The sequence below is a fragment of the Nuphar pumila genome, chromosome 5 (assembly GCF_984573655.1).
Source record: "Nuphar pumila chromosome 5, dmNupPumi1.hap1.1, whole genome shotgun sequence".
Classification (NCBI taxonomy): Eukaryota; Viridiplantae; Streptophyta; class Magnoliopsida; order Nymphaeales; family Nymphaeaceae; genus Nuphar; species Nuphar pumila.
The window spans coordinates 17,821,144-17,893,232 of NC_143253.1; the positions used below are offsets into that span (position 1 = coordinate 17,821,144).

A 72,089-nucleotide genomic window follows, 5' to 3' on the forward strand; every position below is an offset into this window, starting at 1 on the left:
GTTAAATAGATTTAAGTTGTACTAACAGAAGTTTCACATATAATTTTTTGCAGATGTCAATTTTTGCGAATGCAGACTTTTGCAAATCATATTATTAAAAGATTCACTCCATACATTTGCGGACGTACGTCCTGACTATATGTGAGTTTTTAGTTAAAAGAGGTTTGCATGATGTCTGCACAAAAGTCAAAACTTATGCTAATGTATAGAGCAAACATGCCAAGCTTGAACTTTTAAATTCTAGAAGGTTTGCATTGGGCTTGCGAATCTCAAAAGATTTGTGCATTTTAACTGTGAATCTCCTGTGTTGAGATTCAAGTTAGCATGTTCAAAAATATTTTATGTGAATTTTATCGGGTCTGTGAAATGTTCATGTGAGTCTCCTTGTTATTGAGATGTTGCGACCTTCAGATGACATACATATATATCATGTAAATTTTAGCAGGTTCACTTATGAAAAGGTTAAAAATGTCTTAAAAAAGTTTAGAATAAAAAATTTGGACATGGAAATGATTTTGGTAAATTGTAAGGCGTTTTTGAATTCGTACCATTTTAAAGGATAGTACAATTATTATTATTATTATTATTATTATTATTATTATTATTATTATTATTATTATTATTATTATTATTATTATATTGAACTGAGCCTTTCCAATCCCTTTTTTGTACATCCATTTGCCAAGAATAGATACATAGTAACGGTGTAACTGGGTCAAGTATCCCAACCTGACCTACTTCCATCCCCCCACCCCTCCACACACACACAAAAGAAATTCAACTTCTATATCTAAAGTAGGGATGGAAGCAAGACGAGTTCTGACTTGGATCTGACTCCAACGCATATTATTTGATCAAGGTAGTATTATTAAAATTTGGGTCACATGCATACAAATATAGGAAGGTCTATTTGGATCTGGGTCAAAGATAGAAAAGTATATGGTTATGTATAAAACAAAATTAGGTTTAATATGACTTGTTTAGCTTTTCCATTTAAAATCATTAAATTTTACCCATTCTCATTAGATATTATATGATGGCATCAAATATCTTAACCAGATAAAAAACTTTAGTGCGTGATTGAGATGGATCCAGATCCTTAACCAAACTCACTCCCTAAAAGTCAGATTTGGTATTGAGTCAAGCCCGGACCAACCGGTATTTGACCTGTCATATTAAATTTTTTCGCATTTTTTTACTCCTTATGAATTATGGATCCATTTTGGTGTAATTAGCAAAAACACATGCTCTTTACTTTATGAAACCATCTTTAAAATGTTCTTAGGTTGCAAAGTAGGATATTCTAGCTTGTTAAGGGAAAATTATATGGAGGTCGGGTGAGATAACATGATGATTAGGTTGCACTATCATAATTAGGGCTGCTAAAGTATTCAAATAAGAGGAGCTTGAAGTGTTCAAGCTTTCTTATTATGAGCTAAGCTGAGTTCAAACTCGTAATGAGCTCGAGCTAGCTTGCTTACAAAAAATTTATAGAAAATGATTGTGTTGTACGGAAAAAATGACATGTTCCTCGAAAAACCCTACAATTTTTACCTTTTTGCTTGATGTCCAAAATTGCAAATGTCTAGTATTGAAATGACCATTTTAACTTCTGCATAAGTGAATTTCATCTAGATATGCAAATTTTATCTCAAATATGTGCACAAGTATTGCATTCAAGATCTATGACAGACTTTATCATTGATTTTGGCCATAAAAAATGAAGGATTTTGAAAAAAAAAACATATAAAAGAACAAAAAACTAGACAAAAATACATTTCTAAAAATGCTTGATTCACTAAAAAAAGATAAATCGGCGTTGAGTTATAACCCCAACTGTGTTCCTAAAATAGGAGATGAACAGGCACGGCTGCATCTATCTTGATTATTCTATATAATTTTTTGGCTACCTGCACCAGAAATCTATAAAAACAGTAAAGAAGACAGCGATACATTAGGGTGTTAGCTTTCCAACGCTACTAAAATCACCTTGATCTAATGAGTGGTTGGAGAGAAATATCCTCTGAAAGATACACTATTTGGTTATTCTAGTCTGCAGAGCATGTTTCTATTCTATTTTTGTATCTCAGAAAGGGGAACCCTAAAGAGGTTTTCGATTCTGACTCAAAACAAAAAAGTTATAGGCTTATATCTCAACTTTTCAACGACTATAAAAAGATATGTTTTTACCATCGGATCGAAGAGATGCAAATCTGATAACAGAGACTATTCTGTAGAAAATATGTAAATATGCAAACATGCAAATTTTTTTCTAAATATTTGAATTTCCTTTTAAATGTGATTTTTCGCTCAAATATGCAAATTTATTGATAAATATATAATCTTTCTCTCAAATATGCAAATTTTCTCATAAATATATAATTTTTTTCCTAAATATGTACTTTTTTTTAAATAAGTGAATTTCCTTCTAAATATATGCTCTAGTATTGCTTCTAAGATCTGTGACAGACTTTTCCACTGATTTTCGACCCCATAAATGAAGGATTCTAGAAAAAACACACAAAAGAACAAATAAACTAGATAAAAATGCATTTTTAAAGAAACATGATTCACTGAAAAATGATGAATAAGCACTGAGATACAACCTTGACAATGTTCCTAAAATAAGAAATAAATAGTCACAATTGTGCCTATCATGATTACTCTATGCTAAATCTGGAAAAATAATAAAAAGGATAGAAACGAATTAGGGCATTATACTTCAAATGCCACCAAGATCATCTTAATCGGATAAGTGATTCGGGAGAAATGTTCACTGGAAGATAGACTTTTTGGTTGTCTCAGTCTGCAGAGCATGTTTATGTTCTAATTTTGGAACTCAAAAATGGGAACCCTAGAGGGGGTTTTGGTTCTGACTCAAAATAAGAAAGTTATAGGTTTGTGTCTCATCTTTTCAATGATTATAAAAATATAGGTTTTTAACATCAAATTAGAGATATACAGATCTAAGAATGGAGACTGTTTTGCAGAAAATATGTGAATTTTCTCCTAAACATGTGAATTTCTTCTCATATATGTGATTTTTCTCCCAAATATGGAAACTTTTTCCTAAATATATATTTTTTTTCTCAACACATTTTCTCTTAAATATGTGATTTCCTCCCAAATATATGAATTTTCTACCAAATATGCAAATTTTTTGATAAATATGTGAATTTTTTCTTAAATATGTAAATTTATTCATAAATATGTGATTTTTCTCCCAAATATGCAAATTTTGTCATAAATATTTGATTTTTCTCCTAAATATTTTGCAGGGAAAGTGCATATTTAGTAAGAAATTTATATTTTTGGGAAGAAAATCACATATTTTTAAGCAAATTAACATATTTAGGAGGAAAATCATATATTTGAGAGGAAATTTACATATTTGCATATTTAGAAGGAAAATCACATATTTATGATGAAATCTTCATATTTGCAAGAAAAATCAAATATTTAGGAGAAAATTTTCATATTTTGAAGAAAAAAAATTTATGTGGGAGGAAATTCGCATGTTTAAGAGAAAATTTACATATTTAAGAGAAAATTCACATATTTAGGAGGAAATTTGCATATTTGTGAGAAAAATCACATATATTGACGAAAATTCACATGTTTAGGAAAAAATTCAGATATTTAGGAGAAAATTCGCATATTGTAAAATAGTCTTTGTTCTCAAATTTGTGTCTTTCTGATCTGACATCGAAAACCTGTGTTTTTATAGTCACTAAAAAGTTAAGATATAGACATGTAAGTTTCTTGTTTTATTTCAGAACCAAAAAACCCTCTAGGGTTCACATTTTTTAGTTCCAAAATTAGCACAAAGACATGCTCTATGGATTGAAATAATGAAACAGTCTATCTTTTAGAGTACATTTCTCTCCAACCGCTCATCAGATAAAGATGATATTAGTGGCATTGGAAAGCTAATGCCCCGATCGGTCTCTGTCTGTTTTATTGTTTTACTATATTTCAGCACAAGTAGCCAAAAATAGCATAAAATAATAAAGATAGTTGCATCCACGTCTATTCATCGCTTATTTTAGAAAAATTGTCAGGGTTGTATCTCAACGCTCGTTTATCATTTTTCAACGAATTAAGTGTCATTAGTAGTTTCTTTGTTCTTTTCAGCTTTTTTCCAAAATTCTTCATTTTCTGAGTCGAAAATTAATGGCAAACTTTATTACAGATTTTGGATGCAATACTTGGGTACGTTTAGATGGAAATTCATATATTTGGGAGAGAAAATGCATGTTTAAGAGAAAATTCACATATTTGAGAGGGAAATCATATATTTAGGAGGAAATTGATATATTTAGGAGAAAGTTTTCATATTTAGGAGGAAATTTTTATACTTAGGAGGAAAATTCTATATTCAGAAGGAAATTCACATATTCGCATATTTTATAAAAATAATCTTTGTTCTCATATTTGTATCTCTCTGATCCAATGTGGAAAATATGCATTTTTATAGTCGTTGGAAAGTTAAGATACAGGTCTGCAACTTGCATATTTTAAGCTAGAGTCGAAAACCCTTCTAGGGTTCCCGTTTATGAGTTCTAAAACTGGAACATAAACATGCTCTGCAAACTAGAATAATTGAACAGTCTATTTCTCAGATAACATTTCTCCCCAACCACCCATCAGATCAAGGTGATCTTAGTGGCATTGGAAAGCTAACGCCCTAATAGGTCTCTGTCTTTTTTATTATTTTTTGGATTTCTGGCACAGGTAGCCAAAAATAGCATAGAACAATAGGGGATAGGCACAGTCGTGCCTATTTATCTTCTATTTTAGGAACCCTTTTGGAAATGTATCTCAGCACCTGTTCATCATTTTTCAATAAATTAGGTGCCATTGAAAATGTATTTTTGTCTAGTTTCTTTTTTTTGTATTTTTTCAAAAAAAAACATTTTTTTATCGAAAATTGGTGGTAAAGTTTATCACAAATCTTGAATGCAATATTCGGGCACATATTTGGGAGAAAATTTGCATATTTGGACAAAATTCTCTCATGTGAAGTTTAAAATGGTCCTTTTAATGTTGGACATTTGCGGTTTTGGTCATCGAGCAAATTTTCAAAAATTATGAGGTTTTTCGAGAAATGGATCATTTTTGTCATACAATACGATCATTTTAATATATATATATATATATATATATATTCAAAGTTGAGAGTAATAGGATTACCAAAAAAACATTGTTTCTGCACTGGAAGCAATAATATTTTGTCCCTAAAACTATTTTCTGTAAACCGAAAATGCTTCAATCATAACTTTGATGCCATATTATATGATATAAAATACATCTAAAATATATTTGTCGGTACTAAATAATCTTATATAAGTTGTGTGAGCTGAGTCCAACATATATCGTTCATGTCTGGCTTGTCGAGCCTATTTTATGTGTTCGAACAATCGCTCATGAGCCATACATAAGATCAACCATGAGCAGCTCTGCTTGTTTCCCGGCCCCCATAACCAATGGGTCTCAATTTATAATCGCACAGGGTTTAGCCTCTTACTTTCCTATTAAAAAGAAAAAAAAATGAGGTAAAGTCTATAAGCCAAATTAGGCTTTTTTGTGTAAAACACAAACATAGCAAAGGCTTTACACGCACAACCATTTTTTGTGTTTAGTGTGGCCTCAAGTTTTTTGAAATTTCAAGTAAAAGATAAGGCTATGTCGGGAAATTAGCCTAGAGGTTATTTGTATTCTCTTAGGAGGCCATATTCTTCCTACACCATGAAGGCATCATTTGGGTCCAAATTACTTACAACCCAAAGGATCCAAATCTGTAGTGATTATTATAGGTCATGCATGCTTTACTCACATCTAATGACCAGGCCATTGGCCGTGGGTGGTCACGTTCAAAGTACCCAAGCACATAGACTTTCTAGATTTTTTATTACAAAAAATCTCATCAAGATAAGTAAATAATAGCAAAAAAAACAGAAGTAACACTATATATATAGTGTCCCAGACTGAGCCTTCAGAATGGGGCATGTGCATTATAGAACTCTACTGAGTGAAAAATGCATCGAGTGTAGGAACGTGTAGTATGTGTTGGCTTGATCGGTGACATGTGGTGGTAGCATGGCATGCGATAAGCAACGATATTGTCATTGGTGCGACAGTATGTGGTGGCACACAAACATAGAGTGTTGTTTGGTTAAGCAATGCCAGCGGATCAAAGGATGTTTCCTTTGATGATTTGGTTAAGGACCACTCGACTTGGATGAGTTTCTCACATGTAGCGTTTGGATACACAGGGGTGTGTGTGTGTTAGGGCTAATTTCTCAGGAATCACCTTAGGTGGTTTCAACCGAGTATTGTGACTCGGAGCTAAGCGAGTGAATGTCTAGGGCTGGCGAATGAGTCTGGGTGGTGCTCTTTGCTATGGCATGCAATTATCAATTGGTCTTCGAACTGAGGGTGGCAAGGCCTTGTCCCTTTAGTGGCATGGTTATGCTGGGGGCATGCCCATGGGGTCGCGATATGCTCCATGTCACGTGAAGCTAAGGTGTTTGTGCATTGTTTGGAGGTGCTAGTTGGTATTGGATAGCTATGCACATCAGTGACATGGATCAGATATAATACGCATTTGGAGATGTGCTTGATCAGCTTCTGCTAGGTAGTTGTACATGGGGCAGTGCGCAAGGCTAATGAAATGATTTGGTATATAAAAAAGTATTGGTGTGCGGCCTTTGGCTGTTAGGCTGGCCTGACTGGGCAATCTGGTGCATCGCGCATTTGCAAAAAAAAATATGCCCATGATAAGTTGACATTAGAGCAGAAAGATTCATGGAGACCTTGTTATTCGATGAGTGTGACACTGAAGAGAATAGTGATGGTTTGTCCTATTTGCGTAAATTTACGCAGTTGAAGTATGGTTGACCTAGTACAGAAGTAAGTTGTCAGCAGGATGGTATGGGTCATCTTGTTGATAGTAAGCAGAAGTGTACAATCGTTGTTCAGTTGGCTAAGAGAAAGTGGATAAGCCAAAGATTATTATCAGTTAGGCTTACAGGTGTAGCGTGGTGTTTGCCTTGTGCATGCAGATAATGCACATTGGATTTGGTTGGATGAAATTGCACTTTGAGTATGGAAGACTTAATTGAACTTCTATGTTCTCTCCCGAGATTGTGGGTTAGCGGAGTGTCCATCTTGAGCAGAATGCTCATTGTTTTGGTCCTTTGAGTTTGGCAGATCCTCTATGGTTTGTGTATGCAGAAAAAGTTATTGTTTATGGCTCATCGGTTTGGTTCCTTCAGGAACATGTTTGTTGGCTCCGGATGAGAGTTGCAGCATGGTAGCTCCATATATGAGTTATAGCGTTGGGCCGTGAGTTTCTGCTTGTGTAGATGAGTGCCTATGAAGACGCTTTGAATGACCACTTTGAGGTAATACGCAAGTTGGCATCCCTCACTTGAGGACTGGTTTGGACCATTGAAAAATCACAAGTTTTTGCTTTAAAAAAATTGATATCTCAACGGCAGACGTTGATGGTCGCTCTTCTCTGCGAGGACCATGAAGTGCTTGAAATTTCTCTTACTGAGGTCAGAAGGTGCCCCAACCATGAGCGTGAAGATGGCAAGTTTGTCATGCGGGTGAGGATGACCCACTTGTATATGGGACTACATTGGGGTCCCACGAGTGAAGAATACTCGATGTTGATGAAGCGAAAGATCATTGTCTAAGTGATTTGAGGCACGTTGAGGAATGAGACTTGGCATTCTAAAGGTTGCGGCGATGGCAGATGAAAATCAAAACAAGTTAAGTAGGGTGAAGAAAAGAGGACTAAAGATAAGTGCAAAGAAAAACTGAAATATTAGTAAAGGTTGTGTTTTTACATGCATCGACATTATCGAGGACGACAATGGTTTGAGTAAAGGAAAATGTCTCAGACCGAGCCTTCGAAATGGGACATGTGCAGTGTGAAGCTCTACTGAGTAAAAAATGCATTGAGTATAGGAACATGCGGTATGTGTTGGCTTGATCAATGACGTATGGTTGTAACATGACATGCGATAGGCAACGGTATCGTCGTTGGTGCGACAGTGTGTGGCAGCACAAACGTGAAGCGTTGTTTGGTTAAGCAGTGCCAGCGGATTAGAGGATGTTGTCTTTGGGGATTTCGTTAAGGACTTCTCGACTTGGATGAGTTTTTCACATGTAGCGTTTGGACACACAGGGGTGCACGTGGGTTAGGGCTAATTCTCACAGGGATCACCTTAGGTAGTTTCAACCGAGTATGGTGACTCGAGGTTAGGCGAGTGAATGACTAGGGGCCGGTGAATGAGTCTGAGTAGTGTTCTTTGCTATGACATGCAATCATCAACTGGTCTTTGGACTTGATGGTCGCAAGGTCTTATCCCTTCAGTGGTGAGGTTATGTTGGAGGCGTGTCCATAGGGTTGTGATACGCTCTATGGCACGCGAGGCTAAGGCTTTTGTGCATTGTTTTGAGGTGCTAGCCGGTATAGGACGACTATATACGTCAGTGGCATGGACGAGATAGAATACACATTTGGAGATGTGCTTGATCAGCTTTAGCTAGGCCGTTGTGCATAGGGTGGTGTGCAGGGCCAATGAAATGATTCAACACGTAAAAAATGTTTGTGTGCGGCCTTTGACCGTTAGGCTGGTCATACTGAGCAGTCTGACGCATCAAGGGTTTGCAAAAAAAATTATGCCCATGACATATAAAATGGTATTTTAAAATATTAGTCACTTTCTTTTTTATGCAAAAATTAATAATAATAATATAGTAATATATTCAATGTGCCATGATATATTAAACATTCAAAATGGCTGACAAACTATCTTTTGATTTTCGAAAATGATGCCATATTTCTCACTATTGTCCCAAATTACCTTCTTGCAAGTGTGAACAAGAAAACAGCCCAATATCCGATTAGGGTCGGAATAATTAAAGAAGAAGCCATTGATTGTGAATGATTCAAGCCAAGCAAGCAGTTGGAAACAACGGACGAGGAAGCTCGAGTTAGCCAATGAGCACCTAATCCAAGACTTGGCAAGTGAATTACCAGACAAAGACAGATTGTCTGTAGATGGATTGGATAAAAAAAAGATCCGATTTGGAACACCTCATATTCAAATACGGAACGAATCCAAATTCAAAATATACAAAATTTTGAAGTATTTAAAAGAATTGTTCAATCCATGATCTACCACGTGTAAAAGGCACAGAAAAGCCCCTTGCCAGCTACACACGTGGGCTGCGTGGAAATCTCACCGTCGATCAGGGAATGTACCACGTTTGGTTATTCCTTTAACGTAGTGATTCTGAATCTCACATAAATTGGAAAGTGACAAATGAGAATCAGTGGATCACAGATTACCTTTTCATGTTCACATGTGAGAGAATCATTTTTAAAGCAACCAAACGTGCCACACCTAACTCATCGTCTCTGAGCTGTGGGGCCCAGTAATAGGCGGTGTATGATGATAGGGTGCAGCCGCACGCCAAAGTTGTGCAGTCAAATTGCACCTCATCTGCCTTCGGCAATCGTATCGCTGGCAGGTGACGTAACTCGAACACGTGCTCATTTAGAATTTCTACCGCATTGTGTTTTTTTTTTTTTTTTTAAAGGTAATTTTCCGGGGGCAATAAAAACTAGTCTGCCTCAGAACGAGTGAGGGGGGGGGGGGCAAAGCGCCAAGGCTTAGATGGAAGAACCCGGCGACAGGATACCGAAAATTGGGGAGGCGGAGGGACGGAGAACGTGTGAAGGAGGTGGCGAACCGAAGAGGCACCCCGTGTATCGAGGGGTGAGGAGGAGGCGGTGGGGGAGGTGGGTGTCGGAGATAAGGGAGCCGCGGAAGAAGTCAAGGATATGGCTGGGGTCGTTCCCGACGCCCGAGATGGCGGCGCGTGCACACGACGTGGCGGCGCTTTGCCTCCGGGGGCGGAGGGCCTCACTCAACTTCCCCGAAGAGGCAGAGCTGCTCCCCCGCCCCGTCACCTCCTCCCCTAGGGACATCCAGGCCGCCGCTGCCGCGGCCGCCGCGGCCGTGGCTGTGGAGGGCCCCCGCGGCTGCAGTGGGAATGGTGGTGGTGGTTCGGTGGTGGAGGTCGCCGGAGAGTTGGATGGTGGCGGTAAGATGGACGACGACTTCTGGGGAGGGCTGCCGGAGTTGCTCGGAGGCAATGAGGAGTGGCGTTCTGTGTGGGGTTGTGGGGATGGCCTCGGTGAGACGACGGGCGACTTGCCGGAACGCGTGCCGGAGTGTTGGATGTGCAACTTCTCCTTCGTTATATAGCGGATAGTGAGAGAAAGAGCGTTCAGCTCTCTCTCTCTCTCTCTCTCTCTCTCTCTCGTCATCAATGTGAACAGTGGTCGTTTGTAGTTATGTTCTTCTTTTCTTCTTTCGATTTAGATTTTCAAATTTTCTTTTTCTCTTATTGTTGCTAAATGTACAATAATATGTTTTGGGAAATAAATTCAGACTCTCTCTCTCTCTCTCTAGACAGTATATATATAGGACACAGTTTACAGTACGGTACTCTCTAGGTAAAACTCATAGGTGCTAATTTTATTTCATCAATTTGCATAGTCTATTTACTAGAGAATTCAATTTTGATTAAGTAGCTTTGAAGTAAAAAGTATGGTTTTCTCAATTGTGAAACTTTTTGCACAATGCGGCGTGTTCAATTTTAGCATCTAAAAATCTATTTATATAATGTGATGACGATATAAAATGTTGTTTTTGACTAAATAAACAATATAGATCATATCCACACAAAAAAATCAAAAACTCTCTCTCAAATATATATATATATATATATATATATATATATATATATATATATAGATAGATAGATAGAGAGAGAGAACTGAACATATTAGGTCTTCTTTTCTCGTTCAAACCCATAGTTTAATTAAAGTGTTTTATGATAGATCTGAACCGTTAGATGTGTTTAGCATGACTATTTAGTGGGAATAGACTCTTGGATCATGTTTTTCGACCGAAAAATGTATTTTTATGAACAAAAAAAATTGATGCCTTCATAGTCATTGATTTTAGGTCACCGGAAAAACCTTTATACAAATCCGATCAGATTCTGGTGATCCAAAAGTCGGTTTCCCACTAAACAAAACCTATAGATCACATCTATGGTGTTAGATGTAAGAAAAAATGCCAAAAACAATGATTTTTTAGGGTTAGAACGCATTACTCATATATATATATATATATATGTGTGTGTGTGTGAAGAGAGAGAGTAATGAGTATGTGCTAAATGAAATATGCTAAATTGGTTTCTGCTCTTTTGGCATTTTTTTTGCAGTTCTGACCCTATAAATGTGTTGGGTATGGTTGACTTAGGAGGAATTCACACCTGGATCATGTATTTTTTATAAAAAAAATGATATGTAGAGCCTCAAAAATTTACAAAAGATTTTGGACTGTTAATTTTTTGAACTTTATAAAAACCCACCCATGTGATCGGACACTTCAAGAGCTTATCCCTATAAAATCAAGTACATAGATCACATCTTTACTGTCAAAATTTAAAAAAAAAACAAAAAAAAACTGAAAAACTCATTTATAGCACGTACCCATTAATATATATGAGTATATATGTGTGCGCGAGAACTTGAACATATTAGGCCATTTTCTCGTTCTGCCCTATTAGGCCCCATAGTTTGAAGTGTTTTATGATAGATTTGAACTGTTAGATGTGTTAAGCATGCTCAATTTAATAGGAATTGACTCTTGGATCATGGTTTTTCGATGAAAGATTATATTTTTATGAGCATTTTGGATCACTGAAACAATCTATATACAGGTCAGATTCCGATGATTCAAAAGCCTGCTCCCACTAAACAAAACCTATAGATCCCATCTATGATGTTAGATGTGAGAAAAAATACTGAAAACTATGATTTTTGAAAGGAGCTAACACGGGTAGAATGAGAAAACTGTGCAGAACTAGCGCAATAAATATATTTATATACTTTGATCCCTTGCTATAGTGAAGAGAGAGGTAAAATGGGACACAACCGTGTTGTTTAATGAATAGAATCTCGTTGTTGTTCATTTAGCAGAAGTCATGTCACATTTAGCCAAATCAATGGCTTTTTTTATTGTAAAATGATCCATCATTTTTTTTTAATAAAAATTGATATTCAAATTTATTGACTCAAAGTATGTTTGATGGTAAATAAACCATAATAATTCTATCACCGCCGGCAATTCTACTTAAGAAACAAATGAACAGTAAGATTTTACTAATTGAAAATAATTAACGCGGCGGTTGGCTGATCCATGGGTAGGGCTGGCAATGGATCGGAAAAAAATAGGGATTCGTCGGAACCGCCCTATTTGAATCGAGGATGAAGGACACAAAACAAGGAATAAACTGGGGATGAAGGTGAAAATTAAAACCCGTACTGGGATGAAGGTAAGGATGGACTTACTCTTGCTCCCAGCCCACCCTGTCCCCGTTCTTGTGCCCGATCCCCATTAATGAAATTAATAATATATCTTTATATATTATAAAATTTATGTATATATACATATATTCCTAATCTTAAACCCTTTCTTTTTAATTTTTTTGTTAATTCTCTTAAAATAAGAATAAAGTTATTTTGAGACAGGGACGAAGATGAAGATGAAATTAGCTATTTTGAGACGGGGTACGAAGAAAAAATATTTGAGATGAGGCAGGGTTGGAGACCTTGTCCCCCCGACCCGGCCCGGTCCACTGCCTCTTTGTTAAAGTTAAAATTGTGTGATCTACTCAGTAAGGGTTCGCTTCTTGTCCAACAAAAGAAAACACATAAACTAACCGCTTATGAAATTGACACTACAGAAGAAAATAAAAGAAAAGAATATCATTTAGTTTATTGGGGTGTTTGTAAGTTGGGTGGTATTGACTCATTGAAAACCACAGCATCAACTTGCGTTTTCATATATATACTACTCTTCTACTTTCCTATATATTGAGGTAGTCATCCATAATGCCAATAACCTTCATTAGACATCATTTGACAAGGCAAACCATTAATTTAAATAATAATTTTGGTGGCATTGACAATGCAAATTAATGAAAAACAAACAACTCTACAGTACTGTGATTAATGGCACCAACTAATCGTTTTTGGATTTTTTTTAGTTTTTTCTATTTTTTTATAACAAAAGAAACCACCCATATAGTACGGCTGACTGAAAGACTTGTGAGTAGAGATGGCCTTGTCCCCCACTTCCGCCCCGGTCGACTGCCATCCCTACTTGTGGCATTAACCATCCTTTCTTCATTCACCTTTCATGGGTGAAAAACTTATCAGTACCCCATCTTTTTCGTATGCATTGAACTCCTGACATCCTTCAATTGAATACATTAAGCCGCCCACCTAACAAGACATGTTATTATATGTTTTCATACATATAAGCTAGGTGTGCCCCATAATGTGGACCGTTCGATCTTTTGAACATGACAATTCTGTTTACATTTTATTTTCTTTATTACAAGGACTGTTGACATTTAAGATCTCACGTTTATGAATCTTTGTGGCATCTTTAAAGCTTTCTAAAGCACACATGGGCTGCTAAACTTATTGCAAGAACTGGAGACCTTGGCCCTAGATGAAAAAGATGGGTGAAAGCACAGCGGTTCATGACTTTTGCAAAATACAATTGGGATGAGATACTTACTATATATATATATATATATATATATGAAAACTGAACATATCATGCTTCATTTTCTCGTTTTGCTTCATGGTTTGAAGTGTTTTGTGATAGATTTGAACAGTTAGATGTGTTTATCATGCTAGAATTAGTGGGAATTGACTCTTTGATCATATTTTTTTTATGAAAACATGTATTTTTTTTAGCCATGAAAATTGATGCCTTTATAGTCATTGATACCAGGTTTTTTATAGTCTATTTGAATGAGGATGTTTGCATGTTATAGTGTCTGAACATTAAGACATGAGTAGTAATTTAATCTCTCAATTTGATGATGTTCACATATCTAAGTGTGTGAAAGTCAGGACATTCGTGCCATAACTTAATCTCTTAATTAAGTGTTAGTGTGAACATGAGGACATTTGTGCAATAACTTAACCACTCAATTCAATGATGTTTGCATATCTCAATGTGAGAATGTCAGGACATTTGCACATAAACTTAACCTCCAAATTCAGTGATATCTGCATTTTTCAATATGTGAACATCAAGACATTTGTGTAGTAACTTAACCTTATAATTTGAAGATGTTCACATACTCTGATATGTCAATATTAAGTCGTTTGCGTAGTAACTTAACTTCTTAATTCAATGATGTTCGCATACTCTAATATGTAAACATTAGGATATTCATACGGTAACTTAAACTTTCAATTCGGTGTTGTTGGAATATTAGAGTACGCAAACATCAGGATATTCGCACAATCTGATATATGTAAACATCTTTGAATTTAAAGGTTAAGTAACTGTGTAAATATCATGATGTTCGTGTACTTTGATATGCGAACATTTTTTAATTGGGAGGTTAAGTTACTATGTGAATGTCCTGACATTCACATATTAAGATATGCGATTATCACTAAATTTAGAGGTTAAATTATTTTGAAATATATGAATACTAATAAATTTGAAGGTTAAATTATTGCATAAATGTCTTAGCATTCACACGTTGAGATATGAAGACATCACTAAATTAAGAGGTTAAATTACATTGTGAATATCTTGTTGTCTACTCACTGAGATATGTGAACATCACTAAATTGAGAGGTTGAGTTACTGCGTGAATGTCATGATATTCGCACACTGAGATATGCGAACATCACTTAATTGAAAGATTAAGTTACTATGTGAATGTCTTAATGTTTATACACAGAGACATGTAAACATCACTTAATTGAAAAATTAAGTTACTTTGTTAATGTCTTAACGTTTATGCACTGAGATATGCGAACATCATTGAATTGAGAGGTTAAGTTATTACACGAATATTTTATATGCGAACATCACTGAATTGAAATATTAGGTTATTAAGTAAATATATATTACTATAAAATAAAAAAGTATTAGATACAAACTGAAAGTCATAGTTAAAAGTAATTATTAACTACGACTTAATAAAAAATTGCAGTTAAAAGTATTATTAACTATGGCTTCAGATGTAGTTAATACTCTAACCACATAAAAACAAAGGATTAATTACGGTCGTTGAAAGCCCTAGTCAATAATCCAATGACTAACTTTTAACTACGGCTTGAGAAGCCGTAGTTAATACTCCTTTTAACCCGCCCCACGAAATTTAATACTCCCTCCCTTTCTTCTCGCGACCTTTCTCCCTCCTTTTGTCTCTTTTACCATATTTTCCTTGGCGCAGAGTTTCAGCAAAGGGAGAAGCTCGAGGAGCTCTTCACCATCGCCACGCCGGACGCAGGTCACCATCGCCACGCAGGTCGCCGGACTTGGGACTTGGCACGCTGGAGGCTCTCTCTCTGGTTCAACGGTAGGTTTTCTGTTCTGTCTCCCTAGCTTTTCCCCCTTCTCGCTGCATATTCTTCTTCTTCTATTAATAGAATGGATTCCCTTTTCAGGCTTTTCGTTCCTTCCCTTTTCCTTTTTCCTTTTTGTTCCGTCCCTTTTCCTTTTTCCTTTTTCTATTCTCTTTTGATTTTTTCCCCCTCTTTTGGCATCGGATGGAGGGATTTCGTTGGGAGTTCGGGATTGGAGGGTCAGAGAGAGTGATTCCGGCCCTGGTTTTTCGGCCTCCGGCGATAGGCCAGCGGATTTCGGAGGTCGAAGTCGCTCTGGATCCCGCGGCGGAAGCAACGCTCGCGGATGGCATTGTTCCGATGTCTATTTTTGTGATTTTTCTACTGATTTCTGGTGTCGAAGAAACCGCTCCCGCGTTTTGATCTTTTTCTTGGCCTTTAATTAACTCTATTTCCCTTTGTCGAGGGAGGTTCTGGAGGAGTTCTTTTTTTCCGCTTTCACCTTGATTTTGTTGGGAGTCTAACAAGTTTTCCAGTGTGTAAGGTAACATACACAGAAGCTTAAATATTCATTTTTCTCATTTTTAACTAAAATAAAAATAAAGAACTGTTCAAAAAGTTTTCAGTTCATTAGTTCTTATGTATTGAAAGAATATATTATGTTCTTATATATTGAAAATCCCAGTGAAAATATAAAGCTATGTGTGACAGTTGAGGCCTCTGCTTGCTTGTGAGGGAAGATTCTTCTAAGGGATTGTATGGCATAAGGCAACCACATATGCTAAGCATTTTAAATTTTCCAAATACAAACTCTGATGACATTAAGATGCTTAGGATTATTAATTGGAGAATCCCGTGAAGCTGAAAAAAAAACAAAAGTTTCTCCTATGTCATTGGTCTCCTTTTCCTCCTTTGCAGTTTTTTCTCTAACTGATAAGCATTTCTTCTTCAAATAGCAAAGAATGTGTCCAGGTTTAATCAGGTCGGGAAGAAACTAATATATACTTGTGTTCCTATAGGTCCTGGGTTTGCTGATGCCAAAATCGCAGTTAATAAGTCGGGTTTGCTTCCTAAAGAGTTTACTCCTGTCATTGATGTAGTTGGGTTCCTATCTCCAGTACAGGTAAGATTTTGTTGCTTCTGTTTCAATTCTGATCTGACCATTTACTATGAACTTCTGCATGCATAACTTTGCAGCAGGTCTTTTACTATCTAACAGAATAAGTTAAATATAAATAACATTTATTTAATCTGATTAATGAAAACAAGGTGCAGATGGTAATGGAAATAAGAATTAGACAAACATAGGAAGTTGTTCCAGTGGAGAAATTAGGGTTTAAAGAGTGAATTTGTAGTAAAGTTTCTCAAGGAAATCTTTTATATGTTAGGTGATCTTACTTATGTATATCTTTTAGTGGCTGTGATGATGATCAGACCTCTACAGATACTTCAGTAATTTTCAAGCTACTCAATTTTCTCAAAATTCCTTCCTCATCTTTCATCTTGTTTTGTCTAGCCTATTTGCAAATGAAGTAATAATTTCAGCTTAATGATCTTTTATCTAATACTTTATGAAATCTAAATATTTAAGTAGATTAAACAAAAAATTTCATCTAAAGACCACCTAAATTTTACAGACCACATATTTTCACATCTCTCTCTATATATTTTTTTCCATTCTAAATTTCTTGATGTTGACATTCATTCAATAGAATGATTGGTTTTCTATTAGGACAATCCTTGTTGCTTTTCTACCAATCTCGCTCTCTTTTCATAAATTTTAGAATTTGTATTGTTTATGTTGCATGTTTTAGGGTATTGAGACATTTCAGACAGATTTGGAGACACTGCATCCTATTCTCTCATAAGGTCGTGTTTTCAAGTCCGAGCTGGAACTCAGTCTCATCAAATATGCAAATGATATAAGCTCTGCAGCTCATATTGAGGTGTTTGTGCTTTATCAGAATGGGCATATGAAAAAAAATGATTATGTTTTAAGCTCTGCAGCTCACATTGTGTGTGTGTGTGTGTGTTCATATGTCACATTGTGTTTGCTTTGCTATAAGCTCTGTAATTTAGAAACAATTGTAAGTTTTTCCTTGAATGGCCAAGTGGATTGACTTTAATTATGTGTTTGAACACATAAACTGATCAGGCTTCTAATTGTTTATATTATGCAATGACATTTTGAAATCATTGTCATTGTGATTTTGATGTCAAAGCTCAAGTACTAATTTCAGATCAGATGCAGCGTAATATGTGGAACCTGAACTATGTTGCAATAGTTTAGAGTTGCATTTAGGCTGGGGCCTCTATTTTAATTCCCACTGGGTATTATTCCTGTAATGAAATGGTGGCCTTCCACACAAGCACATGAATCCACCACAAGAATGTCTAAAAATACACTTCAAATAAAACCCATAAAAGGGTATAAAAGGAAAACACAACAATGAACTAAAAATATCTTTATTAATAACAAAAATGCTTAAGAAGCATTTGGTAACTTTACATAGAAGGGGTTCACCCCTATTTATACAAAGAAGAACAAGTGGAAAGAGTTGTTGGACTCTAGTCCAACGACTCTTATTATAGTTGTTGGACTAGAGTCCAACATCCATATCTCAGTCAAGTTCCAATTGGAACTTGACTGAAAAAGGGTATCTAGTTCCTATTGAACTAGATACAAAAATATAAAATAAAAGAAAAGGTAAAAATAAAAAAAATATTTAATAATAATATAATAATAATATTATTATATATATTTATATGTTACAATTTACATTTTAACACTCCCCCTCAAACTTATGGTACAATGAGCGAAAGTTTATCTAAGAGAAAGTGAAATATGGGAGCAGCGAGAGGCTTGGTAAAGAAATCTGCTAATTGGTATTCTGATGTAACATATGGCAGATCAATGGTTCTATGTAGATATTCCTCTCTGACGTAGTGACAGTTCATTTCAATATGTTTGGTGCATTCATGAAATGTTCAGTTGCTTGCAATATAGATCGCATTCTTGTTGTCACAGCACATACGCGAAGCTTGTGTTGTTTCAACTCCCATGTCGGCGAGCAGACGTCTGAGCCAAACTACTTTCATAGTCGTGGTTGTCATGATTGGTATTTAGCTTTTGTGGATGAGAGATGGACCTTCTGTTGTTTTTTGCATCTCCACGAAATTAATGATTCACCTAGAAAAAAATAAAAATGAGTAATTGAGTATCTGTTATTAGGATCACCTCTCCAATCAGCATCAGTATATGCAATTAGATCTAATGAGGAAGTAGAAGACAAGAAAAGTCATCGTGAAGGAGATAACTTAATATATCTAACAATACACAGAACGACTCCCATGTGGACTGTGGTAGGAGCATGTTGAAACTGACTGGTTGTGTGTACAGCGTGTGCTATGTTTGGTCTGTTAATGAAAAGATAGGAAAGTGCTCTTATAAGCTGTCTGTAAGGAGTAGGATCTTTGAAAGGTTCTCCATCATCAATTCTCATCTTAACATTGACAACTTCTGGAGTGTCCACTTTCTTATCATTTGTAATTTCAGACCTGGAAACAATATCAAAAGCAAACTTAGATTGAAACATTAAATACCCTTGAGGGGAATAAACAACTTCAATTCCTAAGAAATATCTTAATAAACCTAAATCAGTCATTTCAAAATGAATTTTAAGAAGTTTTTTTATGTTTTCAACTCCCTGTTTATCGCCTTCGGTGATGATCATGTCATCCACATAGAGAAGAAGTACTATAATCCCTGCATCAAAACTCTTAATAAACAAAGCAGTGTCAGTCAAAAAGGATTGAAAACCAATATTAAGCATAACCTGACTAAACATGTCATACCAAGCTTTTAGTGCTTGTTTAAGACCATAAAGAACATTTTTTAAACGAATAACTTAAACATTGGGAATACTAATACTAGGTGGAGCTTCCATGTACACTTCTTCAACTAATTTACCATTTAAAAATGCATTTTTGATGTCCATCTGAAATATGGGTCATTTCCTAATAGAAGTTAAGGCAATTAATGTTCTAACAATGGTCATACGAGCAACTGGGGCAAAGGTTTCTTCATAATCAATGTTGTATTCTTGGGCATAGTTTTTTGCCACTATTCAAACTTTATATCTTTCAAGAGGTCCATCACTCTTGGTTTTAACTTTGTAAATCCATCGACACCTTATAGGTTTCTTACCTAAAGGAAGATCTTGAATAATCCAAGTAGAATCATCTTCAAGTGCATCTAACTCAGTTCTCATGACTTCTATCCATTCTACATGATTTTTGGCTTGAGAGTACGATGATGGTTCCTCATATGAGTGTATTAATGCAATAACTGCCCTATAGGTGGGTGAGAAAGATTCGTATGACACAAATTTTTCAGGAGATCTCGAGACTCAGGACGACCTTCTGATCGGTACTTCAAAATATTTTTTGAGTGCACATGAAAGATTTGACTCACTTCGTCTTGAATATTGTAATCTAACATCCCTATGAATTTGTTCTTCGTTGTCATGATTGTGTTTAACATCAATAGTACTTTGATCATTGTCAAAGTCATATTCAAGATTAGGTTTTGATGTTAGATCTATCAGAAAGGAGTATTCAGTGACTTCCTTAGGTTTTTCAAAATCAAAGAAATTTTTTTTTCTAAAAAAAAGACATTTCTTGATACATATAATTTGTCATTTTGAAAGTCAAAACACCTATAGCTTTTTTTATTATCAGCATATCCTAAAAAGGTATAGGGAATCACACGAGGAGAGAGTTTATCATTTTTGTTTGTGAAAACAATGCACTTGCATCCAAATACTCTCAATCTAGAGTAGTCTGGGAAAATATTCACAAGTTTTTCAATAAGAGTTATATTTTTCAAAGAAGAAGATGGCATTCGATTAATTAGATAGGTAGCAGTTAGGGCAGCTTCTGCCCAAAAATCCTTTGGAACTTGATTTGTTATTAATAATGTCCTAGTTGTTTTCATAATGTGCTGATGTTTACATTCAGCTAGTTCATTTTGTTGTAGTGTATATGGACACGATCTTTGATGTGTAATGTCATTTAAATTGAGATAATCCTTGAATTCTTTGGACATAAATTTTTTCATTGAATCTGTGCGAAAAATGAAAATATTATTTTGAAACTTGTTTTTAACCATGTTATGAAATGTTTGAAAGTATGAAAAAACTTCAGATTTATGTTAAAGAAAATAAATCCAAGTATGTCTAGAAAAATTATTGACAAAGATTCTCCTTTTGAAACAATTGGTGCATGACCCAAACATCCGAATGTACAAGTTCAAGTGGTCTAGAAGAAATAAAGGTTCTATCATGAAATGGTAACTTTTTCATTTTGCCAAGAATACAATCTTTACAAGTGAAATTCTCAGAATTACAAAATTTTTCTAAACTTGAAAAATGTTGGATCTTGCCTATATGAGGATGACCAAGTCTTTTGTGCCACAAATTTGACTCTATTTTCTGAATATTACAACAAAAAGCATTCTTAGGCAATTCTAAAAAATTCATGTAATAGAGTCCTCCTTCTCTATGGCCTTCCCCAATCAGCTTGCCTGACTGTCAATCCTGTATCCAACAACCATGAGAAGAAAAAGAGACATTACATCTATAATCAGATATTTGAGAAATAGATAAAAGATTTAAATTTAGCTTAGGAATAAATTTGACTTCTTGAATAAAAAATTTCTTAGTTTTATGGACTCTTTCAAAATTTCATATTCCTTTTATTTCAAGAGAGGTTCTATCAGCTGTAAAAACTTTTGATGCACTTGGTTTGTTTTTAAAATATTCGGATAGACTACTGTCATTTAGGGTCATATGAAAAGAAGCACCATAGTCAAGAAGCCAAGGAAAGTTACCTGGATCGTAGAAGAATGAAATCGCTGCTCTAATTGAGGCTTCTGATGAGGAGGAAGCTCCTTTGATAAGAGGTTGGAGAATCTCCATTAATTGAGCCACAGAAACTGGTGCATCTTGATCTTTGAGTGGTTGGAGAATCTCCATGTTACTGTTGAGAGAGCATTGAGTTTTTCAGAGTGGTCAATTAAAGAAAAAAATAAAACAAATTAAAGAAAAACAAATATTTATTTTGTAGTGTTATCATGTTTGTGTCAAATTAGCTCTATAACAACCACTTCAATGATAACACTACAAACATAATAAATATTTTTTTTTCTTTAATTTTTTATTTTTTAAAAATACCATTAACTACGGCCATAGGCCATAGTTAATAATCATCAGTGACTAAGGGCATTAACTATGGCCCCTGGCCATACTTAATAGTGACTACGACCATATTCGCTACGGCTTGATCGTAAATAATGGTATTAGGCGTGGTACTATCCGCTACGGTCTATGGCTATAGTTAAAGAGTATTTACTATAGTTTTTCTAACATTAACTGTGGTCAGCGGCCGTAGTTAATAGTACAAAATTTTGTAGTATGTTTTGACGTTCATAGACAAACATATGTGAATATCATTGAATTGAAATGTTAAGTTACTGTGTGAATGTCTTGATGTTCTCACATTAAGGTATGCAAACATCACTGAATTAGGAGGCTAAGTTACTACATGAATATCTTGATGTTCGTATACTTTGATATGCAAATATCTTGCCAATACATTTCTTCATTAATAAGTATTTGTGCCAATACATTCATTCAAAGTTTCAAACATGGCTGATACATTCATTCATTCAAACTCTGTCAATATGTTCACTCATTCAAACACTATCAATACATTCATATATTTAAATACAATATAAAAAAACTTGTTATTTACATATAATCTCATGTTTTTTTTAAATGCACTAAAATCCTGATAATGTATTTACTCATTCAAACCCTGCCAATATATCCACTCATTAAAAAACCTTCGAATACATTCACTCAGTCAAATTCTTTCAATACATCTCATGTTTCTATCAAAATAGTTTAAAACATTATCAATATATTCATTTCTTCAAATTTTGTCAATACATCCATACTTTCAAAAACAATAAATAGTCATTCCTTCAAACCCTCCTCATAAATTTGTACAAAACATGTTAATATATTTATTCCTTCAAACATAGTATATATATATATATATATATATATATATATATATATATATATTCAGTCATACATTTAAATACAATATAAAAATCTTATTATCTATATAAAATCTTATGTTTCTATAAAAAATATATAATGAATTACAATATTATAAAAGGTATGTTATAAATAACTATTAATACATTCACAAATATCAATCATGGTATAAAAAATGTATTTTATTTACAAACCATTTCATGTTTATTTAAAACTTAAGGAACACATAGACGAAAAATCTAGGGGGTTGTGACTTTTGTGATTGTTGCATATCCTACACGTGTGTTCTAAGGTCATGAATCTCCTTATCCTTCACATAGAGTATCCAAATGATGGTTTCGTATAAGCAAAACTTGTAGATCACATCTATGGTGTTAAATGTAAGAAAAAAAACCCAAACAAGGGGGTTCTGCCTAATTTGCTAAGTCGTTTGCACATACAAATGATTGTAGCAAATCTTAATCCATATCTATATATATATATACTCTCAAAACATATGTTCTCCTGATTTCTTATTTTCTTTATTGATCAAACACTACATATATAATCTATATGCACTTCTTAGTAGAGAGCAGGTTTTAGATCATGTGATTGTAGCATATGTGTAGATTTTCTAAGATCATCAAACATCAATGACCTAAATAGATATTTTTACATCAAAAAAATATGATCCAAGATTTGCTTTTTTTTCCAAAACAAAATATGTTGTATATATGTAGAAGGTTTGATTGAGAAAATGCAGCCTATACCTGTGGTTTTTACTAAGTGGGTGTAAGCTCTCTCTCTCTCTCTCTCCTAAAAATCCTTGTCTCCTAAATCATCCTAAGCATCTTCAAAGGACAAAGTTTTGGGTGTTTTGCTGTGTATTTAGAGTTATACAAAATAAATGGCTCATATTCACGAAAACTTGGTAAGATAGCATGGCTTTTGGTGAATAGGCAATGATGAATGCATCCATAGGTTAGGATTAAGAAAAAGCACATGCAATAATTATGTTTTTTTCGAGAACAGTTTAAGACATAAACTCTTTAGGCTACTCTTGACTTATATATATATATATATATATATATATATATATATATATATATATATATATATATATATATATATATATATATATATTGATCGGCCAATTTCCATTTTACAAACTATCCATGCTATGTACAAATTGAGCACTTCCAAGTCTTTTCTCACAAATCCCATACTGGCATATGGATTTGGTGTGGTCCATATTTTTGTCGGGTCCAGACGTAATTGGTATGATTCAAAATATGGTTAACAAAACCTGATCTCATCTAATTCAACATAGTTGGACTGGAATTGAAATAGGAAACCTTTAGAAGTAGTTGGTTCTTCCTAACCTCCAACGTCCATATGGTTTTGGCAATGTTAATATGTTATTTTATATTTTTTATTTCTTTAATTTGGCTTTATAGATGTGCTATACATGGTTTGTTTAGTGGGAACTAATATTTGGATCCGATTATGATACATAAGTAGGCTTTTGAAGAGTGTTAAGAATCAACTGCCCACAATTTTTTTTATTTTCAAGACTGAAAAAGTCTTAACTTCTCATCAAAAGACATGATCCAAGGTCCAGTTCCTGGTAAATGGACCATGTTGAGTTTGATTTGCAAAACATGATTCAGAACATCGGAAATTAACTCTGTCCACACCATATGGATGTTAAGAGGAACCAATTACTTCATTTTAAATCACCATTACAATGGTTGGATTTACAATGCATTTGTATGTTTCACGTGGCCAGCGGGGTGATTGTGAGGGTGATGAGACGAAGGCACCAGATCAAACATCGCTGGTGCACAGCAGCACGTGTGTCCATAGCTTTCAGAGGTGGGCCACATAAGGCAGGGTGGCTGTGGAGCTCCACCCAGGGTTTTTCTTGCTTCGGTGAGGGATCCTCGGTTTTAATATATATATATATATATACACACAATGCATTTGTATGTTTCAAATGTTCACATTTTGACTTTAAAACCGTGTAAGGAGCTTACTAAATCTAACTGGAGGCGACAAGATCCTGGTCTGACCCAATCCAATTAGGCCCAGACAGGGACGACCACAATCCTACACCGACAAAAAATCCCAACCCGGCCTTTTTCTGAGATTGGGCTCAATCAAGTTCTTATCAATCTTGGGTTGGGTTTGTTCGGGTCGAGCCCTTCGAAAGCCATGCTCTTGGACGAGAAGAGTTGAACAGGATTGATGTGCTTTTCACTGGTCTGTAACATAGTTGCCAAGCAAAATGGATACGATAAGCGATGCGTGAAGCAGAAGCAAGTGTTAAAAAGTAGTGTGAAGCTAGAAGCAGGATTCACTTTGAAAGTGATTTTGGAAGCTTGTGAGAACCAAAAAAGGAAACATGAAAGAATCGATTGAAGATCTAGTGCACATCAATCCAACACGAGGCAGGAGGGTAATCCCCAGAGTCTTTAAAAAAAAAACACGAGGCAAGAGGCAGTTTGGTTAAGCTTTAGATTTAACTATGTCATTGGATCTGACATTATCCAATATCAGAATCAAATCTGACTCCAATTAGTTATCCCATGTCAGGTGGCAAACCACGATTGTGTACTCCCTAGCGAGCAAGAGAGACTTGAGATTTCCAATAAGATGATGGCAAACGACCATGCTTGGTAAACTACATTTACTTATTGAGTATATTACATGGTTTTAATTTTATTTTGTCAAGTGAAAAAACACGGCCATGAAGGAATTGTTCTTTCATATAATAACGCTGATACGTTTCTTAATGCTGACTTAAGTTAAAGTTAATGTGAAAATGGCTTGGAGTCAATTGTGTAATAAACATCTTATAGAATACACATACGTTTACACAAACCGAGCCCGAGCCAAACACTTATTAAAGCTCGGCTCATTTCACTATGCAACTCATATTGAGCTGCACACTTTTTTTTTATGATCAGATGAGCTCATTATTGTGGCTAACCAAGCCGAGTTCCGAACTGTTCGGTTCATTTATCAGTCATTGTTACGTAACCATCTGGCCTTACAAAATATGCACTCGCCCCAAAGGAATTCATGGGAGAGAATGAAACGCACACTTCAACTCCAATCATCCAAAAATATTTAAGAATCGCCTAACCCTGATTCTCCTAGTACAAAGTTTATTTTTCTTATAATCAAAACTTCCATTAGAAAGACATAAAAATGCTCAAAATTTATAAAGGACAGTTCCTTAAAAGATTTCCCATAACATTTCAATATGGATAAGTATCAGGCAATAAAATTATGATAAATGGATTGTCTGGGTAAGCAATCTACAAAAAAATCTCTCAACTGCTTCAAGTTTTTCTTTTTCTTTTTTCAGGACTTCAGCTGTGTTTTGAACTGCCAAGGAGATATACCATATAGGCAAGGAACAGTAATAAAGTCACCAACTGCTTGCTTCAGCTCATTACCTTGTGACTCTGTAAGCCTGCCAACAAGAAGATTTATGATGATGACAAGGACGAAGATGATGAAAGTTAAACAAGGCTTGTTGCTTCGAAGCAAAACAAGACCATTAACACTGAAAATGATAGTTTTAGGGTCGTTAATGGGTTGATTGCCAACAAGAAGATTTATGATGATGACAAGGACGAAGATGATGAAAGTTAAACAAGGCTTGTTGCTTCGAAGCAAAACAAGACCATTAACACTGAAAATGATAGTTTTAGGGTCGTTAATGGGTTGATCAAGGGACGCATCGGCTCAAATATGGAAACCCATTTTGGAGTTTGTAAAATGAATATGGATCTGTATATGACAAGGAGAATGTCTTCTGGTTTGATTAGTTGGGCGACCATAATCCCAACTGAATTATGCCAAGGACTCTGGTTCAAATGATCTGTATCTGACTACATGGAGTTTCAGATCCATACAAGATTAGGAAGAATTAATAAAGGAACAAAGTGCTCTAATTCAGAAGAAATGTTACCTTGACAGTCTTCAGTAGTTCTCTTGCTTCACTATTATTTTTGAAGTGGTCCCGTACAGGCTGCACATAAAATGTGAGATGAGATTAAGTCTTGGAATCATAGTAGTGGAAAACTTTTAAAAGCAGTAGACAAATGGCTCTTCATGAAAACGAATCACAGAGGAAAGGACAGAAGTGCGGGAAGCAGGTTGATGTCATAGGCCCCCCAACATAAAATTTGTTAGACTAGATTTGAAATTTTATATCTTCACATAAGTTGGTCAATTTTTTTGTTGCGTGGTCAAGATTGTAAAGACCATTTTAAGACCTACCAATTATTTGACAATGCGATATCCCTTCAAGTTCTAACTTCCCACATTACATGAATAGCGTGTGCTGAATAAGTTCATGAATAACTGGCAGAAGCAAGCGACAGGATAAGAAAATCATCTTGGAAGGGAAAGTGATTACCTGAAGTATTTTGTTCAATGCCTTTGAAAGAGCTGGCTTGACATCAGCAGGATGCAATTTCTCATTTTCATAATCAGCAATTAATTCTTCCATGCTGTTGAAGGTCCTGAACATAGATCAGATATTAGTGACAGTCTGCAGTATTTGGCAATTACAATGTTAATATATCAAATAATTCCTAAAAAACATTTTTTAAGTGTGAATGATTTCAAACAAACACAGTCTTGTTGCAGTACTCATAGATGATAAACGTGACCTATCATTTGCAAAACGTCTCAAATTTTAACAGAAAAAGTATACCAATGACACCAACAGAACGAAGAGCACAATCACGAAACTTAGTTCCAAATGAATTATAACTAAGGAATCAACGGAACTTACTTGTTCCCACCATTCTTTTCCTCCCGTTCTACTTCAAACTTCCCAAACCATGGGAAGATGATGTATTTGATGTAATCCAAGCATGGATTCCCTTCAACGATCTTAGGTGGGCAGTAAGCTTTCTTGATTTTCACATTAACTTCCGCCTAAAAGTGTCAATATCAAAAAATGAATCAGGTTCCTAGCAGAAAGGATCTATCTAGACTCAGGGAATGGCAAAGTCATCAACAACAGTTCCGATATATGACAAATCAGCAATAGCAGCAACAGCAATACAACAACCATAATCTGATCTGATTAAAATTTTCCAGGAGCAATGGAATGAATATTCTTGATAAGATAGGCTGTGACAAAAAATTCGGATTATCTGAATGGAAAAACGGACTTGACAGGGTGCATAAAGATTATGTGGAGCAAATTAGCATCAAATTCTTTTTCTGGTAAGACATGAATGGATTTGCAAAATAAAAACTGAAGCCTAACTCTGACATTGCATACCTCCTCATCCTCCATGAAGACGGAAGACGATGGATCACTTTTTGACATCTTCTCTTGCCCCTGCTGCAACCCGGGAAGCATGTCTGTGACACATTTGTACTTTAAGATTAAAAGAAAGAAAGAAAAATGTGCAATTATTGATGCATGTAAATGTGTAATGTGCACGCCACACACACACACACACACAGAGAGAGAGAGAGAGTGTGTACGATGAGACAAGATGATTGGTTTGTTCTTCCTCTTGATGTCATCACAGTACTCTCTTGCAAGCACATTAACTTTCCGCTGGTCCATACCTAGCTGACAGATATCAGCCTGAAGATAACATTTTAACTGTTAAACAAGTTCAAGCAGTGGAGGTAGAGGGAAAACTTCCATTATTGTTGTGGAAAATGAATAACTCATAAGGAATAACCTTCAAGAAAAAAATGTCGGCACATTGCATACATGGATAGAAGATTTGGGCTGCTGTTAACTCATCCTGCTCGCTGCGCCCCATGATCTGACAACATCTGCAAATCATAAAACCAACCTTAGCTCCTATGGCAGTTAGCACTAAATTACAGATTGCACTAGGCTGCATGTTTGTCACCTTATTATCCGTGCAAGATTGTTTCTCCGTGCAATATCCATAACAAGTGGCCAGTATTCATGTGCTCGGGTATTAATTTCTTCCGATGACCACAGAAACTCAACATGTTCAAGGTTCATCCCCACAGCTTTCCAAATCTCAATCAGGTAGCGACCAACCGTCTGAATTTTCTTCAAGTCACCTCCCATTTTATTGTTTAATTGGGCAAACCAATCTGCAATCCAGAACTTCATTGTGCACCCAGCAGCAGTAAGTTTGTTCACATTTATTGCCTTCATCACCCCCTACACACCAGGCAAGATTATCATCATTTTGAACGAAAACCCAAGACTTTCCATCATGAACAAGGTTCCATGTAAATGACAGTTAAATCATGCATTGAGATAGCATCTCCACAAATATAAATAAGAGTAAGAAAGATAACCAAAGGTACTACTATAAGCTTATTAGGGCAAAAGAATATGCAAAAAGAGATTAGGAAAATACTTCTTAATTCCAATAGCATTCAATATACTTGTGAAGTTAAAAAAAAGTCACAAATTATTATATTCCAATTTGAAAGTAACATTGCAAATACAAAAGTATGAGCCAACTATGAGTACATATAGTCAGACAGATCCAATGGGGAGGAAAGGGAACCTCACAACACCCCCCCCCCTCCCCCCTTCTCCCCTCTTTCAAGTTCAAGAAGTCTCAACACATAACATGAAATAGCCGTCCTTTTTCCTTCTCTGTAAGAGATTCTAGAAACTACATCACATAGGTACAAGTATTGGTATGGACTATGTAGGGTATGACACGGCGATTTCAGCGATTTCAAAAAGTGCAGGTACGGGGGTACGGTTATACATATACGATAACATTTTTAGTAAAAGAGAGGAGGTCATATTTTGAACAAAAGAGCGGAGCTAAATGAAATTTCTTAAAAGAAAATAGAAAAGGGGGTAGGGGGTGAAGATGTTTTTTCCTTTTAAAAAAAGGAAAGAACAGAGGTGGGAGCCCTACTCTCTCTCTCTCTCTCTCTCTCTCTCTCTCTCTCTCTCTCTCTCTCTCTCTCTCTCTCTCTCTCTCTCTCTCTCTCTCTCTCTCTCTCTCTCCTTGAAGGGGTTGGGGTCAGGTGGGGGAGTCCGGTCAGTCATGGGAGCAAAATGGTCCGACCCCATGACTAACTCTAGATTTTAAAAGAAGCAAAACAAAGGGTTTTGAGAACCAAGCCTAAGCCAGGTTGGACCCTACCCATGTCAACACAGGTAATGTTGGGTTCCAGACGTACCCATGTACATAGTTTATAAATTGTTGTTGTTAAACTTGTATTTTTTGAAATTTATCATCCAATAAAATAAGGAAAGACAAAAGCTATTATCATATAAAATTAAAATAATGATATTATAGAAAACTTGATATGTCCTAAAAATAAGGAGTTTATGAAGTAAAAATTGCAAGTGTTCAAATACAGGATTTTAGCCCTTATGGATAACTATAATTTTAAAATTTACTCTTCTAACCTATATTTCCTCCACAATCCAAAAAATGACTATCCTCCTTAATTTATACCTCTTATCTTATGAAGCAATGTCTCACTCTCTTATAACAATGAATGTGACAGGTAAAACCAGACCTGACCCAATAGCTGGGCCTAGAGGGTTTGATTATTGGGTGGATCTTGGTGTTAAGACACCAGATTAGTTCAACTTGAGATCTGGATAAGATCCAGTCCCTTCATGTGTAGAAATAAGGGTATTAGACGAGTTTGATTATACTGATTCAGACACTAGATCCAGACCTGAATCTATCGAAACAAAGGTTAGTCAAATTACAGTCCAGATGATTTGAAGTCGGATCCAGATCAAGACCCAACAGGGACATGACCAAAGTTTGGAAAAATTTATGAAAAATAATCATCTTATCTTCTAAATCTGGCAGTTAACAATATTGATGGTGCAATTCTAGAAATGGTCATATAACCATAACCAAGAAAGATCTTCAAGTATCCTAAAAAGAATATTTTAATTTAACATCTCAGAATTCAGATGGCAATATCAGAAATCTCTGAAAGTCCAAAAAGGCCTTCTAAACATGCTAAGAATGAATAGAAACATTTCCCGAGATCTTCAAGAAAAGCTAAAAATAAATGGAAATGCTCCCCTGAATAAGCCTTTCAAGAAGGTAATTTCACCAACCTCCCTGCACCAAAAAAAGCTGTGCCTAGTTTAGGAGAGCCTACAGCAAGTTAAAGGCATATCTTCACCCACTTTTCCTTTTAATATTTGTCCTTTCCCATGACATCTGTTGGAAATGATTATACAAATCAATCTTTTTTTTACAACTATGGTTCCTAATAGGTAAGAGCTCCAATCTACATGGTTTTTAACTCGGAATATTGGATGAAAGTGTATTTATTTCCTGATTAAGTCCAACCAGCAGCTACCAGCACCTCCCCTCCCCATCAGTGAATTCAACAACAGCAACAATCAGAACCATAAAGCTTGGAGTTGTTGAAGGTTATAACAGCATATACCTAATGTTATGACAAAATTATCCACAAATTTCTTGCCAAAACTGGGGCCATAATAAACAAACTACGAGCATGTCTTTTAGGACAGCCATCTCCACAAACTGGACAACAGTTGAGACTATATCAACTACAACGGAATGCCAACTGTTGCAAGTTGCAACTCAACAAATAAAACCAACTACTTGTGCAATTCAGTATGTGTTTAGGCATCAGCACACATTAAGCCATCCACTTTTTCCTAGATCAACATATATACAAAGACACAATCTTGAGTAAGCCATAGAAGATCACTTTGCTACTGAGTACACGAGCATGCAGGTTGCTAATAAGATACAAGCAATCCAAAGAGCCTCTACAAAGTGCCCCTTCGGAGCCTTCATTGCAAAGAAATTCAATCACATGCATAAGAAGGCACACCTCCTTTCTGCCACCAGCTATGTTGGGGTGCAGAGCCTTCATTGCAAAGAAATTCAATCACATGCATAAGAAGGCACACCTCCTCTCTGCCACCAGCTATGTTGGGGTGCAGCCACAAACCTTGTTCCTTGAAAACCACAACACCTGAGCATTCAGACAAGAGAATGCTAAGATGGCAGTTACATTATCAAACTTAATGTCTGTTGCATGTATCGGAGCGAGCAACAATTGAACCATCAATGGATGGAAATTTATCCATGGTTTTCATGGAAGAAAACCGTCTAAAACTATAAAGAACCATCCGCACAAATACTGGAACTAGAAACTTACACCACTAAGCAAATTTATGACGCACCCCACATATCAATCACAAAACAACAGAAAGATTCTAAAAGTTTCAAAATGTTTTCTACAATGAATGAACACATAAATGCCAACGCTTGATTTAGGTCACAAACTTGGGCAACCACTGCCGATCAGAACAAACCAAAAACACAATGACAATTTAGGAAAGCACATTACCCTTACCAATCCCACCCCCCACCTCTCGGTGAACAAAACCGTCAAGCACATGAACAAAAAGAAAATCCCGTACATGGATTATTTGCCATTTGTCTAGTTATCTAAATTACCATAGTTCTACAAATCAAGCGACTATCATCATCAATGCCTGACTTCCAAGGCAAAAAGAGGGGTTAAAGTTTACAACCATTCCTTGTTGTGGGTGTCTTGAATTCTGGATCTGCTCCGATCCATGACCTGATCCAAAAATATGTCGGTGACCTTACAATGGGGGCTTGTGATGGTTGCGTACGGATCGGCCCCACAGTATGGACCTGTCTAGTTTGTAATTTTCCTTTTGTACCAGCTAGGGTTTTACACACTTTGTCATATATATAGCCGCCTCTTTTTGAGAGTTGGGCATGAGAGTTTAAGGTGTATTGGGGATTAGGGGTTTAAGAACTTTGTATCTAGCTTCTGTATTTCCTCACATCTTGTTAGTGGATTTTGCTTCTCCTTTAGCCCGTGGACGTAGGCCTGAGTGTCAAACAACTTAAATCTTGTGTTTTTTCTTGTTCTTTTCTTCTCTTTATATTGTGGTTTGCTGCATTTCGATTATGGTTTGCATAGCATTCCCTATGAGAACATACTGAAAGAGAAAATGGCTATTCGGAAAGCCACATTACCACAACAACTCGGCCCTCCCACCTCTCCATGAATTCATCTACACACTCCCAAAAACATGACTACACGAACCAAAAACAGCCCGTTTTCGCCATTCTAGGGAACATCCATCATCATAATTCTATAAACCGAGATGAATTATCGCCATTATACAGAACACCCAATAATCAAAATCGCCGTAATTCTACAAATCAACAAGGATTCACACCATTTTCCGGAACACCAATTATCAAATCTTCATAATTACACAAACTGATCGATAGGAACGATGATAACACGGTTTGAACACGAAGAGAGCAAGATTCAGCGAAAACAAGAGGGGGGAAGACCCACCTGAGCGATATGCATCCTTCCGGAGGGCTCGAAGCCGTCGTAGCAGACGGGGTTCTTCTTCTTGGAGAGAAGGTTCCGCAACTCGTCCTCCTGGATGCACTCCTCCCCAACGCTCCTCACAAGCGCGAACTTTTCTTCGAGCGTCAACCTAAGCATCAACAACCAAAGAGAAGAGTAACAACCCTCAGTTTTACAGTTCCTTCCAGAGAGATAAGGATCCGGAAAAGAAGAAGAGGAAAGCATGGAACCAAAGCGTACTCGCGGGACGATTCCGGGACGCCATCGGCATTCTGAATCGAGAGGAATTCAATCTCCTTCGGCGATTCCGAGATCGAGGAGGATGCTTCCGACCCGCCCTCCATGAGAGAGAGAGAGGAGAGAGAGAGAGAGAGGGCTGATCTAGGGTTTATGTTCCCCCAATATAGGGCTGCGACCAGCTGTCGTCGGGTGTCAACGGGTCGGATCTGGTTCGGAACCAAGTAGGTCCGAACCCATATCTTTGAGTTTCGGGTACCGGGTCCGGACCCGGGTCTGATTGGGTCCATCATAAGGAAAACCATACCCGGATTCTATTAGGATATATGAACCAGACCTGGTCCATATCCTATATAAATAACATTTTTTTTTCTCTTTTAAGTTGAAAAAAAAAATCATGGATCTTGATTGTAACTCCGATAGGACCCAGGTCTGGTATGAAATTACCCAAACCATACCTGGCTCCATTTACTAATTGAACCCTTTGAGTCTGACCCTGATTCTAATCAAACCTTCTTATTTATCACTAAACTCTGGCTTTATAGGGTTTGGTAAGGGTCAGGTCCTGGTCAAACCCGACCCATTAGCACCCTGTCGACCATGAGACCTCTGCCAGAATTGGGTGGATGTAATTTCGGATCCGACTAAGAGGTGCTGGTATTGATCGAGACCTGTGTCTGATCGGATCTTTTATAAGAAAAACCATATTTGGATCCAACAATAGATACCTGACCCATACCCAAAAATTAATATTTTTATTATTTTATGTTAAACAATTGCAGCTCTTAATAAAAAAATCAGGTCGAACCTGAGTTTGATATGAGATTTCATAAATTATACCCGCTTAACTGGAAATCACGGGTTTGAATCGGATAGTTCATCGGGCCCCTCTCCTCTGTTACCAAACCCTAACCTGGCTGGATTTGGTACAGGTTCAGATCGGGTCATAACCGACTCGTTGACATGGTTCGGGTTTATGTTTTGAACCGAAACTGAATCCGATTTTGAGGTGTTCCAAATGCTTTGCTAATTTGAAGAAATCTTAGAGAGGGAATTATTGTCCTCACTATCCAGCTTCTCCTCCTATTTGATGCAGAAAATATCATTGGTGTCCATCGGATCCAACCAATGTTGTCAGGATCGAATCTAATCGGGGCGGATTCGAATTGAACCAGTCTTCCACCGGTTTTCTTAAGAACCAGATGAATCTGATTCTTTTTATTTCTTGGTTTTTATGATAATTATAACTTTTATTGGCTATTTGATTGTTTAGGCATTAAATACATATTTTAGAATTTAATTGAATACTATAAGTCACCATTTACTTTATTTTTTATATTTTCGTAAAAAATTATGTTTTTTTTTTTAAATTTCTTTAAAAATCAAGAAATTAAAAAGGACGATTCTGTTCTGAATCGCTTTGCAAAATGATTCGGCTGAGAAACAGATTCCATAACAATAACATCGGATCCAACCCATCTGCCAATTTCACACACACAATTCATACTGACTTGACAAAGATAGAGTTTGGAGTCTACTTTGGACCAACTAAAGCAATGGGTTGGATACACAAAATCTGTTGGGCGGATTTGGGTTGGATCTTTTTTTCTTATGACAAAGATCTCTGGCGGTGAGCAAGCAGCCACTCCTGAACGAGGTCCTACCGGAGAACGAGTTCGCTCGGTCGTTCGAGGATGCGGTGATGTTGAGCGTTGGCCGCTTCCTCCACGCCATCTCCTTCCTGTGGAAGCTGAAGCGCATTCTCACCCTTGGCTCTGAGCATCGCCTCCGCGAGTCGATCACACTCGAAGATAATCCGGTGACACAGGGCTGAGATCTCGGCCACCTCCTCCGGTGATCCTCCTAGAGTCAACCTCCTCTCGCTTCATCCCTAACGAGACGCTATCGACTCTAGGCAGGGAGATGGCATACACCCAGATGAAGTTCATCGTCGCCTTCGTTCTCTAGCGATACAAGAGAGGCGTTTTCCAAGGGAGGAGCGTCACCTAGAGACTCTTTTAGAAGAAAAGTTAGGTTCCCAGGTAGGAAACCCAACCTCTCATATTTAAAGAAGATGAGCCTTAGAATTTTCTTCATTCATGTTTTTAAGAGGAAGATCCCTACTCACATTTTTTTAGAGAAAGAAAAAGAGAGGCCAATGTTGGGAAAGAGAGAGATAGCAAGGGTGAAGGAGGATCAACCAGCCCATGTACAGGCCATCGTCGCTCAGGTAAGTTTTTTTATCAGCATTTTTTCTAGTGGTCCGTGGCAGATCACATTCATGTTTTGATTTGTTTGTGTGCATTGAGTCTTATGCAAGGTCTTTGCTTTGGCCATGCATAACAACCATATGTGTTGAAAAATAGATCTACAATCTCTTTTGCATTTCGAAGGTGAATCAGGGGCGATACATTACGATTTGAGCTTTGTTTTCGTGTGTGGTGTTTTAACCGAATAAAACTGCATTAAGGTACGAGGTTTTTATGTTTTTCAGAATGTATGGGGTTCAACACAGGTCGATCAAGCATTAAACTTTATTTTTATGAACTATGTGGAGAGGATCTAGGTTTATAAATTTTTAAAACCCAAAATCAACTTTCGAAATAAAAGATTTTGATTTTAGTAAAGAGCAAACTTGTTTTCTTTTGAAAAACGATTGACATTGGGTTTTATATTCATGTTACATGTTGGTTTTCTGTATGTACAACATGTTGAATATTAGTATGCATGATGAATCTGATGTGTTATTGATGGATTTAAATTTATTGGATGATTTTCTTGAAGTTCTTGATTGAAAGCATGTAGTTTCTTAGTTGATTCTTGATAAGTTATATTTTGTTCTATGTATTTTAATTCAACTGGTTAGAAATATAAATTTATTTCTTCCAAATCGTAGACCCATGAATCTTAAAAATTTATGGGGATGTTGTATACATATGGAAAGAGTTCAAGATCAAATCTCATACTGAGATGAGTTATGAATTAGGAGATATGCGCTCTGCAAGACATACCAAAAATTATGTTCTAAAAGTGAATCTACGGAGATAAAATATTTTATAAAAATCATATCTCACAGAATACTCAAGATCTGTTGCTGAGATTTTAAGGTGCGTTACTAGATATCGAATAACACAAGGTTAAAATCTTAGAGGGCAATTTTTCACTATTTCAAAATGAAAATTCACTAAATTCAATCCAGAATCTATAATTTTATGGAACATGTTCTATTAAAGAACAAAAAAATGTGTTTTAAGATTTTAGCTCTCTGCTGAAATCAAAATAAATTTTGGGTTTTTTTGGGCTTGAATCTGACATATCAAGTCACACACAGCAAAAATCTCAACATCTAACTCTTCATAGACAATTTATAGCTGATTTTTGTTTAAATTGATAGAATTGGACAAGTTTGTTCTGTGATAAAAAATCAGTTTGTGTTACAGAAATTTTATTTCTTGATCTGTAATGAGTTAAGGTTTAGGTTTTCGAGGGTATGAATTTAACATATATAAGTACCTCCAATTAAAATCTCAGAGCCTAAATTATTTTATATGATTTATCATAAATTTTCTAACATCATTTAAAATTTCGTATTATCAGTCTTGAGTTAGTGGATTGCTTTGTTGAATGCATTAGATGGTTCTAAAAGTGAACCAAATGACATACTAATGAACAATATGTGGGCCTATTGAGGTAGTGTGCTTGTGTGCTTATGTCATCTTTTATGAAAACCATTTGAATGTTAAGCTTTAAATTATGCCATAATGCATATGATGAATAATACATATTTGCACATGATGGGTATATTGTTGTGTCCATGCGAGATGATAGCTCAATCGAATGTTACATGAGATGATATCAATGTTTGGGTTGGATATAGAGCTCATGTGGAATGAGTGCATGCTATGGATGTTGTAGGTACAAAACTGTTATATATTAAAATTTAATATGTAAAAGATATCCAAACAATATGCTAATTTTTCTCTTTGGTTTCCTTCTAAGGAGGTGGTATCTTTGAATGACTGTCGTGGGGGACATGGTGCTATTGAACTCTGTGGTATGATTTTTTCAAGAGCATGATATTGGAGCTCGTGTCCTCCGCCATAGCAGTAGAGGACTTGTTCCATCATTGAGACCCGAGAATGGTGTGGTATTGAGATTTAGCTGTTAAGCCTTATTTGTATACCAAAAAAGTAGCCGCCTAAGGTGAAAAGATCTTGATGTCACCCTAAGAAACATGTGCATACCAAGTTAATAAAATATAATTATATATGTAAAAAATATACCTTAAAATTGCCTTGAACTTTGGTTTTTGCTTGTCAACAGTACTCATATAAAGGTTAGGAGAAAACTTAAATTAATTGCATGTAACATGTTCCTGCATTCAAAAGTGAGTGTAAAGGCCTACTTAATTTTACTATATTCATAAGTTAGAAAGTAAGAAATAATACTATGTTAGACCCAAGAAGAAAAATAGAAAGAGGGAGGAGAAGAGGGTGGCACCCTCTTCTTAAGAAAGTACGGGTGGCCCTTTCTTTCTTTCCTTCCTTTTCCTTTTGTTTAAAATGCCCCACCCAGTGGGCCCTCATGTGTTGACTTTCGTCGCTTGCTAATTGGGACATGTGTTCCTTTCCTTCTCACCATGGAGAGAATCCACCTTAGCAGTCACATCATCATTATGGGTCAGGCTTTGACTTGAGAGACCTCTTTGATTGGCCATTGGATCTTGGAGCACTGGATCTAGTACCTCTGAATTTTGGACCTTAACACGATAATAACCGTTAAAATAATATTTCTTTATCTTTTTTTACATTGAAAATTTGCATATCTTAGTTGGAACTCGGATCGGGCCCGGGTCTAGTATGAAATGTCACAAATCATACCCGGCTCCATATGTTAGTCGAACCCTTAGGGTCGGGCTCGGATCTGGTATGAAATTTCACAAATCATACCCAGCTCCGTATGTTAGTCGAACCCTTACAGTCTGACCCAGATTCTAATCGAACCTTCTTATTTATCACCAAACCCTGACCCATAGAATTTGGTATAGGTCGGATCCGGGTCAAACCAGACCCATCGACACCCATACATAAAGAAGCATGATACACAAACTTACACGTGAATAATGTTGACAATGCAAAAGGGTATTATCAACCAATTTCTTATCTGCTAATTTGGATTCACGCTTGGTTAGGTGACATCTAATTTGCAGAACCAATCTACCACTTAACTACAATCAACTCACATCTGATAAATGCCCATATCCCACTCGTTTCATCACCATAGGAGAAAAACAACTTGGTGCCACATTTAGTACCGAAAACACCAAGCAGAAGTAAAAGGAAAATTTGGGGATCAATGAGACCGTAAAAGCACAAATGCAAAATAGAAGTTCAAATAATACCCAAATTACTTTCATTTCCTGATATTATAGTTACTCATAAAAAAGTTCACTGAAGGGAATCCATCTTAATAAATGATATGGCAACTTCATTAACCTTTCCATGCGTTACATAATTACAAACAATAAGTACCAAACACTACTCATCGCCATTGGAGATTTCATGGGAACGCCCTAAGCAAAAGCTAGCACTATCATCAGACAAGACCACTATCAGGATTGGAACTGAACCTAAAAACTGAAGTACAAACTTAATGAAAATTTACACTGATAATGGATGAATCTGATGAACGAACTCACTAGTTCTGCATCATCATGCTAACAAAGTTGCGCAATCGAAACTTACATACCAAAATTGTCCCTGCCATGTTATATGCCTTATCCCTGCAAAATAGAAAAAACAAAAATACCACACCATGAAAAGCTATGTCAAAATCATGAGTGCAGAAGAGTATATATATGAGTTAAACATTTGCTAATGTCGACCTAACCGTCAGAATGGGCTGGAATTCATACGTATTGACCCAATCCGACCTCATGGATGGATTCAACATGGTCCAAATGCTAGGAACCAGCTTTTGGATCATGTGTTTTCAATGAAAAAACATGATTTTATGAGCCAAAAAAATATCACACATTGTACATAGCATTTTTCAAGTATCATAAAATTGTGCCTACATGCAGTAATAGTAAGGTTAGTTTCATGAAAAACGACAACAAAAAAAATGAAAAGAAAACTCATTTGTGGGTAATGTCGACATGAGCAAATGTAAAAACCCTATATATATATATATATATATATATATATATATATATATATATATATATATATATATATATAAGGTAACTGAAATATGTAAACCAGCAAAATAAATTTCACCATACTAATGCTAACTAGATGTTTGATTTTATAGAAACAGACTCTTGGATCATCAGATTACGCTGTACAAGAAGGATCTTTTAAGGCTTAAAAATTAATGGCTTAGAATTTTCGTAAATATTCAAGTATAAAGAAATCACATTTCAAGCAAATTGACCATGTCTTCAAACCATTATAATCATCGCTTCAAACTATGGAGATGCCTCCGCCTTCTCATGACAAGGTTGGTTATCAATCGAGGTCTTGCAATATATACTTTGATCAAGAGTCCTACGTGAATAAGGTACTTATGACATAAAATTTTGAGGTTTTAATGTGCCATATTCGGATTTGGTTATCATATGGTGAGTTTTCTACTCATAGAAGACTGGGCAGTGAGACTATTGATGAAGGCGACGAATTTTAGGTCATATTCCACATTTTCAAGGACTTGATTTTGGAGTTCAGGTTGAAGTGGGACAAGGTTGGGACCAACTATTGCAGAGAGAGGTAAAGTTACAAGAATGGATGTCTGTGAGGAATTTTTACACGAGACGTCCAGGTAGGTTTGGACTTGAGTGGCAGTGGCAAGACCCTTGTAATTTATTCCAGCAAACAAAAAATTGGATTCATCAAATATAATGTCTAAAGATAAAAAAAAAATCTAGAAACCAGACCATAACAGATATAGCCCTTGTAGTTTATCTCATACCAGATAAACATGCATACTTTGGATTTGGGTAATAATTTTGAGTTAACAAAGGGTTTTAGATATGGATAACACGTGCATCCAAAAAATTTAAGAATTTCATATCCTAACACATAATTTAATTGTAACTCATATGGAGACTTGTCACCCAAATTTAGGCTTGAACAGTGATTAATCAAGTATATAAAAGCATCAAACTAGAACTTAGTAGCTACATATGCATGAACCAAAAGATTAATATCGTTTTGTTGAGGCATGTGTGGGTAGGTAAGCCACCTCTTTATTCCATGCTTATTTAAAAATTTAGAGAAAGCACCACACTAATAAATTCTCCACCATCAATATGAAAAATTTTAATTTTCTTTTCAAGTTGGTTCTTAAACTATGGGTTTAAAATTTTCAAAAGATGACAAAGCATCTAATTTTCCTATCAAAGGAAAAATCCATGAGAACCGAGAAAAGTCATCAACCAAGAGAAGAAGTGGAACCCCATAAGTCGGCATGCAAGACTTGAAGTGAAAAACTAGTAAAAAAACAATTTTTTTGAATGAAAGTTTGTGATTCTTGTTCACAATGCAACTAGAACATAGTCATAATTGTCACTACATGATTTTTTATTATTATATGATATCAACTTATTTTGTTCAAACAAATTTAAAGTTCTAGAATTAATTTATCCCAAACGACGGTGCCAACAACCTTAGAGAACTTGCGAGAGACATGAACAAAATTAGTTTGACCAACAGTAATTCCATGATTTTCCTTTTTTCCTTGAGAGTGACTTGGTCAGGGGTATAGTCAATATTTACTCGGTCCTCTTAAGAGAATAATCTTGTTCCTCCGATCCTTAATATAAAAATCCATCAGCATTGAATTCAAAAATACAATTATTATCTCGTATGAACTTAACAAGAGATAAAAGTTTTTTTTATGGTAAAAACATTAAAAACATCCAAGAGAGCAAACCGATTTAAAGAAACATTACATGTGTTTGCAATTTGGTAGATTTGCACTATTTTCAACCATAACTGTCTTGTCCATGATATTCTGACTTATTTACCATGCCCTAATTCTCGGTAGCCATGTGATGAGCAGTGTCTAGGTACCACGGAAGGGGAGTCCTAGTTGGAGACCTGAGTAGGATTTGTGTGCTGACCATCCACCTCACCGTCTTCAACGTCATGTGGGCCATGACCCGGATACATTGTAACCTGATCTGGATCCGGATCTTCTTTTACAAGAAGGAGAGAGATAGAGAGAGTTTTTTTCTTTCTTTTTAAAGGAGAGGGGTGCTAGGCCAAGGGAAAAGCCTCCCATCACTGATTATACATTAGCGAATCTTTAGTCAGCAAAACTCTTGAGGTCTCTTCTATCTATCAGGACTGCACACAGCTTCAACCTTGTGGCAAGGAACACACCCCCATGAATTTCAAACGGTGGAGGTCCCATGCTAATTGACAAACCAAGGTTGCCCCTAGCTAAGAAGAAGCCAGAGGCCTTGTACGAGAGATCTTGTTACAAAAGGCGATAATGATAACAATGTGATTTTCAATACCAACGATTTCATTATAATGTCAAATAATCTGCTAAAAAAAAGATCATTCCAAATTATAACATTTCTAGTATTGTTTCCAACATTCTTTTCTGATTAGGGATTGTAAAGTGGTAAGTAGTTAAGCATCATCTTAAGGTTTAGTAACTATTTTTCATCAAACAATTTGTGACCTTTTCATTTGAAAATATTGACCATATGTCCTTCCTTTGATAGGTAAGGTAGGGGATAACCCTTAAAATGATTCGAACCGAACCCGTGACCCCTTAGTTAATGACCTGAGCATCCAGCTATCTCATTAGAAATTAGATTTTCTGAGACCTATACATAGGGTATGAGTGAGTCAGATAGATCAAATGCAAGTTATGGGCTCATAGGTTGGGTCTAAAATGAAGACATTAGCCCGGTCCAGATTGGAGATCTCAGGTCCTAACCTTAAAAAATCATCATCCCCCAAGTCTCTCATGCTAGTGTCTATTAGGGTGATTGGCACATGCAATTTACCAAGTTGCAGGTCAAGTAAATATCAATAACCCACTAAAATATGCTTGAAATCAAACAACTTTTGTAAATGAATCACGTTCTTCTTATTTTTAGAATTCACATATTGATGGGTTTTCCAAATCTATATTTTTCAAAGAAAAACTTTGTCTTTTCATGTTTAAATTTATAAAGTACACTTTGTACTTTTTTGAAAAAGATGCTGAGACTTTTATTCTTCTATTAACCCAAAAGACTCATAATGACTAAAAACAGTAACTATGCATTTTTCAAAGATGTCTTTTACTTTTAAAGGCATTTTGGTTATTTTAATAAGTTAAATGCATTTAATGTTAAATACGACTATTTTAATGTTATATATATATATATATATATATATATATATATATATATATATATATATATATATATATATACACACACGGCTTTCATTCACGGGATTTCTTGTTATTTTCTGTCCTTCCATTCGTGAGGATGCCACCAGCTATATATACCATTATACCTGTTGTAAGGTGTCTTTGGAAAATAAAAATCAGAGCTGTCCATCCCATTCATGGATGTAGACCATCAATGGCCGAACCACAATACATCGTGTGTTACTTCTCCCCACTCTCACTCTCTCTCCTCTCACAACCTCTTTGACATATTATATATATAGGGTATCTGAAATATGTTTTACCAACCAAATAGAATGAAGATTTTTATAGGTTTTTTTTATTTTTTTTCAAAAACATCACCTCACGGATTGATCTAGATGCTTGGTTTTATAGAAATAGACTCTTGGATCATCCAATTACGATGTATAAGAAGAATCTTTTTAAAGGTTGAAAATCAATGGCTTAGAATTTTCATAAATATTCAAGCATAAAAAATTGCATTTCTTGATCCAATTATGATGTTCCTAGTAAATAGACCATGCCAAACGTATCCACAGGGTTAGATTTGCAAAAATAAACCTATGAAAATCTTGATTCATACCAACAAACATATTTCAGTTTCTCTCTCTCGCTCTCGCTCTCTCCAAATTTTAGCCTGTTCAAGGTTGGATATCCTACAAGCCCCTAAAATGGCATGTAAATCCAGGATCTTTGGTCCAATGGTGGGGTCGTCTCAGATCAGGCATTTTCGAGCCTGCCCCAGATCTCATATCCTAGGCACTCAAAACGCACCATTGAACTGAACCCAAGCTTCAGCTAGGCTTTGGCTTGTAACAGATGGAGCCAAGCTTGAGATCGAAACAAGCTAAGGCTTGCTAATGAATGTATACATATGGGTTTACACATCCGGTCTCGGTGCCAATGTGTAATGCCGCCTAGTATTTTATTTTTTTATGATTTTAATCTTATAGATGTGATTTACATGGTTTATTTATAGGAACCAGCCTTTGAATTGTCTGATTACAACACGTAAAGAGGTTTTTGTAGGGCATAAAAATCAACCGCTTACAATGTATCAAATTTTCGTACTCATTGAGAAAATACTAACCAAGATGCAGATACTATCAAATGGACCATGCTGAACACATTTTGTGAGGCCTGCCTGAGTCAATGCATCTTGCAGCCATTATTTCCAACGAGGCACATGTTCATGCCTCACTCAGTAACCATTTACAAGAAGCTCTTGGCTCAGTTCCTCAAACCCATTTTGTGAACCCTGATAAGCTTTCAATGAACCAAGCTAAGCCTGACACATGAGCTTCTTGCCTCATGGTTGCATCACTGTTTGCCATTACAACATAAAAGGACGTTTGAACTAAGATAAGACCATAGAAACCACCCCCTTCCTAAGAAGGGGCCCGAATGAGATAGCTGGACAGTGAGGGTCTCAGGTTTGAACGGGATCCTACATGATAGCACACACTGGTTCCCAACTTGTAGATAGGAAAGTATCTCCCTACCAAGTTTGAGTCCCCACATGAGGCTAAACGCCCCAAAACTATGTCCTTCAATGGAGTTTCAGACATAGATAGGCTTCAAATGGTGATTAGAATTGGCTTTTTCCGGATTCAAATATGAAAATCCCAAGTCATCTTCAACCTAGGGCTTAAAATCTGCAAAGGATAGCAAAAGCAAAACCTACATATTAATATCCTAATTACAACTAGGGTTTTGCCAGACCCGAACATTGCGTGGGGGCAAAATTTATAAAATAAAAAAGGTATGAACCAATTATGTAAATGTTCCATTAAGCTAAGGAACACTAAGCCTGCATAAATTTCTTCAGCCATCACCCTACCGCAGCATTGCCAAATACTCCATTCTCAAGCGCATATTTATTCCCACAATGAAAAAACACTCGCCCCCACCTACGACCCATTTACATCACAGATCTCTACATTCAAGGATTCAAAAGAGTGGGAATCAACCAGAAATATTACATAATAATATAAGTACAGATTGGTGGAAAGGAGTTTTTCTTCTAGCGAAACAATACATATATATATACAGAAATTGGTGGAAAAGAGTTTTTTCTCAATACCCTAAGCCTAGGATTACACCCCACACACTCATCTCTAGAACTGGAATATTGTCTCCTTCGCTTTCCCCTTGAAAATTCGCTACCACGCTTTTTACACTAGTCTTTAGCTCCTAGTCTGAAAAAAGAGGGCCACAAATTAATTTTGCCGTCAATCTGCACTTCATCCTTCACCAAATTAGCATCTCCCGACCCCACCCCCCCCCCCCAATCTTGAATAAAAAGAAGGTAAATGAGTAAAATCAAACCACTGTATTCTGTTCCATAAACTGACAAAATACAAACGCCAGACTTCCAAAAAATGACTCGTTCCCCAACACTCGGCATTGATCCATTCACTACGAGCTTGTTTTGTAGAAGTGGTCGCTATCACTTGATCAAATATCAAAGGTCAATTAGGTTGTCATTGCTTGCAGAAATGAGTCTCAAGAGCCTGCAGAAATGTCCAGCACCAATTCCAGGACACCCCTAGGCTTCATGTCTCAACTCTGGGGCTACATAGTTTCAAGCTTTTGATCTCTTCACATGTGTAGATGAAGATCTTCTTTACAGTTCTGCAGAAGTCCCTGAGAAAAAGCCAAAAGAATCGAACTGTAACACTAACAACAATTCTCAAAGTGATTGAGAATTCTTTCATGAACAGAAAGGGATCCTTTAATGAATGCAGCTTTGGAATCATTCTTGGGGTGCTACACCATAGCATTCAGTCAAAACCAAAGAAATGAAACATAAAAGGTTTAAGGAGTTAGTAGACACTTACTGCCATGGATAATCAGCAACTAGCATCATGTCGTCTTCCTCGTCTGTGAAGACTACCTCCCATTTTTTGTGTGGATGTCGTAGCTCTCCTTGAATTTCAAACCTATCTTCTAGCTCTGATATGAGCTCATCGTACCCATCCAACGTGGTCAGGTCAACTGCCCTTCCAACAGCAATTCCTTGCATGTGCACCTACATAAGTAACATACGGAAACCTTTTTTATCTGACACTAACTTGAAAACGCGTGCATCTAAAGCACCGTTTACTAAGATCAGTATAATTGTATATAGCATGATGCACCAAGAAGCCCCTAGGCCCTCTTGTTAAGAATAGTGTAAGCTTTAATTACATTCAACCAGCCAGGTAACCATAAGTTCAGCATTAAATGTAGGCAAACTCACTGAAAACACATGCATCTAAAGCACCGTTTACTAAGATCACTATAATTGTATATAGCATGATGCACCAAGAAGCCCCTAGGCCCTCTTGTTAAGAATAGTGTAAGATTTAATTACATTCAACCAGCCAGGTAACCATAAGTTCAGCATTAAATGTAGGGCAATTCACTGAATATAACAGTACATCAAAACCATGTGCAGTCTCACAACAAGAAGATTATCACTTGGGCCAATATGGGTTCAAACTTCAATCAAAGTTTGCTTTTCTAGAGCACCAAAAGCTTGACATCATTACGAAAGTCCAAGCAATGGAACCCTATGAGCCCCTTAGGCCCTCTTGCTAAGAATAGTGAATTAAGATTTTCATTAATAACATTCAACCAGCCAGGTAACCATACTGAGCATTAAATGTTGGGTCATTCACTGAATATAACAGTACATCAAAACCATGTGCAGTCTCACAACAAGACTATCACTTGGGCCAATATGGGTTCGATCAAGGTTTGCTTTTTCTAGAGCACCAAAAGCATGACATCATTATGAAAGTCCAAGGTATGGATCCCCAAGAACAGGCTAACCCAACTTCAATGAGATATTATGGCTTCTTGATGGTTTAACATTCATGCCAACACGTTATCCCTGTTCTGCTCTGGATTGTAATCCCTATGAATATAGCTCCACGCCCAAACAAATCACCCTACATCACAATACACGGATTTGTGTGTGTGTCATATTTGGTTGATCAATATACAAGAAAAGCACTACTACGATTAGTTCATTATCAATGGGGTCTTTTTGCTCTAATACTCAAATTGTTCCCATTTAGGAATAAATGAATCATGTTTGATCAAATGACAAGACATTATTGAGAATACAGAATTTCAGAAAGAATTGGCATTAGCGAAAGCATACTTTAGTTCGGCTTCTGATTGTGAAGCTCTGGCTGCCCTTGATTTCTTTTGGCAATTGCTGTGTCATCTTCTTTGCATCCTCTGTTACCTTTAAGGGCTCAGATTGAAGGTCTGATGCAGCACATTTAGCTTGTCCAAGCACGTCCTCATCAGCACAAGCAGTCAGAGCAGGAAGTGGTGGTAAATCATCTGCAGTAGCAGATTTCTCGATCAACTCGAACCCAAACAATCTGCAACCTCTGCGGCTACTGTCAAGTTTGGATTTTCTCTGAACCACATATTCTGTAGCTGGTGATAAGTATGTTGTTCCGTATGAATCTGTGGATGCTTCAACATGAGAATGGGAGTTCATCGGTGCTTGTAGCTTATTTGGAGGGTCGCTAGTAGAGAACCGAGAGACTGAAGACCACCGTGATTCTGTTTTGTTCTCTTCATGCTGGAAAATGTGCAATGGGGCATGCATTTTGGGTGATGAGTTGCCTTGTTCATTCATAAAAATATTCTGTCTGTCTCTGATTGCAGAGTCATTCCTCTTAGAAGACCAACTGATCTGAGTTAGGTTAACATCCACCTCTGATGTACCACTAAATGAGGTCAACTCATGACTCTGGGTCACCCCCGGATACCAATAGGAAGAGACAGACTCCACAGGGCTCTTACAGATACCTAAATGATGACAGAGTAACATAATCAATTGAACATAAATACATTTTGCAAAATAGAAGGCAACAAGCTTTACCAAGAAGAGAAAGGTTCATTGGCGAGTGGGGTCGCTTATTATTCTGCACAAATGATGGTGTTGAAGATGCTGGGGCAGTTGAACCAACAACTGGTTCTATCTCCCATGGAGAGACTCTGTCTGGACGAGGAATAGCAGATAGTTCATCCCACTGGACCTGAAGAATTAAGCAAACAAAATGCAAAATGAAAGCAAGACAGAAGGCACAATGAACAAATTGCAGAAATAAGCAGGAGAGATGAAGACTAACTGAACCTTGAGTAACCTCCACTTTGAGTCAGCCCATTGAGAAGCCACAGGTTCAGCAAATCCAACAATAGTACCTGTCAACCTGCCAGGAGAAAGTGCAACTTAAGTCAAGATAGCATACTATTGGGAAAACTACCCCACAGAAATAATACACCACATACCTTCGTTCAGGAGCTTCTTCCCCTTTAAATATCATCTTGAACCTGTTCCCCACTGAAAATCCATGGTTCACTGCTTCCAAATACTTGTTCACGCTTATAATGAATTGACTAGTCCTGCATTGCAGAATAATAAAAAACACATGAACACTTGAATAATCAAGTCTGGACACGATCAAATATGATTAAATTTGCAAATGATTAGATTACGCCTGAACTTGACTCAAAATATCTGAAGACAAAGCAGCTCAATGAAGCTCTATTGGAAACTCACATCAATTCTCAAAACCAATCAAAATTTTACATTTGCGAAATCTAAAGCAACATTCACAAACAAGAAACCTTACCTTGGTTTGTAATAAACTGTAAAGAGCGTTTGAGAAACAACAGCATGAGATGCAGTTGCAAGGACACCAAGATGCATGCTCTGGCTGGAGATTACAGAGGTAGGCATCGAACTTGATTGTTTCACAAGCCGCCTAATTCCAACACGGAGCTCTCCATTTTGACCCCTGAATGTTTTAAAGATTATATTAGACTTATTAGTCAACATTTAGCATTAGCTGCACATTTCCACCTCAAAATTATGATCCAAAAAAAGAGATGTGAATTTGAACAGAAAAGGGGCATAAAAGGCTAAATACCTAAGAAATATAAACGCATCTCCAGCAACAAGCCTCTTAGAGGTGACAAAGGTGCTCCAACCAGTGGTCAAAAGATGCCTACGTGGTTGGCCTGTTTTAAATTGTTGGAAATAAATCACCCACAAAATGACATTTTAGAGCAGATATCTAACCATTTCATCAGATTATCACAACAGAAACAACAATAATCAAACAGAAAATTCTCACAAATCGGCTTAAGATTTACAGTTGCAATCCAGGTACAGTTACTTTAATTGAAGATTTATCAAACCAAAATAGAAAAGCAAGGGATGTACAAATCAGTACCTCTAAATATATGCTTAAAGCGCCACTCATAACCATGCAGATCCTTTGCAACCAATTCCTGAGTAGGTGTTAGTTGAGACATGTCCTAGACAAAAGGGAAACAAAAGCACTAATCTTATTGTCATCAAGTAAAAAGTATCACCCAGAAAACAAATTGCTAGAAATTATTGAAACAGTGTTGACTTTTGTTTTGTCATGACTCAAGAAAATAAAATAAAAAGGGAATCATACAAAATAAATAAATTACAAGTAAAAGGTCCCAAAACTAATAAAAAAACCCACATGAAATAAATCTTCTTAAGCAAAAGGATAGACAATTATTTTGTACTTTCTACATCCAGAATACAGGGTAAAGTTATTCGGAATTATGAGCCAATACATGGTTGTTTATCTATGAAACATGGCTTTATAGAAATTTTTTGAAAAAAAAAAATTGAACCTCAACTACTATACATCATAATAACACCCTTTCAGTATTAAGAGGGAAAATATAAATATTGTGCAGGAAAAGCCACATCCAAGCTTCTCGCAAAAAGAAAAGGAATTAAAACAAAAAAAAAGAGAAAATTTGCAACCAATAAAAACTTAGAAAAGGGTGAAACCAACCAGCGGAGGCAGACAATCATTGGCATGCCTTCTAAGAACAGAGAATCCTCCATGAGTGCTAGTATCAGAAGCCGTAAGAATCTTGCAGAAGGAACGGACATTAGGTTTGGGATTCCCAGGGGGGCAAGGATCAGGGCTAGAGACTTCAGCTTGCTGCAAACAAAGGGAAGAGTTCAAATCATCAAACAGCCCATGAAAGGAGGACACAAGCAGAATTTAAAATAAAAAGCAAAGAAAACTACCTCTGCCTCAGGCAACAAAGTAATTTGTGCATACACTTCATCTGTTTCAGGCTCGGCCTTCACAAACACATATTCATAAGCCCTGAGGAAACAACAGAGAATTACAATGCACCATGGAAGGAGAAACACCAATTTCTAGATAGATCACCTGAAGCTGAACATTCACAACACGGCAAAGTATCTTAGAAGGGAGATTAAACAGTGGAATCCGCTGATCTAGACCTTGGTTCATCGAAGCCTCAAGCTACAGAATAAATTATTTCAGATATCAAATTGAGACGTAAAATATGTTGGCATCCTGAAAAGCAACGTGCTCAACAGACCTGCTCCATGTGGCCTTGGGGAAAGTAGTAGACCCTCTCTGACTCCTGTGGAATCGTAACAAGCGGACCAGCACAAGCATGCCACAATTCTTTATAAAGCAGATCTCCGGTAGAATTGCCTGAGCATCCAAAAGCAATGCACAGCCAAAGCAAACCCTCAGAAAACGGGAAGAAAAATAAAAAGACGTCTAAGCAAATTTTGCAGAAGAAGAATCAGGCAAAAGACGTACACAATGGGATGCCCTTGTTTGGTCAATCACGGGCAGGAAACCAAGAAAACTGCTGGTTTCCAAATCCCAAAGACAGGAAGTGAAGAAGAAAATTTCTACTGCTACGAATATTCGAAAAACAAACCAACCTCCAAAAAAAAGCTGTCTCGTAAAGCACACTAAAGACATCGCTATAGACCATATAAACCAAATTCAGATATGAAACGCAAAATAACACAAGTTTGAGAGAAATAAACGGGACACGTCTAGCAAGAAAACATAATGGGGAACCGGTAATGAATTTTTTCCCCGAACAGAAGACGCGCCAACATTTTGAAGAAATGATGTGCACCAAATGAAGAAAAGACTAGACACAGTGACCAGCAACAAGAAGGGGCCCGTAATTATTATTGAATCGACCACAGGATGAAAATATATAAATGAAAAAGAAAATCTCCATTTCTAGTAAAGAGATTATCTCGAACAAAAGAACCAAGATCACGGTATTTTTTATCGAACAAACTAACCCAGAAATTTACCCATATTTTTCATGAGAGAGAGCTCCTTCTAGCTAGAAGATGGCCTATAATAAATGCGAACTCGGCCAGAAACTCCAAACTCTAAAAAGGAAGAAAATATTAGATTAAAAATAACAAACGCACTTAAATAAAAAAGCGTTCCGTCTTAGGAAAACGAAAAAACGTAAAACTATATCCTGAATGAACAGAAAACGTGAACCTTCCTCCATATAACTCCCCGTCCAGAAACGCGGAACTCGACTCAACACGCTAGACTTCCGGAAAAGAAACCAAAGATACCGCTTCGAGGAAAGAGTACATAAAAGACACCCTTATTTCTGGTTATAATTTCCAAAAACCATCCGTTAGGAGCATTCCTGACCCAAAAAGAGAAGAAACCGTCGGTTTCCATTCTAATTCTGGCCAAAACAGACCAAAAAATCATCAATTCAACGATGAATGAACTAATTTCAAGCTTCATAGCTACAATCTACGAAAATAATACTCCATTTTTTGACTTGCATGCCAGAGAATACGAGGAGAGGTCTATCCTGAAGCGATTTTCCCAACGGAAAACCAATGCCGGATTTTCCGACGGATTGCGGCCGGGAAACCGTCAAACTAAGTGATCCTATCGCTATAAATCCAACTACTGGCAAATTCTCCCCGTCGACATGAGCATCATTTCCAACCTAAATTTCAAAAAAACACAGAAATCGACGTCCTTCCGGACCCACTCCTGCATGATAAAAAACAGATGACGCATACACTAATAGTGGATTCAGCTCATCAACCGGGACTATCGTCCCGCCAAACCGCCGGTAAACAGGAGCTAACCTCAGCTTTCAACCGCACGATCGCCGACCGGACGGCCGTGTTACGAAAGCAAGCCTCTCGTCGAAAAATCGGGCATAGAGAGACGCAGAAGGCTTACCGCTCGCATACTTCGAGACGCTCCGTCTAGAGACGCCCCGCGCGGGGGTTTGACTTTGACTTTTGCCGCAGGCAAGCATCTTCGCCACCGCCGGCGACGCCGAGCTAGGACCAAAGCTCTCGGAGTAGGACATATCCCGGCTCCCTCTGACCTCCTCCGGCAAACCTATTCGCTCTCCTTCGTCTTCATACGCCCCTCCTTTTAATACTCTCTCTGCGTTCCCTCTCTCGCATCCCTCCGAATTCCGGCCCCTAGCGTTACCCCCTCCCCCCCCCCCCCAAACCCCAGTAAATGTTGATCCGTTCGCTTCCTCTTCTCCGGAAACCGCTCTCTGTCGTCGTAGAACCGCCAATCTCCTTTCCCGAGCTCTCTCTCTCTCTCTCTCTCTCTCTCTCTCTCTCTCTCTCTCTGAAATACAAATTTGACGGAAAAAGCAGCAGCAGAAAATAACCAGAAGGTTGTAATTTACAAAAGGCCAGGAGCGCAAGGTATTTACAAGAAGACACTTCCATTTTAAGTTATTACATTCAGCTGCTTACTTTTTTTTTTTAATTCTTACGTTTCAAAATGATTAAAATACATTAACTGGTGACTTATTTTATAAAAAAAAAAAATCAAATGGGTTGTGCTAAAAGAAAGAACATAAACGTTATTCAAGCCACACGCACGTAAGCAAGCTGAACAAACTAAACAGCGAGTGTTCCAACTTGGCTCGTTTCTTGTGTCAAGCCGAACACCTAATGGCAAGCTTGAGCCTTGAGCTAGTTCGCTTAAAAAAATACATTTTTCAAACTTGAAAAACAATAGACTTTAGATTTTGTTACTTTAATCTTATCGAGCCTAATTTGAAATAAAATAGTGGTTTCAAACTCATAACCAGCAGGATTTGAACTTTAAACCAGTTGCTTGCAAGTTAAACACTTAATTCCTCCATCTGCACTCTATGGTATAAAATATAAGCAAAAATATGTTTATTATTTTTTTTTGTAAATAAATAAAAGTTAAGATGTTTTCTGTAAATTATCTTAAAAAGAAAGACATTTACCAAAAAAAGTGAACCTCTGCCACCCTCTTCTGTGTGAGGAGTTTTAACTGCGGGTTTCCCACTTTCCAGTCCGTATGGGAACGGTCGCGGCCGGCCAGTCACCGCGTCGCTGCGGAGGCGGCGCGCATTTAATGCCCTCTTCGATCGGCGGGAAGACGTAACGGAACGGAACGGATTCCGTTACCGTTTACGCCTCCACACCACAGCAGTGATCGCGTGAGCAGCCCCCATCATTCATCGAGGCCTCCGCTGCCGTCGATCTGTTCTGGGGCCCACGTCGAATGGATCTCGTGCGTCGGTGGCGCGGTTCTGGGCTTTTTGTTCTCGGATTCCTTCGGGGGTTACAGTGGGGTAATTAATTGACGTTCGTGCCCCCACAGTCCGTGTTGCGTTCGACGGTTGTGGCCTCGTTAAGTTAAATTCGTTGGGAATGACGGATGGCCTTTACTGCCCTCCCCCATCTTTCTTAATTGCCTATCTACCAGTTTGATTTTCCCAGCTCCTCGTTCAACCAATATTTGCTCGCGACGGAAAAACGTGGACTTTCCAGGGAAACGATAGTAAAACGAAGCATTTCCGTGGGCTCCGCACTCGCAATACAAACACGGCATCCGCTTTCCTCTCCCTTTGGGTTATCGAGGGATTTCGCACGGAGCATGCTTTTCACGTCACACAAACACGACAAAACTTAAAAACGGCAAAATCTCTGAAGTAAAAAACTAGGGAGATTTTGAAATTTTTCATAAATCTGGCATTTTTTTGGCAAAATCTCGGCAATAAAAAATAAATTAAAAAAATATAAAAAAGTAATTTTTATAGGCAAATATAAATAAAACACACTTATAAATGAAAATATCATGATAAATATCTGCTAAAAATGGTAAATATGAAAATATTTGTCACAGATTGAAAATCTCGGGAGAAATTGCCGTTTTAAACTTTCAGGCAATTTCTTGCAATACTATCGCCAGATTTTTGTAAATCTCGCAATATTTGTTACGGAGGTCGTCATGCGTTTGTGCACCACGGCAGTTGGCGGAAGGTGCGAGAATTGCTTTTCTCGTGAAAAGCAGCCCCCCGAAATCAAGGACCCAATTTGGCTACGCAAAATAAGACTCTGCAATGCTGTTTCATGACACACGAATGCAGATCAGGTGATGTGTCAAATCACTTTCACTTTAGGAAAGTGATTTGACATCTTCACCGTCCATTGCTTCTCATGGTCCTTGTGTACATTGTGGACGGCGAGGATGCCAAATCATCAGATCACTTCATCTGCATGCTCCCACATACCAAATTAGAAATCTGTCGAGATCAACCGAGTTCTTTGTTTTATTGTTAATCTAGATAATATGTATACTCGCATATTTCATATATGCTTTTCACAGGAGGCAACCCTTAATGCAATGCAAAGTTGAAGTTATGTGTACTTTGGTAGAGGGAAGAAATAAAATGAATACTAGAAGCAATGCTTGAACCAGAGTGAGAGAGAGAGAGAGAGTGATAAAAGAGTAATATGAAGCAGGAAGGAGATATGGTTGCTAAGCAATTGTGCAAGCACATGAAAAAGGAAAAGGAAACAAAGAAAAGCAATATAAAGCTCAAGTGAAAGCAAATAAGAATGATATGAAGATAACTATAAAAATGATATAAAACCAATATGCATGGTTGTTATAAAAATTATTCTTTTTTAATATAAAAAAACTTATGAAATGATGATTTTATATTAAAAAATAAAATTTGCAAAAACAGTGTTGGGTGAAGCATGCACCAAATCCATATTATCTTAAACACTGTTTATGGTTTTTTTATAATTTTTTAATATAATAAAAAACCGTAAACAGTGTTGGGTGAAGCATGCACCAAATCCATATCTAACTTGTTCCATCCGTGAGTGCTTTGCTCGCGGATCTTAGCATGAGGCCATAAATAGGGATGTAAACGGGTCAGACTCGGTTCAGATGTAGTAGTTACCTTAAAATTTGATATTTACATATATATAGATTTGGATTTTACACAGATTTTGACTCAGATTCATATGCAAAACCCAAAAACAAGTCTGGATCAGATTACTATTAGGATCCAACTTTGGATACTAAATCCGACTAAACCACTTTCTAGGTTGAGAGGACATGACACGACACGTGAACACGTTGTAATATTTTGGATCATTATTTTATGAATTTAAATAGTTATTGATAATAATATATATTTAATATATTAAGGTATATGTTTCATCAGTTATATAAAAGAAATCATGTTTTCATGTCCTAGATTTTAAAAAGTTTGCATATTGACCTCCTGGTGTGGAGTCCTTGTTGGTATCTGTATCCTTGTGCCATGATCATTGGGTTCATTACCAATGGGCTCTTGTAGGTAGGGATGGCAATGGACCGGGGCTGGGGACAAGGTCTCCACCCCCGCCCCGTCTCAAAATTCGAACCTCCACCCCCCTCCTCCATCCCCGTTTCATGCCCTTCATTTTCCCCCAGTCCACTGCCATCCCTACTTGTAGGGCTGGTAAACTAACCAAGAAGTTTGTGACCTGACTCGGTTTGGCTCATCACAAACTCATTTGTGATCAGATTGTATAGTTGATGACATGAGTCAACAAGTAGCTCATTTATTTTAAACAAGTCGAGCACATATACAGGGTGTTAGGCTAAGTTCCATATATATATATATATATATAGTTTATGTATAATATATTTTTTTAACTGAAATATGCAAAAGGAAAATTGTATATATTATGAGAACTGGAAATATGAGAATTATACTTCACATGATAGTTTTTATATTATAGTGATTATATATATATGGAAAATATTTGCTACTAATGAAGGTAAGAAACCAATGAGAAATCATAGGTGCAAGTTGTATTGACTCAATCTAAGGTTTGTTTGCTATTCATGATGTAAAAATGTGATCTTTTCAGTTATAAAATTTTGGCACATTGTGAGCTATTGATTTTTTGCCCCCTTTTAAAAACAAAATCGTCATAATCAGGTGATTTCATTATCTACCACGCAACCCTGTTAAGATGCATGTCCCTACCACCATAATGCCCTGGTGCTACAAAAATGCCTTTGAAGGATCCCAGAGAGTGGTACAAAAATGTATGTATATATATATATAGCTTCCTTAGGGGTTCTTCATTAGTAATCAATATTTATCCATATATATATATATATGGAATTTTTATATGTGCCAGCTAGTGCTCTGCTGATCTTGTTCATGGACGAGCCAAACTCGAGCTTGGCTTGGCTAAATACATGTATGAGTCGAGTCATGAGCTTCCTCCATTGATAAACGAGCTTAGCCCGAACAGATCTTTGTGCGGTTTGTTCGAATAGTTTACCATTCTTAGGCTGTTGTACCAGTCCAAATAGGTTAGGTTTGGGCTGCATGTATGGCTGAAAGCCAAACAAAATCAATGCTTGCCTTAGTCCTGCTTGCCTATGACCAAAACATTCTTTCAATAGAGAATGGCCCAGCTCGATTCTAATCTAAATACACGATTGTACTTTAAGATCCATATATGTGAATAGTTTATTCAAGTTGGATTGAACGCCCGATCAAATTAAACTCATTTGTGCCCTTATTTCAAAATAGATACTTCAATATGGCCGCAAACGAACTAACTGAACAGAAGGTGTTCAAGCTTGGCTCGTTCTTGTGGCAAACCGGGCTAGGTAGAGTTCTAGCTCATGGAAAACTTGAGTTAAACAAGCCAAACCTGAGCTGACTTGTTTACAAAAATAATATATTTTTTTAATTAAAAATAACAGAATTTTGGACTCTAAACCTACTTAATAAAGCTCAAACTAGCTAGTGCATTTACAATGCAATAATTATTTAAAAGCTTTACCAACGAGGTGGTATCCCATGTGGTAAGCGGGGTCGATTCGCCAAGCTGAAGTCTCAGGTTCGAATCCCTCTGCCACATGGGGCTTAAGGGATATCTGGTAAGGGTCTGCCTAACCCCAGCTTGCCTTTCAAAAAAAAAACTGTTTAAAAGCTTCAAGCAATAATAGGATTTAGACTCTAAACTCATTGCTTTCAAGCCAAACACTTCAAGCATCTACACTTAATTATGATATAAAATATATGTAAAATATATTTATTGTACTTAATGAATTTAAATGAGTTGAGCTAAGTTGAACTCATTTGTGTTTGGCTTACCGAGCCTATTTCACGAGTTTGAACGAGTTTTTTAGGGGCTAAACACAAGCTGGCATCTTGTTTCCCAACCCTACGCCTAAGTACTCATTAACATTACACATTTAAAAACTCTTGATTATCACATAAAACTTGACCAATTTAATCAGAGACAATGAGTTATACCAGGTGAGAAATCGATCCAAATAGATTATCCCAACAGAACAACAGCTGCCCCATGCAGCAGAGGAATTCGATCCTAGGCATTCAAGCTTGACACAGGACCCCGCTTACCACATGACATTGGCAGGCCTGCCGGTTGGTACTTGGTAGACTACTTGACATCTTCCTTGCTAATTGAGGCGCACACAGCAGTGATCGTCACATTTCAGGTGACAAACCGTGGCTGCCGGTAAGCATGCAGGTGGAGTCCTTGTGGGCAAGTGCCCTTTTGCTAAAGGGTACACTAGTTTTTTTTTACTAGGAGAAACCGACCCAGACCCAGATACCTAGTCGCGTTGGCTTGCCTGCCATACTTACGGTTGTTATCCTATCAGCGTAAAACTCCGAGGGCTTACCCCTCAACCACGGGGATGTCCATGAGATTTGAACCTAGGCTGCTCCTCAAACGGCTTAGCCCCCATCCCACTACGCCAAACCCCTTGGGTTTGTAAGGTCATCGTTTAATTTATATTTGACCCTTTCACTCTAAAACACTTCACATTATATGCAACATCAGCATACAGCGACCTGCCTCACAACCATTCATCTTAGCAAATTTCGAGATGAGTGTGGTGTCCATCTTGAGAAATATTGAGATGGATGGTCAGCAATAGAAATGCTAAGCTCCGCTGCATATAAAATACGTATGGCAACAGAAATCATATAGAAGAAAGGCGAAATTTCTAAAAGTAACCTTTTTGGTTTTTTTAAAGGAGGCAAGCTGGGGTTACGCAGACCCTTAAGAGTTATACAACAGAAATCATTTATATTATTTACGTGTTTACTATACTTTGATATATATTTTATGTATTCCTATTTTTAAATATGCCTATGTTTTCTCAAGAAAAACCAAATTTTATAAAAATATCTCGACATTTTCTCGAAAAAAAAGAAAAATTTTCTGTGAAATTATTCAAATATCGTTTTAGAAATCTATATCCAATACTAATATGACTATTCTCATCAAATATCTAATCAAACTCGATCCATTTGCACTGCTCGCCCCAAAACCTCAAAAGGCCTCTGATGCAAATTGACTCCTCGATTCGTGAAAAAATTCTTTGTTATGCTACTCTTATTCACGAAAGAAAATAGAGAAATAGAAAAAAAAATTTGCCTAAAACTAAGAGAATTAACATGTTTAGTCATCCAACTCTTTCAATGTCACCTCTCTTTGCATGTTTGCGTGAAAAACTCTAAACTCGTTTTTGTCACTCACTGCTTTTTTAATTGAATGTCTTCAGACTGAAGAAACCAACAGAATCGTATTTCGAATAAAATCACTTTGATGCAGATCGGAAGGGCTTGATTTATGAAAAAATTATTATCAACTTACGATTATTTATATTGTATATTTAAAAAAAGCAAAAATTTGAAATAACTAAAAATTTAAAAAAATATCAAAATTTATCTCATCTTCAAATTTGAAATCCTAGAGATCTCTCATGTATAAATAGATGAGATTTCCTAATTCTAATCTAAATAAAAGTCTTAATTTGGTAACACTGTGAAAGATAAAACTTATCTTAATAAAATATGGATATTGGATTCAATACATACTATAACTTTTATTACAAATGAACAAATGATCTAAATAGAAATATTCAAATAACAAACAAAATAAAAAATATAAATGAGATTTAAATGATTTTTTATGGACCTGGGTCTTTTGCTCCACTCTAGTTGCATCAACCTCCCTCTGTCATTCTAAACCAAATCCATTTTCAAAATGATTAGAAGAATCAGCCAATTTGGAATTGAATTGAATTGCTCTGGGCAAACCCTTTTAAATTTTTTATTTTTTTGAAAAGTTAAAAAAATCTTTAAGAAAGAAAAGAATTGTGAAAATACATAAATAAAGTAAACAATGAGTCATGGGCTCCAATCAAAATTTAAAAAATATGCCATTTAATGCCTAAACAATCAAACAACAAGTAAATATTAAAATTATCATAAGAATTAAATAAATGAACATGAAAACTGATTCATCCGCTTTTTCTAGAAAATCGGTGAACCGATTCGATCGATCCTGACGGACATTGCCACATATTACCAAAATGACTAAAAACTCCTCCAATCAGCCCATTTCTCACAGGAAGGTATTTATTTCTCTCTCTCTCTCCCTAACCGCAACCGCCACTCCGTCCGTCATTTTGATAAAAAGTTAGGGATAAAATCGTCAAATATGATCTTCCTCAACAATCTCTTCCCCGTTGCGTCCTTTTCCCCACTCAGACCAGATAAGGACTCCAATGTGACGTCAGTGGGGGCCGCAGTTACACGCTTTCGTCGCACCTGACACGTGTGGAGACGTGAGAATCTTTGACCCTCAAACGTCCGGTTTGCTCTTCCAGTGGTCCATGGCCACGTGGCATCACGGGTCCCACAGTTCACACTCACGCGGGAGGCATGGAATATTTGTTCTCATTCAGCGCTTCCTCTCGATGGTATGGTAATGGTTCCATCTTGGGATGGACAACGGGTCGGGCAGCCGGGTGAGCCAAGCCGACCAGAACCACCATGGGCCGGGTCTGGGTTATGTTTTTAAGCCCTGATCCGTTAGTTATCGGGCTGAAACCTGACCCGTTTATATGCGGATCAAGCCTGGGCGGCTCACGGGCTATCAGGTCGATCCGATGGGAGGGACTTGTGCTACCTAATTAATTGCTTAAGATGCAAGTTGGTTATTATTATTATTATTATTTACCTAATTAGTTGCATTAACTTTATGGAAACTCTAAACATAATTAGTTGAGTGCTAAGTTGCTAACTATTACTATTTACCTAATATTAATTTTGTGAGAATTCAAAAAATAATTAATTAAGTGCATTTATATCATCGCGGAGTCAGAGGAGATTTTGCATGCCTATAATGTTCATGAGATGTGGAGTGTTTAATATGATGATGCATTACCATGCATGCATCCATCTAGAACAAATGGGTTTGTGTCAGACCCGATTGACCCGCTGAACATTGCCCGTTAAAAAACTGAGCCTCTGGATCGTTTTCGAGCCAGGTACAGCTCAAAGCTCAACGAGCTGAGCTCCAAACAAGCCTAAGCAGGGCCGGCCCGATGCCCAACCCTAGGAAATCAGGCTTTCCTGTTTGCACTGGAGCAATAAAATATGGATCGTGGAGCCTTTGGGTCTGGACATTAAGCAACGTGGTTGTCTTGATTCCGACGAGACTTTAGGGATGTCAACGGGTCGAATGCTATCCAAAATGCAATCCGAGTCCGAATCAGTTAAGACGGATTCCATTGCGCAAAAGTCGAATCCGAACAATAATCAGATTCAGACAACAAATAGTTTTTGTTAGATTAAAATTTTAAAAAATATGCATCGTCGTGTTCTATTTTTTAAAAAGTTTTAGGAATTCATGTGTTCAAAGTGAATCGGCTTGATTCATATCGTATCGATCTGATTCTATTCACACTGATTCGGATAAATATTTTAATATTTTTTTAAGGGTTTAAAATAATTTTTAGTAATATTTTATTAACACGTATCATCTCCTATAAAAAAATGGCTGATTCAGATCGATTTGGTTCCGAATCTGAGTCAACCGATTCTCTAAATCGTTTTGAAAATCGATTCTCACAACATTGGTCAGTACAGGAGGTCCGAACCATAACAATGGTTTCTAAATGCCACATATTAAAAAAAAACAAAAAACCTTTAGTGATACCGATTTAGTAATTCACAATTCTACCATTTGACCACAGGAAAGCATCCACTACATGGTCAACACTTAGAACCCCAGTATGTCCTTGATTTCCAGTCAAGGGGCATTCAGGTAATCTCTAGCCACTGACCAAATGTCTCGTGATGGAGGGCCAGATTGTCAGGCTATTTGAGGACAAACGGCAGGAGATCAGCACGTGGGGCCCACTACTTGCAAAAGTCCAAGCTCGATCGGATGTAAGCGGGTTGGGTAGGATGTAAACGGGTTGGATTCAGATCGGATGTAAGCATTATTGAATTCGACATAATGAGATATGACCAATGTTGTCGGTATAGGCAGCCTGTATCGGCCGATACCTATCCTATCGGTAGAAAATCGATACGAAAACTAACCTGAATCAACTATTTTTTAATAAATATAAAAATACATAAAATTAATTTTTTAATATTATTTTAATGATTTTAACACGTTCTGATTAACACAAAATATTTTTTAAATTATTTTTTAGCCCATTCAAAATGATTCACTTGAGAATAGGTATCGGCTGATTCACCTGAATCGTTGGCCAAACTATTGAGGGCGATACCGATACTGACCACAATGGATATCACATAACTGGGTTTAGATTGAGATGAAAAGCCACTACCTAATCTGCATCCAATTTTCTATTTAAAGTTTATCAGGTATGCTTTTTGTATATACTCTTATTTGGATGTAAAATTCTAAACTTCAATTAGACCAGTTTAGGTAATCCCATATAAGATTCTCTATTGAATTAATCCAACCAAACGATACTCCGGATATCTGAACCAAATCCAATCCATTGATATCCCTAAGACTTGTTTAACCCTGTTGGGGAGCCTTTGGCATGAGAACAGTTACAGTCATATTGCATATAGCCAAATTATTGATCATAGCTTATCACCACCGCACATCTCACCACATATATTAAGTGAAATTTGGTAGAGATGCAAAGAGATCGGATCCATAACAGCTAAATATATGAGAAATCAGATCCAGAACAGAAAAAAAAATGCAAAACCTTTATTCTGGATCCGACCCATTTGCATCCCTAATATCTGGGGTTCCCATAAAAGATGTGCATCTCCTTTAACACAAGGACACAGATTCCTGTGTTTGTATACGGGGAAAAGGCAATACCATGGCATTGCCTTGACTCGAGGTTAGTGTAATTGAATATTGTGATGGAAAGGACCAAGGATTGTTTTCAAGAAGCTCCAAATTTTTTTTACATAATCCAAGGAAAACCCACAATCCCCTCTCCTCCTAATCACCGATCCCACATTGGCTGGCCTTCAGTTGGTAAAAACCCTTGAGGTCTCTCCTGCCCACCCGGCGGGCAGTACACCCAGCTTCGACCTTAGGCAAGGGTCACTTCTCATGGGTTTCGAACTTGTGACGTCTAAACAACTTGGTGTCATTCACAAGTCGCCTCTACCAAATGAGTGGAGGCCTTGTGGGCTTCAAACTCTTACTCTTGTTTATGCCTTGTGGAGCCCATGTAATTTAGTTTTTTTAATGACGAGGAACCCTGACCGAAGCGCGAAAAACCGCTGATGAAATTGATCCCATGTAGTTGAGAGATAAGGCTTGATGATGATGGATTTTATAAAATGCCATATTAGAGGGAACATGTGGAAAGGAGACCAACTTTCATTATCCACATACTTCAATAATGACCCAGTAATTAAGCTCACTATAATGTCAAGAGTATGATGCCATTCTGCCCATTGTTTCCACTTGAGTTGGGTAAGAAACATACACTTTATCACTACACCTAAAATATTTTTCATGGGAATAAAGATTGTGCACTATGTTTGGAAAATTTTAGTATATCTCATGTCTTTTTTCCTTTGTTCAGACTTTATGCTAATTGATTCTTTCTTGGGGAAATCATAAATGAGCAGAGTGTACTACTAGATTCTTGTACATTGGACCTTTACTTGATTGCAGCTTTCTTTATGTAAGTAAAATGCTGTAATCAATTTTAGTGAACCAGGGTTGGTTCATTTTGAGTGGAGGGTTAGCACTCGATTGCGTTAGTATGATGTCTTTGTAGGGATGGCAGTGGACCGGGGAGAAACGGGCCCCTCCCCACCTCGCCCTGTTTGGACTGGGAATGAAGGATATGAAACGGGGATGAAAGCAAGGATGGAGGTTAAAATCAAAACCCGTGCAAGGATGGACTTACGCTTTTCCCCACCCCGTCTCGATCCCCACCTTGCCCCACCTTGCCCCACCCCATCCCATCTCATCTCCAATCCTTCTTTAGGGATGACAATGGACCGAGGAGAAACGGGGCCCTGCCCTGCCCCGCCTCTCCCCGTTTGGACTGGGGATGGAGGACATGAAATGGGAATAGAGGCAAGGATGGAGGTTAAAATCAAAACCCGTGCAGGGATGGAAGGCAGGATTTTGAGACGGGATGGGGGCGGAGACCTTGTCCCCCGCCCCGGTCCACTGCCATCCCTATGTCTTTGCTAGTGGATTTCAGCCAAATGACGGTTTTTGAGATTGTATGCCGATCATTTTCGTGTTCGAATCGGATGTGGTGTGGAATTAGGTGGCCGAGTGTAAATTTTCTAAATAATGTTTAGATATGTTAATGAAGTTTAAAAATGGGCAAATTAATCTTCTTTTTTCTTGGTAAGATGTGATACTGTTGGATATTTCAAAGTTTGTTTTTTTCTTAAGAAAGCAATGAACATTGTTTGGCACATTGATTGATAATTAAACATTAGATGGTTGGGAGACCAAGAAGAAGTTGGTGCTTGGTGCAGCTTGTGTGGATGGGAGCCTTTTTCTTTTAGGGAAACTGTTTGTTTAATCCTTGAAGCTTGGAATAATCCAAAAAAACAATCCCAGCTTTTCTAGGTATATTGGATGGTTTTGCTCCTTGCTTAGCACCTTGCACATTAAACAGCTTAGATTTGGAGTCTTTCAAAGATGCGTTCATGGTCCCCTAAACTTTTGTTTATGGCATAAACTTTTCTAAAATATATACGTCTTACACCTAAAAAAGCCTGTCTTTTGCACAAAGGTGGATTTCATTTCACCACACCCACTGAAAATCTAGATCACGCTAATCATTATTATCGCCATAATTTTGTTTTCAGATGAGAAATTGATGGTTTTAGACCGACGAAGAGACGATGCAGTCGTTTATTCCCTCCGATGCCATCCTAACAAACACTATATGTATGTTGGTCGCAAGCAAATTATCAAGGATGTGTTTGTTAGGATGGCGTCGGAGGGAATAAGAGGGCGTCAGGCAGTTAAAGCATTCTTGGCTGCTGTTTGGGAGAATGGATTTGAGGGAGTAGTAAAAATAGGCGAGGAATCAGGAGCTCTTAAATCCCTGATTTCATTAGTTTCAATTTTTTTTTTTTTTATGAATGAGGAGGTATTTACAACTCATCATTCAAAAAGGATTTTGACTTAGTTTGGACATGCAAGTGTCTTTATGAAAAAGGTGTCATGTGTCCACATGAACACAAAATGCACAAACTCCCTTAATTGAGTTCTTAATGGTTCAAAACTAAAAACAGAATCCACATTTTTCTTCAAAACCAATTCCCTTGAATTTCCCTAATTTAATTTTCTTCAACTCCATTCATAACCCTCCAAATACATCCTCCCAAACACAGCCTAAGTGATGTGGTAATGCAGCTTGTTTTAATCAAGCCTTGATGAATAGAAATCAATGGCTTAACTAAGTTTTTGGTTTCTTGATGATCAACTAAAGAGAGTTCAATGCAACTATTGTTTTATATCTCAATAAGAATGTGCTAAGGACATTAAAAAAAAATACATTTTGCTCTCTCTCTCTCTCTCACATAAAAAAATCACTCGAATGGACTCACTTTGCAACCACATGAATAGAAGAATTCTCTCAATTGCTTTTGAATAATTCAAGGCTTTATTTTATCCCACAAGAGGCATGTCAAGCCAAGCAACCCAATGGGCATTGAGAAAACTGACCTCCATGTAGACAAGGTGATTGACATATTAAATATAGTTGGAGGGGAGCAAACTTATTGGTTGGAGTGAAGATGGCCAAATGCACATTGCATATGGTAACCAATTAGCGTTTGTGTTAGTGACACCAAATACACAAACATTAATTTTTAGATAGCACTCTGCACGCAAATAATTTGACCAAGGTTGTTAATTGCGATGAGGCGAGGGTTGGAACGGGCTCCGCTCTGCCTCGCCCCGTTTGGACCGGGGATGGAGGCAGGAATGGAGGTTAAAATCAAAACTCGTGCGGGGATGGACTTATGCTTTCCTCCACCCCGCCCTGTCCCGTCCCCAATCCTTCTTTAAGGATGGCAATGGACCAAGGGGAAATGGGGCCCCGCCCCGTTTGGACTGGGGATGGAATACATGAAACGGGTATGGAGGCGGGGATGGAGGTTAAAATCAAAACCCGTGTGGGGATGGAGGGTGGGATTTTGAGATGGGGTGGGGGTGGAGACCTTGTCCCCCCGCCTCGGTCCACTGTCATCCCTATACACAAACGGGGGCTCAGTGTGTTGGTAGGAGCTGTCAGTGCACTTCTCCCTGTGGTGGGACGTTGCAGGTTCAAAACCCCAGTGGTAGGATTGAACAATAACTGGTGGGGGGCTCCCTAAACCCAGCTTGCCTTTCAAAAAAAATTGTAATATATATATATATATATATATATATATATATATATATATATATATATATATATATATATATATATATGATGGGGACATGTTTAAGAATGCAGTATTGGAGATGGAATCCAAGTTATTACATCGGCAGACACTCATGGACACTCAAATTTTTTGAGGATCAGTGGAGTCCTCAACTTTTTTCATGTTAAGATAATAAGATTTTTGTGGATTGTGAATTGATAAAAGGTTAACCAATAAGCTCCAACTCTACTATTCACATTAAGCACCAACAAAAAAAAAAATCCTTTCGCTTACTCTTGCTAACCTAGAGACATTGTGACAAGCTGCCAAATTCTCGTGAGAAATTGAATACATCCATGTTTCACACATTATTATCGGCGAAACATCAGCAACAGAAATAAATTTAAATAAACAAGGAGTTGATCAAAAGAAATAAAAATAAAAATATAACAAATAAAATACCTTTTTCACAACAAATAGCCCATAAAAACGTAAATATTGTGATAAGATCTCAATATTTGCATTAATTTTAGCAAAAATTTTGTGACATTCTGAAAATACCATAGTATCTTTCATCTAAAATGATGACCTAAAATGCCATATTTTCAAAATATCTCCGATATTTGTCACATAGCTTAGAACCCCTTCAAATGAATTATGAAGCAAAGTCAAAGATGTCTTAATCATTTCATGCTCTCCAAAAAGGCAATGAAAATAATTGATGCCCACTTTGGTTGAGAAAGGGACAGCGTTCATCCTTCACAGGTTTCATGCTTATTTGATTACCTCATCTCTATACACACATTATCTTATAAAATATAGATTGGCATGCTCAAAGAAGCCAATTGTTTTGCTGCCCTAGCTAACAAGTGGGGGCCAAAAGTTCATAATGGCTTTAAAATATAATGGTCCATATGCTGTCTCATAAGACCGTAGCATAACATGGTAATTATGGGTGTCAACGGGTCGGGTTTGGTTTGGACTCAGGTGAAACCAGACTTGGTCCCGATTTTCAGGTATGGTATAGGATTCGAACTCTGGTATAATCGGACCCACCATAAGAAAAACCATACCCGGACCTGATAAGAACTACACAAACCAGACCCGGGCCATACCCGGTAAAACAATATTTTTTTTTATCATTTTTACATTGAAAAAATTACAAGTCTTAATCGAAACTCGGGTCAGGTCCCGGTCTGGTATAAAATTTCACAAACTATACCCGGATCCATGTATTAATCAGACCTTTGAATTCAGACCCGGGTTTTCTTATTTATCACCATACTCAAACCCTATAGGGTTTGGTACGGGTCGGGTCCGGGTAATCCCAACCTGTTGACGCCCCTAATGGTAATGATCATTGATTCAATGGATGCATTTGGATATGCTATGTTTAGACTTTGGGTGCATTAATCCAAACACCCTCTTAAATATCTGCACCTTAGGATGCATTCTTCTATTCTGGATGGGATTCAATGGGGCAAAAGAAAGACGTTGACCATGGATATAAGCAGAATATGTCATTACTCCCTCTTGTCAACAATATAATAAATCATGCAAGATGCATCTAGACGGCTAAATGCATTTTTAGATCATTGATTTCATACATATTAAATGATACACACTTTAAGACAGTGCAACCAATGCAATATATATGGGTGCTTCTATGGTGGTACTCTACCACCATAACACACTTGATTTATATCCAGAAATATAGTCACTGTTGCATGGTTATATATATATATATATATATATATATATATATATATATATATATATATATATATATATATATATATATATAGAGAGAGAGAGAGAGAGAGAGAGAGAGATGGTATATGCATTAAATGTGCCTCGTTTAAGATCGCGCCTTCATCCCGCACGGGTTTTGATTTTAACCTTCATCTCTGCCTTCATCCCTGTTTCATGTCCTCCATCCTCGATCCAAACGGGACGGGACGGTGCGAGGCGGGGCGGGCCCCGTTTCCCCGATCCACTGCCATCCTTAGTCAGGTGACAACAGTGGGACATTGAAGTAGTAAGCAACAAAGTTTTACTTCCTTCAATTAATATATTTTATAGCCCTGGGCTGCTAGGCGAAGATGCATGCAGCAATCACAGAGAAGAAGAATCACATAGTGCGGACATAGTCATCGTGACAACACTTATTTACCTTATAATCAATCCATGAATAGAGGGTTTATCCTCACATTTACATAAAGTTGATACTAAAATTATTAGATTTAGTGCATCCTTACGATTTGATTAATAAAAGGATTCATTATCAAATACGTGGCACAAAGATGCTTTGTTTCTGATTGTTTGAATTTCTTAGGTAGTCATTACATTGAATCCCAGATGGTCGGGTTGGTTGAGCATATGTGAGCTCACAATGAAGACAGAGCTAGAAAAACCCAGAACGAATTGCTCATCGAGTTTATTAGCATAAAACTGTTGGATCGTTTTTTAGATCACGCAGTTTCGCAATCAGCATCACGATATAAAACATGATATAAATCAAGATATGCAGTAAAATACAAATCATGATTAACAGTAGATCGAAACCGAAACAGGGAACAAGCATGTCGGGTTCCGCATTACACCAAAATCCAGACAAAAGCAAATCACGAAACAGCTGCATAAAACACAATAAAAACACCCAAACTATGTTAATATTATGTAAATGGCTAAGGCGTACGAAAGTACTCTCCTTAAAGTAGATTCGCCCCCACATACAGTGCAAACAGGATCTGGTGTCCTTCTCTCAGGATACAATAGCCTCGATGATCAGAACCAGTGCACTCTGACGGATCATCCTTCGAAGACAACATCTTCGAACCGATGTTGCAAAAAGATACTTTGGCCTTCATTGGATATGGCCCTAAAGGGCCCGGCCAATTACCCAAACCTGAATCAAACCGGCTCGACACAGCGGGTGGGCGCACGCGCGTGTGGTAGTCATCCCAACCTCTTGTTCTTAAGAACAAGTGTAAGAGTTTACATGTAGGTTTTAAAGCCTACAACAAACTCAAACATCATCAATATGGGACTATTCCACGTCATCAAGTCCAACCTTTTCTAACAGCCCACGTTTTCCTTCATTTGAATTCTCTCTCACCTCCACTTCTAACACCCAACAAAAACCCCTCTCGGAGTACACACCAGTTTCAGCCCTCATGGCAAAGGATGCACACCCATACAGTTTTTCGAACCAGCGACCTCCCATCAATTTAGTGATTTCCACAAGTCACCCCTACTAAATGAACATAGTCCTCGTGGGCTTCTCAATAGCAAGATTTGCTCATGGAAAACAAGCATAAAACATGTAAGAGGACAACAAAATGATGGAGAAAATAGAGTTGAAATAGATGAATACAGAAACCGCTTCTAGAACTAGCCGTGTTGCTTCATGCACCTCTTTTAGAAAGAGACTTGTTGACCAACTGGGGCTATTAACAATTGATAAGTGCAGAGATGTTCTGTTTATTGTATATAGAGCAGGGATACTGCCCAAACCATCCAAATCAATCTAGACTATATATTTAGAGAGAGAGAAGTGGGAACATGCTAAATGAAATATGCTGTTGGTTTTTCTGTGTTTTTTTTAAAATTCTGACCCATAGATGTGTTCAGAATGATTGATTTACTAGAATTCAACACTTGGATCATGTAATTTGAATGAAAAAATGGTATTTAGAACATAAAAAAAAATTTATAAAAATTGTAGGCTATTGATTTTTGAAACCTTATTAAAACCTATCCATGCAACGGAATCAAATGGTTGAAGAAATGAATCCTATAAAAATAAGCATATAGATCACATCTGTATGGTCAGAATTTCGAAAAAAAAATCTTTTAGCACTGTGTCCATTTAGTATGTTCTAATCTCTCTCTCTCTCTCTCTCTCTCTCTCTCTCTATCTATCTATCTATATATATATATATATATATATATATATAATTGACCATGACCCTGTTTTTGTGTACCTTCCTGCAAGTGACGCACACTCGAGGTATCAAACTCTCAATTTCATATAACTTGAATGCTATAGAGTAACCCACCTAGCCAGGTTTGGGGAGCCCTTGTAGGCTATAGTTTAGTCTTTTTGAATTAAGAGAGAGAGAGAGAGAGGACATGGCCCATTAGGCCATATATTTCACCGAGCTGTGTCTTCTTGAGTGGACCATATTTAAATTTGACTGAATAATTCCATACAAATAAACCAAGTTTCTTATCGAACAAAACACCTTGGTTACAAAGATTAAACTTTGAAAAGTTGAAGCAAATGCACCCGCCCAGGTCACCCAGGCAGCAGGCCTGAGGAGAAGGTGTTAACCCTTTTGTCCCAAGTTCGACACTCACCTGGTGCACAGATACCTTTAACTGGTGGGTTCCTTAAGATCTTGGCTGTTGGTGACCCCAACCTGGGTTAACCTTGCAGGGAGGCTGGCCCATTAAGTGACCCAACTCTCGGTGAGGGTTCCTCATCATAAAAAAAGAAACATCCGATTCCAAGCAAATACCCCAAAACAATTGCCAGCACTGACCTTACTCCATGAGGTCAAGTTAGATAAGACTAGACTCTGAGAAATGAATTACCCAATATAAAGAAACAGTATTAGCTCAAACACCTCCGCTTTCCATTTTTACATGGAAGTAAAAAAAAACTCTCCACGTAGAGGTGTGCTTTAGTTTTGAACCATAGTTCTCACTTACACTACAAGGGAATCACAATTCTTAAGAAGCAGAATCAGTAGTGATGTGAGATTCGCTATTTCTCGTGATAAGAACCCCATTCTCATGACGAGGGAATCGTGATTCCTAGTGATAAGAACCCAGATTCTCATGAGAATCCTAATTTTAGTCATGAAAATCTCGATTCTCAGAAATCGTGATACCGTTCAAGAATCCCAACTATCACGCTCATACAGTTTTACACATTTGCTTCCCATACTGCTTTCCGATTTGGATTAAAAAGATTTACATATACGCCAACTAGAGTTATTATACATGGTTAGGAGGCACGATCCAGTGTTCGAAGCGAACACTTTAAAAGTGTTGGGGTTGGGGTGGAGGGGGAGGCATGGGGCCCATCTTTTTAATCGGGGCAACCGGCGCGCCAGTCGGCTGGTCCGTACACTTTATAAGTGTTCGGCCCTGATATTTATAGTGTGCAAATCGACAGTGCAATTCTGTAATGACACTGATCTCAGGGACTATTTGCGGATTATGATAATTTGCACTATCATATTGCTACATAGTGTTGCTGGTAATCCGGACAATGCCCACAGTGATGAAACATGATGATGATTATGAGCATGATGGTAGATGATATGTTATTGATGATGATGCACTTAAAGTTGGAGAATGATGATCTGGAGTAATGAACATGATGATAAGATACCGGCCATAAAGGTCCAACTGAACCGATTCAATAGGACTCTGGAATCTGAGGGTACTGTTGGTGGACGCAACGGGCTTCTGAGGTTTTATCAGTGGAGGTTTGCACTAGGGTCAGCTGGGTTCACACCCATCCTGATCACGGCCGATGAGAACTGGGTTTTACCTTAGCATCAACCAAAGAAAAAAAAAAACATTGCAATAAGATTAGGAGAATTCTCTCATTAATGCCTTCCTTTTTGTTTCTTTTAGGTCATGTTTGATTCACTGGACAAACTTAGCACGGACATGCCAGGCAGCGTTTGTCCAGGACCAGTAAGTCACACCCACTAGGGATGTGACTCAGAGTTTCAGGTTGAAAACAAACTGTCAGAGTGTCAGGTATCTGTTTGTCCCGTCTGGGAGGCACCCGGCACTGCGTATCAAACACGGAACAGCACCTGGGCAGGGATCGGTATGTCCCCACTTGGGTGTGTCCCGCAATTCAAACACACCCTTTGTTACAGCCGCATGGGTGGAACACTGCTACCGGGTGGGGGAAGGGTGGGGCAGGGAGCGATAGTGCTTTCATAGGGAAGTTATTGTAACACGTGAAAGACTGTGGGCCCTGCTGTTGCTGTCCGGCAGGGGTAGTTCATTTCAGCCCCTGCAGGAAAGAGCACATTTCATATATGAAAGGGAGCTGAACAAGCGCCTCATAAAGGTCCACATGCACAACAAAAGTGCTGGAAACTGCAGATCTGAATATTCAGGGGCCAAAGCGGATGGAAAATGTTGATTCAACTCCAACCTGCTTAACTATATCGTTTGAACATTTAGGTTGAAGGCACCATTTGGTAAGCCCTAATTTTGCAATATATAGCCATCAAAGTGGAAATATGTTTTCACACGAAAAAACCATCTTAACAATGTTCTACAAGGTTGATAAGGTTAGTTAACAAAATCAAACAAAGGAAATTAAATCATTACAAGAAAAATGTAGGGAAAAACCTTGTTCTAAATAGATGTGAAAAAGTAATTGGGAACTCTTCAATAATAAAATAACATAGAAGGAAAGCTGATCAAGAAAACTTTAAAAAGGTCTTTGCATCAACACCTTTCTATGACTCAACCAGCACGAAGCAACTTATCAGCAAAAATTGTGTGGGCTACAGAGCACCTACGGTGTGAATGGAGCAAAAACCACAACTGAATTGTGTCCGCCGAAT

At 37.3% G+C, this 72,089-nt stretch overlaps 4 protein-coding genes across 5 annotated transcripts in view; 1 reads left to right on the forward strand and 3 right to left on the reverse strand.

Annotated features, from left to right (window-relative positions):
• The first annotated feature begins 9,754 nt into the window (after window positions 1-9,754).
• Window positions 9,755-10,479, forward strand: LOC149836978 (ethylene-responsive transcription factor ERF023-like). Its single transcript, XM_090007200.1, has one exon. The coding sequence runs from the start codon at window positions 9,891-9,893 to the stop codon at window positions 10,287-10,289; it is 399 nt and encodes a 132-aa protein (XP_089863326.1). The 5' UTR covers window positions 9,755-9,890; the 3' UTR covers window positions 10,290-10,479.
• Window positions 10,480-25,749: 15,270 nt separating this feature from the next.
• Window positions 25,750-33,325, reverse strand: LOC149836979 (tyrosine--tRNA ligase 1, cytoplasmic-like). The gene is made up of 10 exons (XM_090005708.1): window positions 33,199-33,325; window positions 32,941-33,088; window positions 28,491-28,774; window positions 28,314-28,410; window positions 28,108-28,213; window positions 27,899-27,981; window positions 27,401-27,546; window positions 27,020-27,125; window positions 26,570-26,629; window positions 25,750-26,068 (listed from the first exon to the last, which is right to left on the reverse strand). The coding sequence occupies exons 1-10, from the start codon at window positions 33,300-33,302 to the stop codon at window positions 26,048-26,050; spliced, it is 1,155 nt and encodes a 384-aa protein (XP_089861834.1). The 5' UTR covers window positions 33,303-33,325; the 3' UTR covers window positions 25,750-26,047.
• Window positions 33,326-38,638: 5,313 nt separating this feature from the next.
• On the reverse strand, window positions 38,639-51,845 carry LOC149836980 (auxin response factor 18-like). Its single transcript, XM_090007201.1, has 14 exons — window positions 51,687-51,845; window positions 50,026-50,144; window positions 49,851-49,946; window positions 49,703-49,759; window positions 49,461-49,613; window positions 48,855-48,939; window positions 48,549-48,639; window positions 48,252-48,416; window positions 47,908-48,021; window positions 47,753-47,828; window positions 47,498-47,654; window positions 46,760-47,424; window positions 45,450-45,640; window positions 38,639-38,977 (listed from the first exon to the last, which is right to left on the reverse strand). Exons 1-14 carry the CDS (start codon window positions 51,817-51,819, stop codon window positions 38,893-38,895), a joined length of 2,187 nt encoding a protein of 728 aa, XP_089863327.1. The 5' UTR covers window positions 51,820-51,845; the 3' UTR covers window positions 38,639-38,892.
• Window positions 51,846-71,762: 19,917 nt separating this feature from the next.
• LOC149836981 (3-oxoacyl-[acyl-carrier-protein] synthase I, chloroplastic-like) overlaps window positions 71,763-72,089 on the reverse strand; it is a 20,950-nt gene continuing 20,623 nt past the window's right edge. For both annotated transcript variants that reach the window (XM_090005711.1, XM_090005709.1), the window contains one exon: window positions 71,763-72,089. This exon is cut by the window's right edge and continues 19 nt beyond it. In XM_090005711.1, coding sequence (XP_089861837.1) covers window positions 72,041-72,089 — 49 coding nt within the window. In that variant the 3' untranslated portion in view covers window positions 71,763-72,040.

Excerpts from the sequence above, each read along its gene's own strand:
- LOC149836980 (XM_090007201.1), bottom strand. The coding sequence starts at position 51,819 with ATGTCCTACTCCGAGAGCTTTGGTCCTAGCTCGGCGTCGCCGGCGGTG. Across the intron at positions 49,760-49,850 it reads TTGTGAATGTTCAGCTTCAG|GCCGAGCCTGAAACAGATGA; the intron begins GTGATCTATCTA and ends GTGTTTGTGAAG. Across the intron at positions 48,640-48,854 it reads CTTTAAGCATATATTTAGAG|GCCAACCACGTAGGCATCTT; the intron begins GTACTGATTTGT and ends AATTTAAAACAG.
- LOC149836978 (XM_090007200.1), top strand. The coding sequence starts at position 9,891 with ATGGCGGCGCGTGCACACGACGTGGCGGCGCTTTGCCTCCGGGGGCGG.
- LOC149836979 (XM_090005708.1), bottom strand. The coding sequence starts at position 33,302 with ATGGAGGGCGGGTCGGAAGCATCCTCCTCGATCTCGGAATCGCCGAAG. Across the intron at positions 28,214-28,313 it reads CCGACATTTTTTTCTTGAAG|GCTGATATCTGTCAGCTAGG; the intron begins GTTATTCCTTAT and ends TGTTATCTTCAG. Across the intron at positions 26,069-26,569 it reads AACTACTGAAGACTGTCAAG|GCTTACAGAGTCACAAGGTA; the intron begins GTAACATTTCTT and ends TCTTGTTGGCAG.